This window comes from Phasianus colchicus, chromosome 15 (genome assembly GCF_987193195.1).
Source record: "Phasianus colchicus chromosome 15, bPhaCol1.hap1.1, whole genome shotgun sequence".
Lineage (NCBI taxonomy): Eukaryota > Metazoa > Chordata > Aves > Galliformes > Phasianidae > Phasianus > Phasianus colchicus.
In genome coordinates this window covers 16,324,526-16,385,473 of record NC_143450.1, presented here as the reverse complement: position 1 = coordinate 16,385,473, position 60,948 = coordinate 16,324,526, and the positions used below count along the sequence as shown (strand labels likewise).

Here is a 60,948-nt window from a genome sequence, read left to right as displayed (position 1 = left end):
GTCTGGGCAAGACACCTGCAACAACCTTGAGAGAATGGCAATGCAAAATTTGTACAGACCAGAAATAAATAAAATAAATCCTAAATTACCACAAACTCTCAGCATACACGTAAAGCAAGAAGCAATTAAAAAGTGTTTGGCTGATATACAAGAAAGGGATGAGTGGAACCACACCTTCAGTTAACTGAACGTAGTGTCGCTTCATCTGAAATTCAGAGTGGTCATTTGATAACACTTGCCTCTTCTTACAGACCAGACCATTTTTCCAGAACAAACAGGTGCATTTCTCCTTCAGCCCTGTCCTGTTCGACATCACAGCTTCTCCTACAGCAGGAGCTTGTGGTGTTATTAGTAAGGAAATGAAGGAGTAAAAAGGGAGGAGCACAGGGATGTATTTATTGAACTATGAAGATGCAAAAAATAAACTGAGCACTTCTGTACCTTCTTTTTGTGCTGTCCATGAGAAAAATGTACAGCTGGCCTTTAGAATTCAGACTGAATTTTCAAATTGCTAAAGGAAAGACTTTGTCCCAGGCCCTCACCATACAATCTTTATCAATGTGACTTTCAGCAACTGTGGAAAAAAAAAATCCAGGCCGACCTTTGATACTAATCAGACTGGTGTACAGTCAGATGAAATGTCAGAGCTTTCATCAGCAATATGTACGCTCACCACCTCTTTTCCAAGGCAGAATCCAGGTAGATAAAACAAGACACGTAGTTCTGTCCATCTTCACTTGCCTGCGCATCAAGAAACCTTAACAGGTATTGTCAGATCTAAAACAGCAGAGCAGTGATATTGAGCTTGTATGCAAATGTGAGCAGCTGGAAACTATCCGGCTTCAGCCTGAGCCTACAAACACAAGTGTCCATTTACCCTGGAGAAAACAGGCACCTACACACAGGAGCCCATGTCAGCTGAGGCAGCAGGGCTGTGGGATGCACTGCAGGGCAGCTGAGCCCTGGGGGCTGCCAAGGGACAGGCAGCCTGTAGGGGCTGGCAAAGAAAGACTGAGAACAAAGGAAAGAAAACCTGCAAAACTGTATGTTCCAAATGCTTTCATCTTCTCCTTTCAGAATGGAAGTTACCAAAGGCCTTCTTGTGTATGTGTATATGTATTAATACTTCAATTCTGACTTAATGATTCCTTAGTTGAAAGAACAGACCTCTACAAGTGAGAGGCATTTACTTCAATCTGATATACAAATTCAGGTAAAAAGCATGACTGAATGATGAAGATACAGGACTTTGAGCTACTCCTACATCACCTTTCCAAGGAATCTACCAGTCTCTGCAGTGCAGAAGGAAAGGTCAATACTGATCTTTGAAACAAACCAAAATCCTACTTACGTGCCAGTAGCATCACAGTTTGAAGTGAAGCTTATGTGAACTTCTAGTCAGCCAGCTGCTGAAAAATTGGATGGTCATTATTTCTATTTGAAGTTTCCTCTTGAATCTCACGTCCTAGCTGGCTGGCAAACAGCAATACTAATCCCCATCAGAGCAAAAATTTCTTGTTCACAATGTGATATTCTTAAAAACAAAAGTCCACAAATGGCCAGTCACAGCATAATTATGGAGAAAAGTGCAAAACCTGGAGTGACTGTCCACATACTCTGTTGACTTTACTAACAACTGCCTGTACGTGCATACAGAAACAGAACAAATGAACTGCTTCCCACTGCAGCAGGGGATGTCCCGTGCCAAAGGCATGGAAGGTGTCAGTGAAGGTAAAAGTTCTATCTGCAAAAGCACAAATACAGAGAATGGCAAGCAAGAGGAATGGGAACTTAATGAACTCTCTCTAAAGCAAAGGAACTTGTTTTTTTGTTAGTGATCAAAGCAAAAGCTCCCAACATACTAGTAAGAAAACAATAACAGAAGGAACACCTCCATGTGAGCATTATTTTTAGAATGCACTTCTCCCTGTAAGAAGTCATAATTCAGAAGGACTGGGCTTTCCAGCAATAGTTTGGAGCTCTACCTAAAGGCAGAATTTTTGCTAAAGAAAAAAGTAACCCCTCAAGCCTTTCAGAAAAGGCACTGAATTAATGAATTTGAAAGGAAGCATCTTGCAAGTTTGACAGTTAAGCAGCCCTTCATGAGAAAACCTCAGAAAAGCAAAAAAGCAAGGAAGTCCAAAAAAGCGTGTGGGCCTGCACACTTGCAACACTTCTATATTTTCTCTCACAAGGCAGCAGTATTAAAAAAACCCTCTCTATTTTGTCACACAGTCTATACACTGAGCTCAAAAACCAGAGTCTTTTAAACAGTATGAAAGCAAGGGCCCTCCAATAGAACAGCCAGGTAAGTTCTTTTAAGATACGTCCAATAAGAAGTTGCAAGTGTGAGCCTTAATGCAAATCATCTGAATGTGTTTTGAATAAAATCATCAGATTCAATTAGTAGAAAGGAAAGTTTTTAAACAGAAGTTAACACAAATCACACTTATTTTTGTAATGGAAGCTTGGGCAATACACATAGTACTGAATTTCAAGTTATTCCTTTAATATTTAGAAAACTGGTTTTATTCTTAGTTTTTCAGATTTCTTTCTGAAGTATTAGCACCTACAATGGAAATAACTCAAACTTAGATTTACACTTGAAAAAAAAGCCATGCTCGATCAGTTAATTTATCTTGTATTTTTCTACTTTCGAATATTTCACAGAGCACCAAGTGGGAAAAAAAGAGAGCAACATTTCAGTAATAAGTGAGCTCTGTTCTCAGCTACATGAGATCGCAGGACCAGACATCTCCCTGGGATAGAATTCAGAAGGTCACAGTTTTCCAGCACACTTCAATCACCTCATTTTTTTCCATTATTTATGGTAGAAACTTCTATCCAGGTTTATAAAACCTATCCAGCTGTGCATTAGTTTATTAAACCAGAGCTGACCTGAGATGCAATTAGAATTTGACATTTTTCCATACTTAGTTCACAAGTTTATTATGAAAAACACTGCAGCTCTGTCCTGCAGTAACATTGTTTTACAGAAAAAAACAGTTCTGTTCAAAGTAATTCACTATGCTCGGACATTACAAGGGACAATATGGTTGGGCAAAGAGTGGAAAAGGGAACTGAGTGCAGACAAAAAAAAAATCAATACAATTAAATTAAACAGTATTCCCTGAAAATAAAAACAAACAAACAGTTTCAGAACAAATATGAAGCCTTGGTACTTATTTTAAAAATGTTCTTTAAGCTTCAATGATTGTTTGCTGCTATCCTTATCTACAGTCATGCTGAATAAAGCTATAGCTAAATGGAAAGTTAAATGTATTCACGAGGTGTTAATGTCTACATCTTATTATTTGCAGTCTCTCAGAGAAAGCAAAAGTAACTACAAATAGCGCTATGCCAGAAACTGGTTTCTTGACCAACAATGTTGCTTCAGCATGCAATGAACTGGTTCATTCTAAAGTGGTCACAGTTGTTGACGACAAGAGGCTTTGTATTTGAGTATGGCACGTCTTTTGGTCCATGTGAAAACAAGTTTGAATGTTAAATATTTTCTGACACTTTGGAGTTACTGTTGCTCTTCCCATTTTCTTTAGGTCAACATATGGTTCATGGCAATACTGTACAGGTCTATACTCTCTTTACAGGAAGTAGTCTGGGGTGCGACGAGTAACATGCGGTTCACCTCTGCGCGGCGCTGGATCGAACTGCAAACTGAAAAGCATTTGGATTAGTGACAGCATTCCAGTTACATGCAGGTATTTTTTCTGAATTAATTTAAATTCATCTTAGGATTACTTCTGTGGACTTGAAGGAAAAAAATCTTGGCTTTAAGACTCAAACTGGTCAGATGTCAGTATACATCTAGACATTAAAAGTCTCCAGTAATTATCAAAGAGGTAATTTACACAATGCTGTGTACAATTCCTCATTTATTAGTAAAACTGCTATAACAGCTTTGTAAAGTCAGTGTCCTAACCACATTCAAAGTCACTTCCCCTAGACTTACAGGTGGGCATAACTACCTCACATCTGACAGTATTCTGACTTTCAAATTACTTACCTCTGTCGTATTTCATTAAACTCTCACTTTATTGTATGTAATGAGCTTAATGACATCTGCCTAGATGTCAACAACTATTTCCAACGTAAAACTGTAGTGCTTTTAGATATCACTAACACAACAATTCTACCCTCACCTCCTGAATGTGCACAGGACAAAAACCATACCTTAAAACCATGAACAGTTACCGTAGCATAATACCACTTATCAAATCTTAAAATCACGGGCAACACAGATCTCATTTTTAAGCATACTTACAAGGAGTATTTTAAAGTATCATCAAGTTCCATAATTGCAGCCTGGTTGCCACAACGGTAGCAATAGTTTGGAGCACTGAAAATTGTTACTACGTTCCGATCATGGCACCAGTTGTACCCCTGCAGAGGAAAATAAACTATTTAGGAAAACCATATTCATTTGCTGCACCCCATAACTGACTACTAAACTGAATTTCAACTTGCAAAACCCTACATAGGCTTTGAAGTTTTAAATAACATTAAGGCTGTATGTTTATTTCTCTTCTCAACTGAAAAGGGAAAAAAGGAATTGCACCATAGCATATAACATCTTCCCAGTAAGCATCAGATAAGCACATTAAAAAACAGCAAGAATTCTCCACTACGTTGTTAAAAATTAAAATACCAATTCTGAATTACACAATCTTTTTAAAACTAGGTTTGGGTTCTGGTTTTGATGATTAGAGGTTAACTTCTAGGGACAACCAGAGACTAAGAAGAAACCACACACACCTTTACCTTGTAAAGAGGCCAAGTGTGCATCTCAGGCACCACAACAACTACACTGTCAACAGCTTAAACACACAGCCTTTGCTGCTTACCTCCATTACCAACTGATGAGCTCTTGAAACCAATGTAAGGCCATTAGCATGGTTAAAGGTTTCTGAAATATCCTGTCCAAACGTATAACCTGCACCTCGAGGAGAAATTCCCCAGCCACCACGATCATCTGGATCTGACCATAGCAAGTCACACATTGGACCCTGTAAGAGATTTGGAAAGTATTCCATGAATTGAAGCAAAAAAAAAAAAAAAAGCAAGAACAAAAAACACAACCTCCACACTCATGCCCCTGCAAACCTTACTGCAGCATCTCTTCAAGGCTTGGAAAGAAAATGTAAGAAAAAACCTCACTTATCAGCTATAATAGTTAGTGTAGTTAAAACTTAAAATAGTAACAAGGAAGTTAATTTTAATGAAAAAATTTCACAGAAGCAGTTTTCACCTCTGAGATATTAAAATATGCTTTGTAACTTAAGGCAAGAACGTGTCCCTTAATTTTCCTGCAGAAGACTAGTAAGGCAAGACAGACAATTTTCAAATTGTACATCATTTTGAACCTGATTTTCTGCCTTTGCATATATTAAAATGCCCAACATATGCTGAATCATGAATTGCACTGTGAATTAAGATAATTAATTTTCAGTATACCTCGTGGGGAACTTCCTGCAAGCGATCAAGTGCTCTGATGTGATCCAGCGTATCTATTGATGGAGAGAGGCCACCATGTAGACAGAAAATCTGAAAGAGACACATCATGAAATTTCAGTTGTTTACATTTATTAATACAAAAATTTATAACTGCTTAGTATGAACAATTAAGAAAAATTTTCAAAAGATTATTTTCAAGCTGAGAGCTCAGTGAATACTGTGCTAATAGCTCCCTTCACAACCAGCAACATTTAACTTTGTCCAAGTTCAACCTACCTGGCCATCCACCAAGGCAGTTAAAGGAAGGTAATCAAAAAGGTCTGTAAAGTACTTCCAAACATTTGCGTTCCCATATTTTCTTAAACATTCGTCATAGAAACCATATACTTGTGTGATCTGCCTGCTTTCATGGTTCCCTCGAAGAATTGTGATACGTTCACGATAACGGACCTAAACATAACAGTGGAAGATATTTTAGGGACACGATAACATGCACTTTCCAAAACCACAATTTGCTTTTCTTCCCCTCCCCATAATATGCCAATTAAGCAATAAGAAAAAATTAAATTACAACCTTAAAGGAAAAAAAAAAAAACACCTAAATGATGCAGGTTTTCAGTTGCCTTGAGATGAAGTACAGGTTTTATCCACTGTTACCAGTGGACTTCACTATCCCTGTGCACTAAGCTGTTCTCTCACATTTTTAAAGACTCGTACTTCCACATTTATAGATAAAAATAAATGCACAGCTCCCTTTAGAAAAAGTTATACAGGCTTTTCAGAAATACTAAATCTATATAGGTTTGTAAAAAATATTTTTGATAACACAGCCAACATTGCAGTTTTTCTACTTATAAACCTTTGCAGTAAATTCATAACTGATATCAAATGCAGTCAGGACAGTAATTACACATTTTATACTGGATGCTACAGAAGAAAAATTACCTTAAGAGCTACAAGCAACGTGACTGTTTCAACTGAGTAATAGCCTCTGTCAACATAGTCCCCCATAAACAAATAATTTGTGTCTGGTGATTTGCCTCCAATTCTGAAGAGTTCCATGAGGTCGTGAAATTGTCCATGCACATCTCCACAGACTGTGACAGGACATCGCACTTCTTGTACATTGGATTCTTTTGTCAAAATTTCTTTAGCCTAAAAACAAAAACAAAGAAGTTGTAAGACTGTCTGTGAACAGTTTTTACTCACAATATGCTCTACTGTTTGCAGCGTTACAACATTATCTGCCCTTTTCTATGAACTCTTGTCCTTGTCTGAAACATATGGAGCTTATAGGAGCTTACCTACTTGAAATCTACTGCTTTTTGTGAAGATTTTTAAAAGTTTGTTTGTTTGTTTTAAAGAATTGGGTTTTCCCCCCCTCACACAGCATCAAATGGGTATTTCAGAATTAGTATCCAGCTTAGAAAAAACTGGTATGTTCTATAAAGCAGCTCCAAGAAAGGCAGCACAACTGCCTTCAGATCAATGACCATCATCTCTGGAACTGTAAAGTTTGTAGTAAGCCTACAATCATGCAAGTAGCTTATTCCCAGCCCTTCCAAAGCTGGAACTCAGACACAGCCGAATCCGGGAGGTGAGCATGGATGTGTTAACCAGCCAGAGTTCCAGCAGGGTTCCACACTTCAGATGTCTTGCTTCAGAAGCTGGATGACAGTTTGCTACTCATGTGCATCTCTTTGAATACAGCAGATGATCCTACCTGAAGCAGAAGCAAGAACTCAACCAACATTCACAGTTATTACCAACCACACAGTAACTTTGTGTGTGTTGTAAGTATGCACAAATGTGCCCTTTATAAGCTGAAGTAAGAAGCACATTTTTGTTCTCTTCATTTTCTTCCCCAAAGTTTTGCACACAGAAGTTGCTGACAAGGATAATTCATACAAATAGCACAAGCTAATTATAGCATCAAAAAGGTAATTTGAAAATACTGCCAGAATTCCTCAATCTTATCATCATGATGCCAGTTGCTGGTGACTGCTCTGACAACAATCTATAAATACACGCCACAACAATTTTCTAAATCAAGGGAGTATTGGAGGCATTAGAAATATAAATAGCAGCAAGTTTACAAGTTACCATCTATTAAGATTTACACCTTTCAAGCACCAATGTTCCGTTTCAAAAAGGATATATTTAACCTCATTACATTACCAAGAAGACAATATGAAAACTGCATTCTGCTCCATGAAGTGGGATGCCCACAAAACTCACAGTAGCAGCACTAAATACCACCTACACATGGCCACACTGAATCCCAAATACCCTGACGCATGCAGCAGCATAAGAGATGGGCAGAAGAGCAACACCACATTCATTTTAGGGTCATTTCTCTCACTGCTTTCTCAAACCTAACCCGACAACTCAAACCTAAGTATGCAACTTTAGATGTCCGCTTATTTTGGAGGCTTTCTGCTAAGCAGAGAAGTATTTTGAGACATTGTAGAAAAAAAAAAAATCATTACCATTTGAAAAGCAGGAGATTTGAAAAGTTAGGAACAAAATATCTGAAATTAAAAGCTAAACAAGCGACTAAATACCTGGTCCCAACAAGAACCAGGCTCATTAAGGAACATGCTGCTCTGTCCAAATTCCCACTCTAGCTGTGAAGCCATCAGCTGGGCAGTGATGGACACCCCCAGATGTGGTCTCACTGCTCCTGAGCATTATCCAAGCTGTCCATAGCCCAGCAACCATTTCAAACACCAACAGCCAGCAACACACACTTTAATGATAGAGATGCAAAGATTCCATTCAACACTAGGAAGAAATGCAAAATGCAGTCATGGTTAAGTACCCTGCACAACACTGCTTGAGATATAAAAAATCATGAGTAACAAAATTAAATTACTCTGCAGACCTATTTACAACAAAAGTCAAGCTCACACAAGTTTCCACTCACATTGTGCCTAGTGCCAAAGACGAGTCACTGGTGGCTTATGGTAAATGCTAAAAATATCAATTTATTTTAAGATAGACTGACTTAAGTTCATTTTAATGCAATGACACTCACCGGATGTTCGGGAGCTGTTCTAACAGCCCAAGCCTCCTCTAATACACCATTACAGTCAGAAGCATTACCCATCCTAGTTCTCCTTTTGACAGAGAAAGTTACAGAGACTTATAGCACTTCAATACAAAAAGCATTCTTTAATTAGAATGCTTTCTACTGCCATATTTTTGTAAGCATCACACAAGGAATGCTACATTCATTTTTCATCAAAGGTATGCAACTTTTATGCTGACTGAGATTAAAATGGCATCGTTCTCTGTGGAGTTGTCACTTCCTCAGTTTTTGAAATATTAACTCGCTCAGATATGCAGATGACCGAGCACATAGGTAAGTCAGACAGCCACTCTGATAGAAAAAGACGGTTCCAGGTCAACATGCAAAACAGCAATCTCCATTTAAATCCTGCAGCAAAAGGATGCTGGTGTAGTCATCTAAATATTTTCATGCTCTTGAAGCAAGTTTAATGGAATACCAACTTACGACCTGCTTAGCCCATTTACAGTCTTATGTCCCACAGCATTAGCAGTGGCATGCACTGAACTGCTTAAGCAGTACACTAGTCTCTAAAAAAGAGCTTCAAGAGAGTTGGAAGTGGAAAATAACACTGAAAAACCATCAGCTGTACCCCGTTTCTGCATTTTCAGTCACAACTGTTGGAACACACTGTGACATTACAGAAACACAGGCTGTCAAGACAAGAGTAGATGTAATACAATTTCACAACAAGGTTCACAAAGTCAAGCTGTTACTAGTACCACTGAAGCATGGGTGACTCCAGCTTTGTACAGGACACACACCAGCCTGTGCAATCTTATTTGGTTTCATTCCCCACTGACTGATCCCTTCCCTAAGACCCAGGATGATGCTATTAGCTCAGTCACAGTCTTTAGCAAAATGGAAGTGCCACCAGCAGCCACCATGCTTATTCCCAGCAGGGAAGCACAGCAGCAGCCTCCAGCACAGCTGAGCACTGCTCAGTCAGGCCGCCTGATGAGGGAGGAGCAGGGCAGTGACAGGCACACCTGGTTCCCACTTCAAGAACCCTGTGACCTATTGCCAAGGATGGCAGTGCAATACTTCACAATATTTTGACACTAGCATTTTGAAACATTCAGGTTTCACTGCCTATCTCTACATAAACAGGCAATTCCAAAATTCAAGATTTTTCTCGAGCACTTATCAGTGCTTTTGTTTCTTAGACATTTTTCATTTCTTAACAGCTCTTAACATTAAGAGAGCTCTGAGCTTCTGCAGGACTTCAGTTCTCATGAAGCTCCACAGGAAGTTTAAGTTGTATTCTACATTCTGAAGAGTCAATAAACTGAAGCAAATGCCCGGTATCAGCAGCATGCAACACTGCAATGACAAGTCCCTACATGCAGCTATAAGACACGAGGAAAAAAGTACCAGAACTGAGTAAAATCTGTCTTACAACAGCTGTCGATGTGGAAAGTCATGTGCTACCCTTAGAGCAATCTCAAAGTTCCAACAATAAGCACGTATCAAACACACGTCAGTTCAGTCACGCTGCCTGGAGTTCACTTCTCAGTACTGCAGTATCTGCTTACTCAACTGTTTTTCTGGGGAAAAAGCAACTCGTGCAAACTCAAGAGAGCCAGAAGACAGGACTAAAACTAAGGCCAGTTTAAAGGCACAAGAAAACAATTTTCACTTTATAGTAACAGAAGTACCGGATGAAAATAAATCCTACAACTTAAGGATCCAAACCTTCCAGGATTGCTGCACATCTTTGAAAATGAAGAATGAATAGTAGAGCACTGTATTTTTCTTGTTTACAAAGCACCTCCTTATATGCCAAAAACAAACAGCAGCAAAAACTCATTCTTAAAATACAAAGATTAGTTCCATTGTTTTAAAACAAAGATTCAAGCAAGCACCACATTTTATAACAGGCTGGGGTGCAAAAAATTCAAAAAAGATGTCTATTAAAGCTATTGGGATTTGATTTTTAGATCTCAGGATTTTATTTAATGAAAGGCAGGAGTTGCCTGCACTCTGGCTCTCATTTCCCTTGTTCTCTGCCTGAATTTCTGCCCAACAAGACAGACTACAGCTCAGAGCTGAGCGCCTCGAGGGCTGCAACTCAGCCACTCTCACACTGCTGAGGGCAAGTCTGCTTCATAAGCAGAATACATCATCTACCTGAGCTCATAAAACAGATCTGAACTGGTCCATTTCTGAAAAATCTCTTCAATTCACCAGTATACAATTTCCCTTTTGTTTCTAGAACATGCAATGTATTTCTTTTTCATGCCGACCCCTGTTCAGATCATCACCTTCTAGCAGAAGCTCTGATAGCTCAAACCAAGAATCTACTCTGTGAGGCACATCATACAGAAAAAATAAAAGCAGGAAACATTACTGTGGCTTCACTGAGCCATGCAAACAGTGTTTGAAACTGCTGTGCAATGCTGAATCAGTGCAATAAAGCACTTATCAAAAGATTAATACTAACTCAGTAAAGGAAATAAACGCCACTTTAATGAGACAACAGCTCTGCAGTCACTGTGGAAATTTGTAATGCATTCTTGGAAGACCAAAACTCACACCTGTAAGCCACCACGCTGTCTAATAAGGCTTGTATGGAAAGGCATCCACTGTAACCAAGACAAGGTCATGCATCTGTAGTTACCATAAAGATATTTTGTTGAGATCGAAGACCTCAGCCACACCCATAGTTTCCTGTCGTCAAGATGCACAGGATGTGACTAAAGCCACAATGATCAGCTAATTGGGATGAAGGCTGGTTTTAGCCAGCCAGCTTCACCACCTGGAAGAGGTCCCAGTTCCATGCAAAGTCAGCAGCTCTTCTACAAAATAAATGCATTTCTGTTTCCTTCAAGTGTTGCCAGTCCCTACCTGCAGGGTAAAGATGTTCAAATCAAACATGGAGCACAAGGGGTTTTCTTTTACAGTCTGACTTTTTAAACAAAAGTAGAGACATCAGGCCTCTGATATCATTCACCTGTGAAGATGTTAAGACAGCAGTCAGATTACACAGCACAAAAGGGAACCTGCTTAATTCTGAACTTCAGAATCCACTAAGGAGTTCAGTGTGATTGCATATGCAAAAATAAAATTAAAATTCAAAGCTCTCGATTTACATTTAACTATTTAGTATTCCACAGCAAGTAAAAACAGAATTTCCATCCAATACAAAAGTACTGACAGCAGCAAAATACTCTTCCATGACTGAAACAGAGAGCATCCTATCTACTCTGGCTTGGTGAGCATCACCTATAACACTAGTGCTAATGTCATTCACTGCAGGCCATTCTGGAGGTTCAGAACCAGGTGAAGGAAGCAGCGTGCCTGCTCAATCACAGTGCAGCTCCTGGCAATGTTTGTCACAAGCAACTCACTGCAAATTTGTGGCCCTTCATTTTCTCAGGTCTGGGCAAACAGAACTAACAAATGAACTCGGAAGTTGCATTTAAGCTTACTAAGTTGTATTTAAGTGTACAAAAGAATAGCGGCCGCTATATCAATGACTACGTAGCAAACCACACCTAACTCAAAAAGCTTTGTACAAACCAGCTTAATATTTCACCACAAAGCTAAGTACCTTTCTTTGCCACTCCACAGCAGAGCAACTGCTGCCTCATTCTTTTAGCAATTCCTATTTGCTTAGAAGAGTAACTGAATAAACACACGCTGCTGGCCAACCAAGATATTAATCCTAATGCCAGCACTGCATGCAAGATTAAATGAGACAATCACTTCATTTCTCCTATGAATTCTAGAAGGTCTATAAGAATGAGTACAGGCAGTAAACTTTTGCCAAGTAATTCTGTATTCCTTCGTACTGTAAAACAATGACTGACACTTTCTACAGTCTTGATATTCCCTTCAACCTCAATTTGCAAAAATCATTAGCAGCCTTACATATCTAATAGTAACTGAAAAGAATGCTATTTCCCTTGGAGAGAGATTTAGGAGAAGAGGAAGTGCTATTTAAGTAACAATAGTGGACCAGGGAGAAAATGAGGACAGGAAGGGGCATCCCCAAAAGAATTCAATGTCATAATTATTTCACAATATTCAAGATATCTTTGTGCTCTTAACTTTGAATTAAACAATCTTGGAAAAAAATAAAAAATAAATCAAGCAGCCAAATCAATTAGGGGAACCAGATAGGTTCCTCTCTATATTGGAGATCCAAGTAAAAGAGTAACAGTAACAATGCATGAAGCTGATCACTTGATAGAGACTACCTTCAGCCCTGCCCCTAGTAGCAAGCTGAATTCATTTTTTACTACAATAAGCAATTAAAAAAAGAAATAGGTTGAAGCCATTCCCAAACTAGTGTGTCTGATAAATGAAGCTAAACTGGCTGGTGGTAGATTCGTGGGATTTTCAAACTTCTTGTTCAAATAACTCCAACCACAGCTAGGCACACTGATGTTAAATGCAGTCAGGTATCAGCTGGAAGGCTGGGCAGGCACACGTGCGTGCTTCAAAACCAGTAAGCGAGGATTCAACACCTATATTGGAAGGTATTTCCTACATACCCTGCAGAAATATCAGAGAGTTGCTCAACTGATTAGTTGAGCCCTGGTATTTATTCTTTAGCCAGGAATAAACTACCTGCTTTTTCCAGCTTAACACATTGCCTAAAGAAAGAAGTCTACAGCAACAACAGTGTTATTGAATGCTGGTGTAGTCTTTAAGGGTTCCTAAGTGAGAAGGGAAATTTTACCATTGCTCCTTGGAGCCTCTCAGCAGAGCTATTTGCACAAGCCCTCCATAACTCATGCCAAAGCCAGACAGGTAAGGTTATTATACTGTTTAAGGCAACCGTGATGACTAACCGAGCGTGGCCTGAGAGCAATCACAGAGCAGCACTGTCATCAGATCTTGGGAGGCGACAGCTTTACCAGAGGTAGATCTGGAAAGGGACATCAATCTACAGCCTTGTCCATGTCGTTATCCTTACACTGTAGAAACTCAAGTACAAACTTGCTCTGACTTACAAACACTCACTTCTGTTATTTTAAGCAATGCCCAAAATGACAACACTGGAATATCTTTCACTCCATCTGATTACAATGAATGTGGTGAGTAAAAACTAATTAAAAGAAAGAAGTACTAACAGCAGCACAACTCGATTTCACAGAATAAAAGAGAAAGCTGTTAGTGCTACAAGAAGCAATGTGCCTAAGACATCTTATACACATAACCGAAGTGTTGTAATCAGAACTAGGTGAGAAGACTGGCAAGGCTGACACTTCAAATGTCTTCTGTGCAAGGGAACACTTTCCATTTTATATTAACGCTATCGTAAGAACACTGGAGTGAAAGTGTCTTTCTTTGTGAAAGCATTCCACAGTAACCTAAAGCAGTTATTAAAATGTCACAAAAACCTTCTCACCCTGTAATTCTCCAGAGATCGAAGCATTAACAGCTCAATCCCCAAGTAAATTCAATAGGCAGTAACAAAGGAGTCTCCAGTCTTCTCCTGTCCTCCCGCAGGCCATTGAAACAACTGAAGAGGGCCCTCTTGCCACCAGCAGTTTCTTTTTTACTGACTCCGTAAGCCAATGTGGTAGCAAATAGGACACGAAACACTGTGCCTTCCACACCCCTTCTTCTGTCAGAAGTGGTGTGGGGCACACAACATGTCCTACACAAATGCAGAGCAGACAAAGGAGCAGTGCCTCTGAAGAAGTGGGGCAGAAATGTCAGGGCAGTAACAGCTTGAAACAACGTGCTTTACAAAACTTGCTCGTCTTGTGCTACGCAAGAAGTGAACTTCGACCACAGGTTTTTCTTTTGACCCAAAAATGAGCTACATCAGTAACACACTGCCCTCCTAGAACCGTGGTGCTTAAAGAAAGCTGAAAGAGTGCAAGCAGTTCGTACAGCTGCAGTTAGTACGCATCTGTTTGGCTTGTTCTCATTGGCAATTAGCTTCAGAAAATCTAATGTGGAAGATCTGGTGTTAAAGGTGACGGATAACAGAAGGAAAAAAAAGCCACCACTGACAAGCCAGCGTACCAGAAATCAGCACAGCCCAGAAACATACTAGGAAAGTTAGCAATGGTGACAGACCAAATAGCAAGTGTGATCACAAACTTTGTTACAGATCAAAAGCTACAGAGACAAGGTGTCAATCAAGGCTTCTAGAAAAGGGCTTATTGATATCAGAACTTCATTCAATTAAGAAATTTTTAGATAGCAGCACCATCCATGCAGTTACCAGTAAAGCGTATCTGAAGTACACAGTGAGAGCCCTGACAATTCTACACAGCATACAACCAGCTTGTCTGCTTCAAGAAACTGGGAGCTGTATTCAAACCCACTCACAGCCCAGCTCTTCCCAGTGAGAGGCTCCCAGACATCTCATCCACCCAGAGGAAGATAGATTCTGAAATAACCAGTGGGGATTGCATCCACAAATTCAGCTCGCTCCTGCGTTCCATTCTGGACTACCATCCCACCTTTCCTGAGCTACGCATCAGAACAGTGCCACTAAAACCATTTCCCACAAAGGATGGAAAAGAACAGCAGCCTTGTTCTAAGTGGGCAGTGGGAAAAAAACCTCACCTGGCCACAGAAGACCTCCTTTCTCCTCTGTACACAGACAGCAGCTAGTATACAATTCCGCCTCAGCAGAACAAATGTGGCCAATGCCATAAATGCCATACTTGAGTAAGGCACATATTTATAACACTCCTTCAAAGCTAAGGAACACTTAAAGCACATAAAAATCTGTCATTGCTGTAGCAAAATTAATAGGAAATATTAACATTAGAATAATTTAATTGTCACTCAGACTTTTTTCAGGTCTATGAAAGCAGATATTATTTGTGGCTACAAATTATTCCTAGCTCTAGAAGACATTTCTACCAGTTACCATCACCAAGGTAATGAGGCACAACACAGGATGCACCAAGAGAGTAACTGCGATGCATGAATGGCCACATTTAGATACTGTGCTGTATTACATGGTGTTTGCAAATAGCTGTTATGTTCTTTCGGTATCAATACTGAAACACAACAGAGCCCTCAGGCATCATCTTACTCTACAGGCACCGGTCTTCACACACAAAGCCTCAGAAGATCCAGAAATACCAGTCAGTAAGATCACCTAATAAACAGTGTGTTATGGGGAAAAGCCCTTACAAGAATGATTACTTTTCCCTATCCTAGCTACAGCTCAGTGCAGTGAGGAATGACAGCTTCTGTCTGATAGGGTCTTCACCCATCATTCGGAACAGTAACTAGACTTGACACCATCCTTAACATGTAAGTTCTTTATGGAAAAACATAACCTTTGTGTGTGATTGCATACATGCAACTACTGACAATAGTGAAAACATGATGTATAATTCAGTATTGCTGAGAGCTGGTGCTGGAAGCCTGGAAACAGGGTAAATGAGGACCCTGAGCAGACAGGCACAGAATTCAACTAATGCCCTGCTTCTGGGAACACAGCAACCCACCAGAGGGGACAGAAGGACAACGGAAAGCTTGGGCCTCTGAGCACAGCTTCCAATTGCTTGCACTGGCAATCACACAGCACCTTACCTACCACTAGCAGGAAGTCCTGGTAAATCCACCAGTAGTTATCATTCTTCCTTAACACAAACAGCCTGGATGTACCTCACAAAGTACTGAGCACAGCCCAGGAAGAGAGAGCAAGCTTTATCTCAAGCACAGTGTCATGCTACCCAAAGAAATACCACCTTTGGTCTGGAGCTGGCTCCAACACACCCAACTTGTGGCAAAGTGTGGATGCAGCTCAGTGGTATTTTCACATCACTCTCTCCTATTTCTGCAGTCTTTCATCTCAGAACACAGCAGTTGGACAGACAGCTTTTTGTAACCTAATTCCAACGCCTTAATCAAAACAAACAATTCATGCACTCATCACTTATCATTCCTTCAGCCTCACCAGAAGAGTTCGCTGCTCCTACAGAGCCCGCCTGCCTCGTGATTCCTTGTCTTGAAAACCTATCAGAAACATTTCAGGTTAAGACAATTTTTTCTTTCCTAGCACCAAGAATCTATTTTGGTGATGAACATTACACACTCATCCAGAAATAAAGTCTATTTCAATTCTTCATCAGAAAAAAATGAAAACACCTCCATCCTCGCACAAATTATGAACATGACTATGGTGCCTTTCATACAGTTTCTATTGGTATGTCTACTCCTCACCTATCCAGAACATCCAGTAAACGGAAAGCATTTCATTTATTCCTTGGGTTCTTACAGATTACCGTACAGCCTTACTAGAAATGCCCACTGAGGATTCAGTCCTTGAATCAGCATATCAATGGTGGAAACGGGACACAAGGAAGAAGCCGGACTGCTGTCACTAGAGGCACACATGGAAAGCAATCCCTAAACTGCTACTTGCTTGCAATGCAATTTTAAATACACAAACCAAACCTAATGGTTATGATTTCAAGTTGCTGGAATATCAGTCAACTGAAATTTGGACACAACAAGAACGCATCTGGCCAAAAGCAATTGCAAGTTAATTCTAACTCCTCTGGAAACAATTTGCTTCTAAACCAACATGCCGTAGTATTTGAAGGCATGGTGCCAAACTTAAAATACCCTCATTTCTTCCTGCAGTAGGCATGCAGCCTTCTTTAGAACCAAGCACGTCGATAACTTCCATACGCATTGATTGCCAGGTCCCCCCAAAAATGCAATTCCTTCAGTCTAAGGACAGATGAAAATAAAACCTCCAGTAATTGAAGGAAAAACTAATAAACCTTGATAGGTGAGGATTTCATTCAATTCAGAATTAGACTGCGACTGGACAATACAACCAGGTACCATTACAGCTATTATTCCCTTTAATTTCCAGAGCACGGTCCATCTGGGGCTGATTTTAAGACCTTGCTGTACAACAAACACAGCACAGCACTCCGGTCTGCGGATCCCAGCGTCCCCCATCAGTCACCGCAGAAATCAACAGCGACACGAGCTTTATTTCACAAAGCGCCATTTTATTCTGAAAAAAACCGACTCCCAAAGTCAACCTAACCTTCCATCTCAAGCACAAATAAGCGTGCTCCTGTATTTAAAAGGAGAAGAAAAAAAGAAATAAATAGCTGCCGGGCTCAGGGCGGCTCGGAGCCCCGCACGGATCTCACGCCGCGCTCCGCCGTGCCGCACGGCCCGCCCTCGGCCACCCCCGCAGGGCAGCGCCGGGCCCGGTGGCGCGGGGGTCTCGGGCCGCGGATCTCCCGGCAGCGGCGCCATTTTAGGAGGCGATGAAAAGGCGGGAGGCGGGGCCAGGCCGCGGCGCTGCCCGCCGAGGGGCCGCGGCTCAGGCAGCACCGGGCCGCGCGGGCGGCGCCGAGCGGAGCCCGGCGGAGCCGAGCGAAGCCGCCCCGCAGCCCGGCGCCGCTCCGCCGTTCTCCTCACAGCCTCCTCCGCGCCCACCCGGCCGGGAGGAGCCACCCCCGCCCCGCCGTCCCCGCGGCCGCACGCCGCCCCCCCCGGCCCGCCGCTCACCTTCTCGCACAGGCTCTTCACCTGCCCCTCGGACAGCTGCTTGCACTCGTTGAGCTGCTCCACCCACTGGTCGAGCTCCTTGGTGAACACCTTCTCCTCCATCCCGCACACGCCCGCTCACTCGCCCCCTCCTCCTCCTCCTCCTCCTCACCAGCTGCCGCCGCTCCTCCCGGAGGCCCCGACAACGCGCTGCCGGCGGACGCAGCACAGCAGAAGTTACGGGAGCGGCGGGCGAAGCGGCGCCCTACGCACGGCAGCTCTGCCGCTCTCTCGCTCGCGCTGCCCGTGTAATGGCCGCCGCCGCTGACGTCACAGCCCCAACTACACTACGGGGAGGGGAGGGAGCCGCCATGGGAGGTGACGACGCGTGCGCAGTAGCCAGGAGGGACCGCGCCTGCGCGCCATGGGCAGGACCGGCCCGACCGGCAAGACGGCACTCGAGGCTGCGCATGCGCAACTCCGCGCGGCGCATAATAGCTGGAGGGTTCGGGGCTTGCGCACTGTGAGTGGGGTTATTGCGCATGCGCGGGCGGAGTAGTGGGTCAGGAGGTTTTCCCGCCCGCAAGGGTGAGGCTGTAGGCAGGTCTGTGCGGCAGCGTCTCGGCTCCGCCCGCAGCCCCGAGGAGGTGGGAGAGCTGTGAGGGAGCGGAATGCAGGGCTGCCTTCCTCGGGGAGCGCAGGTCAGGCACGGTGCCTGGCCTCCTGAGGTCTTGTAGGGGGAGAGGAGTGCTTGTAGTTGTGTGTGGCCTGCTGCTGTCCGTGCGCTCGTAGTGCAGAGCGTGGTTATTGCAGACCTGTGGGGATGAGGAGCTGGGAGCAGTGGGAGCTGGTGGGCCTCGGTGCAGGCAGGCACCTGCTTCATAAAGGAAAAGGTACCAGTAAGAAATAACGTGTGGTGAAAAGGAGCAAAAGAAATGTGAATGTGTGATCTGTAGTAGAATATGTATTTTAGTGGTCTTCATCTTAAATAACAGAGGTGCTGGCTAGTGTGGGGTTTCCCTACAATAACTTGCAAAGTGTGTGAAATGATCAGTTTAAAACAAACAAACAGAAAAAAAACAGTAAAGTGAGTCAGAATTTGGACACAGTGTGCCCTTTTGGAGTTACTCACTCGCCAAAGGCTTTCTGGTTAGTAGGGATTGGTTGTCTCCTGATAGGGAATGGGAAGGGTTAAATTCTTTGCCTGCTATTGAAGCAAAGAAACAAAATAGTGAGCAAAGGGGAAAGAATGTTTGTTCTCACTGATCAGTCTCGGTTCCTTCACGTCATGCTCTCCCTATAAGATGTGCATTTTTTTTGGCATGCCTTTCTTCAGGTGTTCAGTTTTTTTCCTTGGTGTCCTTTCTATGGCTTTGCATCCTCAAATGCCTGTGGTTTTGTACCTTAAAACTAGAAGGAAAAGTGTTGTTCATTGAAAAAATTGCAAGAATTTGCTTTGTGGCACTGCTTCTTCAGTACCTCCCAAATGATCTTGAACAAATAAATGGAAAGAACATAAGGCAATAACATTGTATCTTATTTAACTAGCTAAGTTAAAGTTTATTTTCTCTAGTAATCGTTGTTCTGGCACAGTAAGATGTTTAAAGACCATATTTAGCTTTTGTTTTCATAGAGATAGTGGAATTCCTAGTGAAACCCAGATTCTGAATTCTTTCTGATGTCAATGTTAGTTATGTCCCTGACTACAAAAAAAAAAAAAAAATATTAATTACTGCTGCTCTTTTAATTTACTTTCCACAATATTCAGAAAAAAAATCCAAACCAACAACTTTAGTACTCTGTGCCATAGTCTCAAGAGAAATAAGTGCTTCAGCACCTTGCAGAGGTGATTCAGAGCAAGGAATTCCCAGCTGGTGGGCAGCCACTTGGGGCTGTTGCTGGTCACAGTTCTGCTTCTTCAGCGTGCCGCTTCTGTTGCCAGCAACAGTGAGTGATCAGAAAAGCTAAATAGGAGAAATAAAGCCTTCTCAGCAGTAGGAAAATCTTACTTGCTTATGAAACTGCAACCAAAGTCCTGTGACGTTTTATCTGATATGTGCAGAGAAAACACACGTAATGTGTGCTAGGCAGTGCTCCTTACAGATAACAACAGTGATTGCTGCTGTCTTTAAAGCAAATGTGGTGGCTCCCAAACCTGCCATAGATTCACAAGAGTCTGGTGTTAGAGTGCTCTGCTATGAAAAGGTTTTTTTTGAGAAGGCAGTCATAGCTCTTAGCTCAATGAAGCACTGCTTCATTGGGTGTAGGGAATTCATTGTTCTTTGCTTGCAGCTGGAGCTGTGCCATTGACTAGAAGAGAATTCAGGACTTGGCACAGCAATATTTAGGATCCAGTTATCTGGGTGCTCACGTAGAAGGGGAAAAAAATTGGAGTTCCATCTAAAACAACTAGCTCTATTCTTTGTCCTTGTGTTGTCTCAGCCTATAAACTGCGTTCGGATCAGAAGTCAGATCTATTCCGCCTGCTTGAGAGTCATAATCAATAGCTCAGTGAATTGTGGTTGCTTTTCTCTTCTCTCCCAGATAGTTATCAGAACCTTCAAAGGAAAGGGAAATAATGAAAGAATGCCTGCTGCATTGCATAAGTTGGGGGTTTGGCAGTCCTTCAGATACGCGGCAAGATTAAACTGTAAACTGGTAGGAATAACACTTGTATTTAGTATTTGTGCCAGGTTGCTGTGTGTGTGTGGTTTGTAGCTAAGGAGATCTACTGGGTGTGGCTGCTGTGATGATTCAAGGATTGTCTTTACTGCCATGTGCAGTCCTGGCTCTTGAGTCACTGATGAGTGTGTCATCTTATGGCATTTCTTAGGAAGGTTTACTACTGAAGCTGGCTGCACCTGTGCTTACACACATCAGATTGATATTCAACTTTTTTTTTTAACAAAACCGTATATGTTAGTGCAAACTAATACTGTAACAGCCTAAAATGAATCTCAAATTCATTCACATGTATGTTAGCAATTGCAATTGTTTTGTCAATTACTGCAGTGACACCAGCATTTCCTTCACAGTATAAGACATCAGTCAGTGTTTAAACTATGCAGAATTATATTGCAAGGCATCACACAGCTAAATGAACATCATTTCGATTGGCCATTACAGAGTAAGCAACGTGTAAATTAGATCTCTTCATATTTATCTGTATGTGAATACTTTACCAGATCTAAATTATCTGCCAGTGCATATCTGAAGTGTCTGTTGCTATGGTGTTTCAGTGCTAAATGCAGAGTTAGAATATTATGCTACATTATCTAAAGGTGGTATCTCTGGATTATAATCTAGAGTTAATTTCCTAAGTTAATGTGTGTGGGTTCCTTGTTTCTTGTGTTTGTTTGTTTGTTTTTATCAGCAAAGAGTGTAGAAGTTGATGCTTCACTGTAGAAGTCATCTGCCTCTGGGGGCAAATGGACTTTCCTGATCAAATTAGGCCAGAAATACACATCTTGTGTTCAGACATCAGCCTCTTCCCAAGACAAAATACAATGTGTTCTTTGTCCCATTGGTCCCCTTTAGTTAGATAATCTTTGTGATTCTTAACAGAATGATTGCAAAAGATGAGAACTAGACAAAAAGCTATTTGTCAGATTTTTGTTACGTCAGCATGAGAAAATATGACTTCTTTATGTTTGACTCACTTCAGAGTCCAGATAGTGCATGACAAATCACTGACAAATCAATAGCACCCTTACATTTAAGACTTCCATTAAATGGTTTCTGTGAAGGGCAATAATCAGTGAATACAAATACTTCATAGTCCAAAGACCGAGGGAAAGGTTGCTCATTCACAAATATTACATTTTTAATATTTTGCAAAGCTGAAGTAATTCTGGAGAGTTAGGCACTTTGCAGTGTATTTCCACTACTAAAGCTGCATCCACTGCTGATGAGTACAACTCGTGGTGCCCTTGGGCACTCAGCCGGGCTCTTCCTCAGTTCTGAAAATGCTGCACATCATCATAAGGTGTTAAAATCTTTAGGGCACTTTGCAAATACTACCGCTGCCAGGACAGACACGTTGCCATTGTTGCCAGGTAGACAAAGACATTATTTCAGCCCCATTGAGGGGACAGTAGTTAAGTAACCTGCCAGACATGATGAAAGCATTTAGAGTCAAGTTCAGCGGATACCTGGGGACATGCTTAAATTCCTTCCTTTTAAACCAATACTGTAAACATCTGTGAAGTGCCGTGCTAAGTTTCTGCCAGAGGACTTGAGGCTTTCTGGTGCTCTGTCAGTGCTCAGATCAGCACAACTCGCATCATAAGTACTCTCTTTGGGAAAGCTCTCCTTGTCTTGAGTCTTTTATTTCTATAAACTATGTTTAAGCACTCAGGAGCACAACACATTATTAATACACACAATCAGTAGTCATGGAGATGTGAATCAAGCTTTTTATTGTTATATCTTTGCTTCTTGTGCCGGGATACTATGGAGTAACCACTGTCTCTGGCTTCTAAATGATTGGCTTTAGGAATCCAAAAAATGTAGGACTTGTAAGAGGTGCTTGTGTTGTTTTTTTTTCCCAAGTTTCAACATCATAGCAGAGGATTGCTCTGCTTGTTTCTGTGAGATCTCTCACACAATGTGACAACTGAATTAGGACTAAAGCCAATGCATTCCTAAGAGAATGTGTTTTCTCTCATCTTGGAGCACAGACTTAAGGAAAATTGTGGAAACTCATCCAAAAGAAGGCATTTAGCTAACGTAGATCAGGAGCCTTCAGGTCTGTAATGAAGATTGTTTTATTTATATGTGAGGCTACAATTCTATTAAATGCCTATAAATCCAGGAGAACTGAGTACCCTTCCTGCAGATCTAAGAATGTTAAGCTTGAACTATCTGAGATATTTTACTTGTGCCTGACTGTGCCCTTGTGAAATGCTGTGATAATGGGGAAGAAGTACACAATGCAGTTCAGCCAGCAGAAAGGACTCTTACCTTTATCCTGTGATTCTTTTTCTTGTCCTGGAGTTCCAGTTACACTTAAGACAGGCAACACCTACCCAGTGTAGTCATTCTGTAGCCTATTTATTTGAGTGAATGAGGGAGATTTTCTGCATTGTAGCCAATGCTTTTTTTCCTTTTTTCCTCTCTCAGATTTTTACTGCTACCTTACAGTGACTATCCTATTGACCTTCATCTGGTTCAAGCAACTGGAGAATTAAATTATAACAACTGCAGAAAGGATTGGAGCAAGAAAATGTGAGCTATTCCTCCCCCACTTTCCTGCCAGGTAAATATGTTTTCTTCGTAGCGCTGCCAGAGTGTTTTAGTGTAGGAAGCCTGAACCCAGTTGGGGAGAATTTTACCCATGACTTCTAGAAGCATGTTAATACTATACCAATGTTGTTTTTTGAAGATACCACAGATGTCTTGCATGACAAAACAGGTGCACACAATCTGCTAAAGGTGCCTTGCTAAACTACTGCCTTGCCACTCAGCTCAGTGTCAGTTCTCAGCAGTGCAGTGTCCTGGCTGCTGCTTTAAATACTTGCTTTGAATAGAGAGACAGAGGAGGGAAAATTTCTTTTGAAATCTATTTGTGTATGTGCTAAAGGACAAGGGAGAACTGTGTTATATTCACTGCATAGGAACATTTATTCTTAGACCCTGATATTGTTTCACTGGGGTTAACAAGTGTATTATTAGTGATCGCTAGTTACAAATAATAACCTGACCTTATTTTTAACCTAATACTGAATCAGATTTCACTGTGGTAGATTCACTGCTGTGCTTCACTCTTTGAATATTATCATTAAGAATTTCAGTGCCTTCCATTTTAGATGTTAAAAATAGGTAACAAGTTGGATAATAATTATCATTTCAAATCTTATTGCAGCCTTACATAACTGCGTTCTCACCAAAAGCCTTATTTTAAGGGTTGGGTTGAAGAACATACTACAGTAACCTGAAATTATTTGCACTACTGTAGCTGGGTTATGCAAAGCCTGGATAGAATATATCTTCTTTTTTGAAGAAAGTTTGAGAACCAGTTTAATATTCATGAAAACAAAGGTGCACAGACTGACTCAGGTCTGGCACTGTAAAATCATGTGTTGTCAGCACCTCTGAGTCCTTAGCATAAGCATTCTTCATAATCCTATGTTGCCCAAACAGAAACTCCTAGTCATGCCATCTCACTGCCAGTCAAAATATTTGCGAGTGCAATAATGGTAAATATATAAACATGCAAAATAAAATAACAATGGTAAATTACCTGGGGAGAGAATATCCCCAGGGGGACGGAGCTACACTTGATAAACCTGAGTTTCTTCATTACTAACTCTGTGTTCTTACATGAAGTATTGTTTCCAGCTTTCCTAGCTAAAACTATTTACCCTTGCAGCCTTGAGCCGGGCCACCTTCCTCAACCTTTCCTCATAATTTCTGTCAAATTCCCATGACTTGGGAAAGGTAAAAAAACAAAACAAAACAATCAAACAATCAACAACAATAAAAAAAACCTGGAAAGGGCAGTGGTCAATCCTGAGAACAAAAGATATCTCCTTCATATGCACCTGACTTCCCAGTTCTCCCAGTGATAACTGTAACAGCAAACCCTGATCTCTCCTCTTTGAGTAATACATTTTACTTATTTAATCTATGGGATTTAGTGTTCCTGCTGCACCTCATAAGGTTTGGAAACACTATTCTAACTTGAGAAGCTTTTTTCTCGAAGGAGGTGTATAATGACAGTACAAATTTGGTTAATAAAATTTTCTCATCTAACTGAAGAACAAGAATTTGTGAATTGACTTGTTAATCTCTGGTAAAACTGGTAGATGGTAATGACAAAGCTCTCCCCATTTCACCTGGAATTGGAATCTTCGTAACCAAACATCTAATTTTCTTTTCTATAAATATACTATTGGTGGTAACTGAGTACATTCAGTAACAAAATAGCACCCTCCTGTTGTTAACCTTGGAGTACACATGTCCAGTACATTTTATTTCATGTGTGTTGTACAGGTGCTGCAAACATGCACTTAGTAAAGCCCAGGCCAACAAATCCTGAAAGCTTACAGGTCCAGGCTGCCCAAGTTCATGCTGCTCTTGAGCTGTGTTTGATGAATAAGTAGCTGAATTTTCTTCAGGCAGTAGGCAGTAAGTGCATCCAAAAGCTGTCAATTTCAAGTTCAAAAGCAGAAGCTAGTAAAAACCTTACTTGCTACTGTGATACACGGAGATCCAGATTATCAAAATTGTAAGATAAATTATTCTCAGCTGCACAACTGAGTGTAATCTACCATCCTGTGTTGCAGCTGTTTCTAGATGTAGCCCCGCAGTGTACCTTTTCATGAAGGGCTCTCTCTTTCCTGAGTATAGTTACACTTCCCTTAAAAAATAGTATCTGTTACAAAGGAAGATCATTCATATTTGTACTTCTAGTATTCCAAGCAACTTAATTGGTTCAGCTACTACTGTTCAGATTTTTTACAGTGTCCAATTGGAGGCAGCAGACAAACTTGCCAAAATGGAACAGGAATTATTCATGTGTAGGTAGTATACCAAGTGAAAGAATTTCCACAATAAAGTTGTGTATGTTGCAGTAGCCTTGAGATAGGGCTGACTTCTTTCGCAACAAGTTCTTCTGGTTTCGTATGACAATTTAATATGCTTCTGTTTTCCAGAAAGTAACTCTTGCTCTTTCTCTGTACTATGTAGCCAGTATAGCAGCTACATGGAGATGGAAGATGTCTCTTGTATCAGTTCTCACTTCCCCTTCTGTGAGGTGTTACAGGAACTATTATAGATGTTGCTGGTTGAATAGTTTCATTTATTGTTTGATTTTTGTTTTCCTTAAACTGAAATGCACTTTCTTCAAAGTGTGAGTTATCCTTAAGAGGAAATTTGTGACTTCTAGGTGAACAAACTTATTATTTTCTTATGATACAAATGGACAAGCTTTTGGGCAGCACCACTGAATGCAAATGCTTGCCTTTTGTTCATGTGTTTTAAATGTAAATGCTTTCTACGTGAGAAGAAGTACATGTAGATATTCCTTTTACAGAGGAGAGCCTATGATGTTAAAAACAAAACAAAAACAACAAACCATACATCTGCTGGAAGAGAGTAGCTGTAACACGGCTTTTTGTTTACTGCTTTTCTGTACCATCTTTTGCCCCAGAAGACTGTAAGTGTTCAATGGCTTGCAAGCACAAAGATAAATTCACTTATCCTGAAAAGCAGTTATCTCTAAAATGAAAGCCACAGTGCTGGACAATAAGATTTTTGGGTAAAGGAATGAAAAACCATTTATCCATTTGAAAACTACCAGTGCCTGTATTTAAAACCAGGATGATACCAGCAATGCATGGCTTTACTACCAAGTGAAACCATGTATGCAACAGCAATCAGGGTATGATACTTACCTGTGTATCCAAATCACTTCTTTCTGTGATGAGATTGTGAATGTTCTTTTTTCTTTTTGTAATTAAAGAGTGGAACAGATGGCAAAGACTTAGAGGTCTCTTCATTAAATTAAAACAGAGAATGTTTCCACATTATAATTTAATATAATAGGACTTTGCTTCAGTGAAATAAAACTATAGAGTCTAGTGCTTGGGAATGTTTACTATATGAGAAGCTTCACTGTTAAAAGATTTCACTGAGTCATGCTGTGAGTCTCTGCCAAATACCAATCATATGACCAACTCAGTTAAAGAGGGTGTTTCTTTATGCCGATATGTTTCCATTGCCACCCTACAGTGAACCTTTTTTTGACAGTACACCTGTGGGTTTTATGTAACACCAAAGGCTGTGGCCTGATTGCATATGTTTAAAAAAAAGTAGATACTAACAAGCAAAAGCTAGCTGGCCTGGTATTAAGAACTGTGCAACAAATGGAGTTGGGTTTGATGTGATTTGAAAGGTAGAGTTATGGCAGATAATGTAAATCAAACATTGATGTTCTTAGAAATCAGTGAATGTTTTGCCAGTTCAAGGAGTCAAGATGCTACTCTCTGGATGGCAACCAGTTTCGCAAGTTCAGTCAAAGTTTTTCATTTTGTTTTCTTTAATTACTGTGGTTAAGATAGATGAAGTCTAAGCAGCAGTGGGCAATGCTAGGCTTTCCTAAATCTAAAAAAAATGTACACTCAGTTATAAATATTTGAGTGAAACTTATCTAAGCTCCATTTTTGGGATCTTATTATATTTATATAATATTATATTATTGAAATTATATTTTTATTATTGAAATGTTTTTTTAATCCATGGGAAGTTACAGCAATTGTTTTGTACTAGCCATTCTTTGTTCTAGCAAGCTCCATCTTTAGTTACAAAGTATATCCTACACCACTGCCACAGTTAGCAACCAATACATTGTCTTCTGCGTGCAATAACTTTTCCTCTTGTAATTAGGCACTATGGCAGAGATAAAACAATCAGGATGGAAAATAGCATCCCAAAGAACTCACAGACAGACACAACACACAGACTCACAGTGGGCAAACGTATTTCTGCTTCAACTCTTACTGCCACTAAAATACGCTGCAAATTAATCTATCTCAGTGATTACCGAATAAGAAAGTTAAAGGGACAAGCACATGTGCCATAGGAAGTTTGAGTTACACTTCTCTTCACTATAAGCTGTGAAATTGCTGTTGTGCTGTGTGTGAATAATTGAGAGGTCACGGAGGATTATGTGGACATTTATGTTTCATTCCGGCTTATGTGTGTTCAGTGATATCAACAACATTGTTTCCATCTTCAGTAATGCTGCATTTGTTTCTAAGACTTACTGAAATAATAGTACATTTGTTAAATGCCCACACTGATCTTTTACTGAGATCACAGTTTTTCAAATTTTCAGCATTAAAATACTGAAACATTATCTTGAACGTGATGAAGCTTTTGGTACAATGTATGGAAATGAAGAATAGGGTGGATCATAGTTTGAGCATTTAAGGCATTCTATCCCTCTCAGAACAAAAGCAGAACAATACTTTAATATCGGTGGATTCTGTCACGGAGCCTGATACTTGGTGCACCTCCTGCTGTGTGAAACAAGGAGAATTGCTCTCTTTCCTCCCAACCAGTTTCATTTTGTCAGCAAAGGTGAACTTCATGTATATTTTATCTATAAACTCTTAATGGAGGAATACCCCTTACAATGACTGTTTCTCACTTCTGCACTGAAATTGTCAGCTTAAGGTTTCCCCCCTTACAAAAGCAGGGGCTTCTGTTTTTGAGAAGCATTCACACAGTTAAAGACTAGATGGTGTTACTGAATGTTTTCTCCTTTGTCATCATATGTTCTTCAAACCACAGTGAAATGTGGTCTATGGGATAATTAGCAGCTGTATTAAAGTATCTCAAGGGAAGATTTGAGTTCTGAATTTTGAGAGGATGTTTGTATATCACACGTAATTCTGTCTTGTCACAGTCTATATATAAGCTTTCTGTGATAAGAACAGAAAAAAAATTAACCAATGGGTCCAAAATACTTATGCTAGGATAATAACTGTTTTGTTTCAACATCTGTTACATCTTCTCCATTAAATTTAGGGACTGCTGTTGAGCAGAGCTTTACAAAGTACAGCTTTTACTGTCAGAACTGTACTGCTCCACAAACAGTATGGGAGGAAATCTGCAACACTTCAGAATAATGCTTGATCTAAGGTACCTCCCTCCATTTCTTCTTGTAAGGTTCCTGCTTGCATTATGATTCCCTATTTCAATGATGTTAACTAACTGGGCAGAGCAGTGGAGGTGTACAGCATGCAAACAAATCATAGTTTCCCAGTATCAAAGCTCTTAACACAGAACTCATCTGATTATCATCTCTTCTGTGTCTACTCTTTTAAAACTTTTTCAGTGCTAAAAGAATTCAGATGTCATTCTTTCGTGGGGGAAAACATCACATTTTAATATCAATCCTAGCTAGCATTTCCCATCAGTAGCTCTCAGAAGGCCTTTCAGAAGTCAATACCACTTCACAGATGAAGAATCTGACATGTTCAGTTAGTAAGATTACTTCATTCACCCCAAATCACTTCAGCCAGCAGCACAGCAAGGAAGGAACATGAGCCAGATGTCTTCTAGGCTACTGTCAGATGCAGTTTGCCACTTCATAAAAAATCTATTTTATTTTTTGTTCTTGGAGAATTTGCTATCTCTGCCTCACATCTTATCTTGGAGCCTCAGAAGCACTGCTTTTCTTTCTGAGATCTTCCAAGAATTCTCTCCCACCTTCCGACTGAGATGCAGTGAATGAAATCTGCTTTTCTCAGCTCCAGCTCAAACCTGTAGCTCATCTAGGCTTTTTCTGGATTTGGTTACATTAAGCCCCCATTTCCCTACTTACTCTGAGCCCTCAAAATAAATTTTTAGATAGGATTATATAGGAATACGCATTAGTAGAGTAAGAGATTTTAAAAATAACCTAGCTTCTAAATCTCAATTTAATCTCTTATAATTGTCCCAGTATTTGAGCTCAAGGCATGGCGACGTATCAGCTTAGTGCTGATAAAGAACAGCTATGTGTAGCATGTACACTTCATAAATACAAAGCATTCTAAACTGTTTATTGCACATGGAAGTTCTCATTAAAAGAGGGCCTGTATGCTTTTTCTAACCCGTGTGCTGCATACAGTGAATCTTAGATAACTTACAGAAAGAGTTGCTACTGTTTGTTTCTGTCAGTCAACACTTCATTAATCCTGCCACAGTGCTGGCATCACTCCTGCACAGACGGGCTGGCAGCAAGTTACAGGCCAGAGAGCAAAACCAAAAGGGCCACACAGTTCTTGTATTTATGTGTGACACAAAATGCAAGATTAAATAAGGAGAAATTAAGATGTGCCCTAATTTTCATGGTGTGATTTTTTTTTGTTCCATTTCAATGTTATGTAAAATTTTGCTCATATTTCAAGATTTTGTATTGCAATTACTGTATTTAAATAGCTGTTATGCTATAAGGCCATAAAATAAAAGAAACATTTATTTAAAACTCAAATACAAAAATCAGATGTTTTTACTATTGGTTATTTTTCTAACATTCCAAGTGATTCCTAGCCTTCTAATTCTTGTAGCTGTCCAGCTCAGAGTGTTTGTTCTTCTTTCTAGCAATGTCAGAGACCACCTGGAAAATGCAACAGAAGGAAACTGGTAAAAAATCTAAAATATGTACAATAAAGAAGAAATAATTGTAATTGAATTTTAATTCAATAGCATATAATGTAATGATTCAGCAGAGCATCCTAAAAAAATTATTATAAACAAGACAGCCTAATAACATTTTCCATATAATTCATACTCTCAGTTTCAGTTAAGCATGTGGAACAGGAGCTCAGCTTGCCTCTTCCAGGTACTTCTGCAGAAGTTTCAACTTCTTGTACCACCTCTGTAGGTAACACATCCTCAGTGTTCACAGCCAGTGACAACCAGCAATCACAGACACTGGCTGACCTCTTGACTTACACTGTAGTTACGCTGGCTGTTAACAAGTAACTGTTCATCCCTCTGCAGACCTGTAGTCAATCAAGGCTGGTGATAGAAAAACACAAGATAACTATAAAATACCTATTCATTTTCTGTTAGTATCTTGTTTTATAAGTTTTCCATAAGGAGGGGTTTCCTCCTACAAGTGCCACTTGTATGTTTTATCTGATCTTTCACTACTATGTGGATTCCTCATTTGTTATGTATGTATAGTGATTTCTGTAGTATGTCATTAGTTCACAGTGCATTCAATTAATTTAGACATAAATATTGGAGAAACTTAATTAGAACATGAGTGCAGTATTATTACTAGGAAATTATTTTTTTTTTCCCACTAGATATTGAACAAGTCAAAGTCACTGTTTGGTGTTTCAGTGTGTAAAGCTACAACTGCAGTTTTACGAGTACGCTGTACTGGGTTCAGCAGCCCATCTTTTCCCTGTGCCCCTTTTCCCATTGCAGGCTACTGCTGGACCCATACCAAGCCTTTTGAGGCAGTTGTGCAGGAAAGGGATCCAAGTTCAAAATACCCATCTTTGGTCAGGTTATTTTAGTCAAGATCAAGTCCTTGACTGGGTTCACTGCACAACCCCAAGACTATTTTACCAGCACAGCTTAGGGAAGGATGTGGGACTGGAAACAAACAATGTGTCTTTGAGCTGCATGCATCAGCACTGCAAAAAAAAGAAAAAGAAAAAGAAAAAAATAATAACGAAGCCCCCAAAACCAAGACATTAATTAAGCTGTAAGGAACATTTGTTTTGAAGCAGTTTTGAAATAAAGTTGCAGAACACTTATAGATGAAACGTGTTTAGTTGTTAGGATAAAAGGCTACAGCCAAAGCTAAAAGTGGCTTCTAATTATACAGAATAAACATATACAGAATTAGACGATGTGAATTCTAAATAGGTAATACACAGTGAATATTTAAATACTAGATATTTAATATTAAATAATACTGACTAAATATTTTTAAGTCTTTCATGTCTGTCATCCTGCTCACCAGGGTACAGCTTACAATTATTTTTTATCAGAAAAGGGGTTTCATGGGCAATGGTGGATTACTAACTAGTATTTTCTCACAGCACTGTAAAAGTATGCTGAATATAGCTTTTAGCTAAGATATTTCTCCTAACCTTTTTTGTACATTAGCTTTACTTGTGCTAATGATGCTGTGGCTGGAAAACCAAAAAAGCAGAAATAGCTGTGGAGGCATTATCTGTAAAAATAGGTTTGAAGTTTTGCACAAAAGAAAATTACTTTTGTTCAAGCTGTATGTCAGATTTTTCGCCTGGCAACTGGTTTCCCTTAAAATGATAAGGCATTAAAACCTGAACTAAAAATAATCGTTTTGGCTCTTCCAGTTCAGGAAATTTCTCTGAGACTAGTTTTTTTAACTGGGTGTTTTTACAAGCATGAAGGAGTCCCACATATGCAGCAGTCGTGTTTACAACTATGACTTCAGAACGTGCCCTAGGGTTTCTGATGCTGAAAGTAAGCTTGTAGTATTATTATATCCTTCTTAGAAATGCTCACAGTGATTTCATCCTCATCTGTTCACTGACAGCCAAAAGACATCCGGTTGTTTTAGAGGCAGGACCAGGCTCTATAGCCACACCTGCTGGCTGGCTAGCTGAGCACAGGGCAGGGAGGTTCCTCCTAAGTCAGTAAGTGTCAGGAAGGTATACAGACAGTTTGCCATAATGTGAGCAGTGCTGTGTGTTACCACATACAGAAGCAAACTCACGTTGATTTGCAGACTATAGGAGTAACTCGTTTACAAATGTGTGCATAGTTATGAATTTATATCTGTTCATTTCAAAAGTGCACATTGCTGGGTTATAAAGAATTTTCATCTAGTGCTGTTCAGTTTCTGTTCTGTGCTTGAATTCCTCTCCTCTCCTCTCCTCTCCTCTCCTCTCCTCTCCTCTCCTCTCCTCTCCTCTCCTCTCCTCTCCTCTCCTCTCCTCTCCTCTCCTCTCCTCTCCTCTCCTCTCCTCTCCTCTCCTCTCCTCTCCTCTCTTCTTTTTCTCTTTCTTCTTCTTCTTCTTCTTTTTCTCTTCTTTTCTCTTCTTTTCTCTTCTTGCCATTCCATCTACTTCAATATCATCTAGGATGTCTGGATCTTATTCTATTGCTATGTAACCTAGTTCACTCTTTTTTGGCTCATCTTACCGAATTGGTACAGGGTCTTGATGGAAGGTGAGTTATTATTTTAGCTCCCAGTTCTAGGGTAGGTAAGGGCCCTAGAGCTTTAACTAATTATGCTGGAGAAAATATTCCCTTTAGGAGCAGTCTGCTGGCTGCAGACTGTCCCAAAATACTTCTCTACTTTGTTAGATGGGGTAATGAATGGACTCTCAGAGTAGCTGTGGCAACGATACACTGACTCGGGATTTTTTTGGCTGCCCCTTTCTTTCTAGAGCCAATATCTTTATTTCCAGATTGCATTTGTGTATGCTATGCTTCTTTTTAAGCTTTACATGCATAAGAATGTATGTAGTTCCTATAGTTCTGCTTATTAAATGAAAATGTGCAGGTGAGAAGGGTAGGAACCCTACACCAACAGAAGCATTCATCCTTTAGTAATTCAGAACGCCCAATTTAAGTGTTCAGTTCTTGCTTAAGTAGAATTACCTGAAGCATTTCATGCAAGTCTCTGCTCCTCTCCCTTCACCATTCAGATGAATAACACTCTTCTAACCTAACCAAATAAATTAGATGGCTGAAATAGATGGGTTAATACCCCTGTTAATATCAAAAAAATCTTGTCATAATTCTGAAGGACTATCCATGGACTCCGTCCATCAATTTCCATTTTTGTTTTCAGCTGCCACAGCTTTATAATGGTTGCCAGTTCTGAAGTGAGTCACTTTGTAATGTCCCTTCATGCTGTCTGTGTGTGATTTCTCCTAAAAGAAACCCAAATAAACAACTAAGACAGAATAAAATCAATCCTGCAGGAAGTTCTCTAAATGTTTGTGACAGGATTTTGAAGGGTTAAAAAGACTTCTGAGGAATCCAAATAGCATAATGGATTGGCTGTTTTCCTCTCTCTCATACAGCTCATTCTTCTCTCTCAATTCAAAGCTACATTTCAAGTAAAAAACATAATTGTTCCAACTTGATACCATCTAAAAATGTGATTCTGTCAACACATCATCAACAAGAGAAATGACTTCACAGGCTTAGACAGATTTCTCACTAGGATATCAGAGATTTTAAAGGGCAAAAGAGAACCAGACAGAATCAGACTGTAGTGCCCTCCCCTCCGAGCAGCACAGCAGCCTTTCTGCAAATGCTGTCATTCGGTCACTGAAGGAGATCTTGGCTGCCAGTCTTTAATTTCCCCTGTTCCCCATGAATGAATGAGGTCCTTCATTTCTCTGAAGCAACTGCCCTTGCTATGGCCAGTGAAAGTGCATCAGAAAAGCCTGTTAGTGAAGGCTTCACTGCTCTGTGCTAAACAAGCACTTTGTATTTTTTGTTCAAGTTTTTGTAGCATTAATAGTGATGTATGGTACAACCATTAGCATTGTGGATTTGTAGATGAGATCTTTATCATTTATTTTAAGATCTAATGAATAAGCTTTCTATGTGGAATAGTACATTTTAGGTATGCTCTTAAACATGAAACAGAACAAGCTAGTAAAAAAAGAAAGTGCATCACAATTGCATTAATCTTCCTCCATCTGCTCTCTCTCAAATCTTTTTATGACAGGAAATTGACTATTGGATTTTTTATTTCTCTTAATGGATATGGCAAAACCAAAATCCATTTCCGTTCCCACTGACATCAGGGGAAACAAGATTCAGTGTCTGAATAGAATGATTTTTTTAGAACCATTAGCATCTCTAACAGCATTTCAGTGAATATGGTAATTATAACATCAGTGAATTTCAATTAACTGACTGGAATGCTTATGGCACAGTGGACTGGCACTTCTGCTCCTGAATCTCTTTGGCACTTCTGAAAATCCCAACTTCTCTAATTAGCAATCTCTGATGTGCCATATGTGTGGACATTCCCAATTAAGCTGGCTGAATTACTCATATGAGCTAAGGCTATGGGCTGTAACAGAATGGGATTTCTTGTAGGAAATGCCATTTAGTAGATTAATTAGAATACTTTACAAAACAGCATTCACACATTCAGCTGTACTAATAAGAAAAAATAATGTGTTTTGAAAAATTAAAGTATTGTCTTCTGGTCACATTTGACTATTTCAGAAAATACAAGCAATGAAATCTCAATCAGGTGCTCCTGAGTGCATGCACCTCTTGTATCTCAAATCTCCCTGCCCATTTAAACGTAACAGAATGAAATTCATCCTTTAGAGCAGAGACACCTCCTGCACATCTTCAGGTAATTCCTCCTGGAGCAATGCTCAGGGGGAGATGCTGTGTCAAGTTATTGCAAAGTGGGGACATAGGCTGAATAGACAGCATAAAGCTATGAATCTGAATGGATAAGCCTGCAATCTGATGACATGTCATGGTTCTAGGTCTCATACTTTGCAGACGTTCAATTAAATCAGAGATGGTTTCTCTGCCTGGGAGATATTCCAACGTGATACATTTCCAGACCAAAATTCTTGAAGAAAAATCATGGAAATATGTCAAGTGCAAATGTTCACAGAATCACAGAATGGCTTGGGCTGGAAGGGACCTCAGGGATCATGAACCTCCAACCTCCTGCCACATGCAGGGCCACCAACCTCCTCATTTAATGCTATACCAGGCTGCCCAGGCCCCATCCAACCTGGCCTTGAACCTCCAGGGACGGGGCATCCACAGCCTCTCTGGGCAGCTGTTCCAGCACCTCACCACTCTGATAGTAAAGAACTTCCCCCTGACATCCAACCTCAATCTTCCCTCCCTCAACTTAAAACCATTTCCCCTTGTCCTGCTGTTATCTACCCGTTCAAAGAGTTGATAATGTTCCCACTGAACTTTGAAGTGAGATCTCACTGCACCATCACAAGTGGAAGAACCTCTTTACTTTGAGGCAGTGCCCTGGCATAAAAGCTGCCCAGAGTGGTGGTGGAATCTCCTTCTCTGGAGAGATCCCAAACCTATCTGAGTGTTTTCCTGTGCAACCTCCTGCAGCACTGCTGCTCTAAGGGGTTGGACTGGTGGATCTCCAGAGATCCCTTCCAGCCCCCACCGTTCTGTGATTCGCTATGATTCAGTGATTTGTAATGCAGAAATATCTCAATGCAAGCAAGTATTTGTAGATAATCCCTCATCTGTTTAGGGATGGCACAGCACTGGTATAATAAATACACCACCCCTTTTGTAGCCAGTGTGCACTGAGAATCCTGGGAAGAGAGCCAAAGCGAAGTGATGTCACCCGCAGCTGACAAGAGGGCCACCTGGGGCAGGGAGGGCAGCAGGCAGCCCAGGCAGCAGGGCTGACCTTTGGAATAAAGGAGAACAAGAGGTGGCCTTTCAGCCAGCCCTGCTTTCCTGCTGCTGCCTGGCAAAGCCAGGGAACGCACACACAGGGAAGGGTCACACAGGGAAGTGCTGCTGGGCTGCACTGCGCACCACGGCAGCTCCCTGCAGTCAGGGCCATTGGTAACCAGCAAAAATTCATGTGTTCTTCCACTATTTGCTTTAAGCACAGTCAATATCCAAACTTTCTCCTCAGATTGGAAATTTGCTTTAGATTCCCATTTTCATTTGACAGCTAAGTATTTTAGAAACAAACTGTTCAGGCTCTTTTGTGCACAAAGCAGCTCATGAGTCACCAGATACTTTGCTTGTGATGCAGCTCTGATTTCCAAGCCATTTCCTTTTTATTTAACAAAAAGGAGAAGAAAAAAAAAGAAGAAAAAAAAAAAAAAAACAAACAACCAAAGACACATACACAAAAATCAAAGCTGTTGAAATGTCATTTCTCTAATTGTGGCTGATAACAGACTTGTCTGATTTCCCACATCCACTTCTGTCCTTGTGTTTGCACTCCACTTCCACGCCTGGTCCGTAACTTCCCACTCCTATTTCTACTTCTTTGTAGGAAGACAAAAGTTTTTATTAACTTGAGGCACAAACGATTCTTTAAACATGTAATTAGTAATATAGATAGATAGATAGATGTATTGATTCAAGAGGAATAACGCCTGAGGGCTGCACCCGCTGCACTGCCCCGAAGGTTTCTGCAGCGCGAGGCTGTCAGCTCGGCTCTGAGCACAGCCGATGACAACCAGGAGTCAGCACTCACGAACGTCTCCAAACTCCACCTTTAAACACGTGTCGAAAGGAGGAAGGCCGTGAGCGGCACGCAGCCCCCGGAGGCGTCGCTGCCATGGCAACGGACGGCGCGCCCCTGTGACGTCATGGGCGCGTCGGGCGCGTCCGCGCTCCCTCGGAGCGGCGCCCCCTGGCGGTCGGGCTGTCCCAGCGCGCGGTTGGAATGGCGGGGGGGAAAATCGTGAAATGAGCGGGCGCGTTGAGCTCGGGGAGAAGGGGAGTCAGTAAGAGCAAGTATGAGATGGTGGTGTTCGCCCTCTGTGCAGAGAGGTTGGTGTGGAGCTGTTGGTTTTGCGTTCCCTTCTCTGGGAGTGGTGCGCCCTCAAGTAAATAAGCACGCAGTTTGCTGGAATACACTTAAAGGATAATTGACTTCAGTTGGTAACTGGAGTGAGCAGTTTGCCGTCAGAATAGCAGACTGGGTTGAGGAGCTCTGTTCGTGCTGTTTCTTTGCAGGGACGGAGCCTGAGGTGTGCTCAGAGCAGCCCCGTGCTCACAAAAAGAAAGGAGATGGCTGCGGGCTGCCGGCAGCTGCTGCTGCACGGGGAACGCGAGCAGTGTCTGATGGGTGACCTGGCTTAACTGTCCTCTTGGAGTCTTGTTTAGCCTATGGGAACCTGGGCAGGTCCTGCTGGGAGATGGTGCAGCATGAAGGAGAGTGACCTGGAAGTGCAATGGAAGTTACTGAGCTTGTGGAGTGCTCTCATCATCAGCAAAGCAGGCAGCTTGCTTCGTTCCTACCTCTCAAGCTCTTGGTCTGATAAAAGGACAAGGTACTTGAGGAATGTTTCAGTTCTACCAAAATTCTGCACAAATGTAATGTTTACCAAAGATTAAAATACAATGACTGTGCTGCCGAGTGCTGCCTTCTTATTTAATGTAATCCTTTATCAAATATTATTTTCCTGTTAAAAGATGAATCGGTAACAACTAGAAAGAAGCTTCTGATGAGTGTTTTTTTCACCTATTTTGTATTACTTACATAGTTTGCAGAATGGAAGTGTTACTCATGTTCTAGACTGAATGCTGCAAGGATTTTTTTTTCTAGTTTGCTGAAGAGCTGTTTTAGTGGATAATTCCAATGGCTGCATAGAAAAATCCCTCCAGGCACTGCATGGGAAAGTCACTTCTGAAGTTGTTTCCATCTGGCTCTGACATTTGTTGAGTTGCAAGTATAGTATTGATTTCACTAAGGGTGTTTTAGTTTAAACATTTTCAGTTTAACAGTAATGGTAGTAATGCATTTAAATTCATTAACTGTGGACATACAGGAAATCATTAACGTCAGATATACATCTAAAGTGATTATTTACTACAGGTTTTGTTTTGAGATGCACTCATCCACCAAAGGCAGGACCTCCTTTTTGCAGCTGAGCCAGGTTTCTGAAACTGGACTGGGTTAAAGTTAACTGGATCTTGAAGCCATGTGCCACACAATGAGCAGAACTGAAATCAGCTGGCTCTTTGGGGGGAGTGGGAGGGGAATTAAAGCTTTCAATTTCCTGATGAAGTAACCAACCACACCTGCTTCTCTATCAGATGAAACTGAAAAGAAAACTTTGAGTCAGATAATGCCAAAGCATGTGAGGCTGTTCTGTTGGGCATGACTGTGTCCATGTCTGCTGTGCTGCCCAGGAGGGGGCTGAAGATCAGCATCCTCTGCTGTGAGCACTGGATGCCTGTGCACAGCAGTGGCCGAGCATCCCAGCAGGCTGCTTCCAAAGAAATGGAAAAAGAAAAGGGGGGAGGGTTTGGTAATGTGCCCACATTCAGTAAAGCGGTCGAAGAGAAAAGCTTTAAGGAAGTTGTGACCTTTTTGTTTCTTTTGCTCTCCTCAGTGTTATCAGAGGGGAAATGTTGAGATTTTGTTGGAATGATTTGTGAGCCATGCGGAAGCTACGTGGGATTTCAGAATGGACTGATAGAGGATTTCCAGGCAGCGGTGACCAGCAGGAGGGCGTGGGGATGATTTGAGCTGACCTCCAGCAGGGCGCTCTCACTGCTGGGCCTGGGCACCTGCAGCAAGGTGCACGTTAATAGTAAAATTGTGAATGTTGTTAAACTGATGTTAATTATTTAAACAGGGCCCTGCTTGCACTTCTGTTGTTGTTTTTAACGCTCTTTCTCCCCTGTGAGGTAACTAAACATAAAGTGCATTAAAGCTGGAGGACTGGCAGTGGGATGTAAAGTGACAGCACGTGTGTTGGGAGGAGGGATCTGCAGAGAGGAGCCGTTTCCCACGAGTGTGGGAGCAGTGCTTATTCCTCGGCCCCTTCAGAAGGCTTGTCCCCTCACAGCATCAGCTGCGTTCCGATCCTTGCCAAGCAAAGAACTGAAATAGCCGTGTGAGGTCCCCATTCAGCTCAGCACTGCAGGCCCAGCCCAAAATTAACTCAGGATCGATTCTTCTCAAACGCTTGGATAGCTGGGGGTGAAACAAACGGACAGAAGGGTGAGTGAGTGCGGCGTTTATTTCTCTCACTTCAGGGTGAGCCTCGTGCTGGTTACGACCTTCTCACAAACACCTGGAGGAAGGGCACGGAGGCACACGGAATCGCTGACCCGAGTTTTGGGGCCAGCTGCCAAGGCTCCGCGTGAGAACCGGGTCAGGGATCGAGGAGGAGCGGCTTCAGCTCGTTCCGCTCCCATCCTGCGGGACGGGATGCAAAAGGAGCCGCGTTTGCTCTTTGTCCCCCGCTAAAATCTGCTCGGCGTGAGCCCCGGACCGTCACCCCAACTAAACCAACCGCCCAGCTCAGCAGCAGCTCGTGGCGCAGTGCGAACTCCTCGCTGCGGGGCGAGGCGGTTCCCATGCCGCACTCAGAGCCGCCGATCCCGCGTTCCGCCCCGCAGCCGTTCCGTCCCAGGCGGCGCAGCGGGCCGCCCCGCACAGCGCAGGGGCGTGCCGTGCCGTGCCGTGCCGAGCCGAGCCGTGCCGAGCCGAGCGCTCCCTCCCCGCCCGCCCCCGCGACGTCGGCCGGCCCCGCCCGGCGCGGAGGGAGACGCCATTGCGGGTTGTTTGTGCGGGAGGCGGTGCTGCGGCCGGGCGCTCCGCCGCGATCATGTCCACCCCGGCGCGGCGCAGGCTGATGCGCGACTTCAAGAGGTGAGCGGCGGCGCGGGGCCGGGGCCGTGCTGAGGGCGGGCCGGGGCGGCCTCGCCGTTCTTCTGAACCGCCGGGGCTTCCGCGCGCCCCTCCCCCGGCGCCTCCGGACGAGCCTCCCGGGGTCCCGGCGGCTCCGAGGCGCTCCGGGCGGCGGGGCAGAGCAGAGCCCTTCCGCCTTTAACGGGCGGCGCGGGCCGGCGGAGCTCCCCGGGCCGGTTCTGCTCGGAACCGGTTCCTCCCATCCCCCCGGGGCCGCCTGAGGTGAGAGTTGGTGCCGCGTCCGGAACGAACTCTCGCGGGGGGCTTCTAAATATGGAGCGCTGCAATTAGCGGCCGCTTCGTTCTCCGTATGTAAGCAAAACCCAAGTGTCCTTTAATGTTTGTGTGCGCATGCGGTTCTGCCCGAGCTTCTCCGTCCCGAGCAGCCTTGGATAACGCACGCCGAGTGTCGAGAGCTGCCGTTCGCCGCGTGTTTCTGAGCGTTGCCGACCGATAGGGTCACGGCTGGGAGCGGAGGAAAAGCGGCGTTGGGGTTTGTTTGTTGTGTTTTGTAAACGTCACAGTTCGGTATGTTTCCTCCTCGGCCTGAGATGAGTCAGCTCGGGTAGGGGCTCTTAGCACAGCTGTGGTGCCCGCACCGAAAACGCAGCGGGGAGCAGCTGTGCGCACCCAGCACGGAGCGGTGCTGCGATGGGAGCCGGGCGCCGGGAGCCTGCGCCGTCCGAGCTGCGGGCATCCTTCATCTCAGGGGCCGGGTGATCCGCTCGGGGCCGGGCGGTGCTTTGGGGTAGCGATCGGACCTTCCTGTGTGATTTTGTGATCTTGGAATGGAAGGTTGAGAATACTTTGAAGAGCGAGCACAGCTCCCGTTTCTTTATCAGATATTTGACCACTTAACACCCCAAAACGCACATAGCTACCTCATGTCTATTTTTTCCCCTTCCTCCTTCCCCCCCGGTTATATTTTTGTTTAGCCTTGCATTACTCTTACCTCATACTGAAACAGCGGGCTGTGCTGTGAGCTCTGATTCACTTGGTTAAATATAAACTCCTTTTGCATCTTAGAATTGCCAGGATAGTGGAGAGGGAGCAGCGTCTTGGATCACCTAATTAAACCAACAGAGAAATGTTATTTTTGCTATATATATGTATTGTTATGTATAAATATTGTATAGAGGAGGCTCAGGGGAGACCTTACTGCTCTCTATAACTACCTGAAGGGAGGTTGTAGTGAGCTGGGGTCGGCCTCTTCTCTCCTGTAACAGTGATAGGACTAGAGGGAATGGCTTCAAGCTGCACCAGGGGAGATTCAGGCTGGATGTTAGGAAATACTGCTTTTGTGAGAGAGTGGTCAGGCACTGGAATGGGCTGCGCAGGGAGGTGGTGGAGTCACCGACCCTGGAGGCGTTCAAGGAATGCTTGGATTTTGTGTTGAGGGACATGGTATAGTGAGAGCTATTGGTGATCAGTGGATGGTTGGGCTGGGTGGTCCTGTGGGTCTTTTCCAACCTTGGTGATTCTGTGATTGTCTGTGTGTAAGTACTGCTAGAAAAGGACTTACCAATATTACATTTTCCCTAATTCTTACTGACTTCCAGGCCCTGTTGAGACCAGCCTGGCATGCAGCCCTTACCACAACCTGTATTTAGTTAGACCTTTTGACAGCAGGGTGTACAAGAGCTTTTAAAATTGCTCTTAAACCCAAAGCCGTCCTCCTGATACATTTATCAGGCAGAATGCTCAGGCATTATTACCAGCCTGCAGCATGGAAGAAAACACATTCCTGCTCTCCCTGACCAAAATAGTAGGTGGTTTATGCTGTTCAAATTAAGCTGTCTGGACTGCATGTGCTCACAGAGCAAGGATGTAAACACGGTCCGCAGGGGAGCTGGATTGCAAGCAGCAGAGCCCAGCTGCCAGCCTGGCTGTGCGGGCAGCGTCATTGCTGGTGTCTGTGTACACGAGCAGCTGTAGTCACTGTGTCAGGGATGGACGTCCAGGCACGGGGGGACTTCCAGGCATCGCTGCTGGCGCTGTGCCTGGCTCAGCCCTAAGTCAGTCTGCACAAATGGGCTGGAACTGAGTTAGAGTTTGTCCCTCGGTCTGTAAGGCTTTCAGTGAGGGTTTGCTCTTAACATCATTCTGCTGTGCAGTCACATCTCATGTTAACACTGAACAATTGCTTCAAAGCGAGGGCAGTTACTTCATTTTCTTTATTCTTGCATGACTCAAGTGTTGCAGTGGATGGGAGCTGTCACAGAAGGATCTGCCTGGGCAGTCCCCAGTGGTGTGGGAGGTTACTGCTTTATGTTGTTCCAGGGTCTTACGTGATCCTTTAGCAGAAACACACAGAGTATTCAGAAGGAGGGAATCTAGGTCCTATTATTTAGTTAGAGGATATATTTGTCTGGCGTGAGTTTATGCAGCTTTCAGTAAGCAACGTGCTTTTCCTTAGTCCAAGGATTAAGGAACTAAAAAGAATTTCAAATGCTTTAGAGACAAATATTTACATTTGTGGAACTGCTATCAGGGAGCAGTACAAAGGTTTCTCCTTGCTCCCTCTTCCCTTTTGAAGCAGTCAGCTCACCAGCCAAAAGAGCCATATACCAAATTTAGCTGCATCGTGCACAGACTTAGGGATGCAGAAAAAGCTCAGCTGACAGTTCTTTGCCCTCAGTTCCAGTAAGTATGCCCTGTAAGTATCACTGTGCTGAGCTCCTGTTTCTGGCCGTGGCTTATTCTCTGTTTCACTGTGGCAGCCAGCAGCAGTCACTTGCTCTGCTCCTCCATAACCATCTGGCTGGTGCTGTAAATCCATCCCAGCTACGTGTGCTGCTTTAAAGCATTGTTACTTGTGGTGCTTTGCACACCTGCCTCAACCTGCTGGGCTGTCACAGCGTGTTGATGTAATACAGGAGCAGATCTTGGTTTGTCTTTTGGAATACTGCTAATCTGCATGTAACACTTTGTCTCTTCAGTAACTTAGAATGAGAAAGGATTTATAAAAAAAAGTGGATGTTACTATTGAGTCAGACTTGCAGGTGGAGGCATTTCACTTACGTTAGGCTTGCTGTTCTATATTTGTAATTTCTAGATTGCAAGAAGACCCTCCTGTGGGTGTCAGTGGTGCACCATCTGAGAATAATATAATGCAGTGGAATGCAGTTATATTTGGGTAAGAGTTTTTGCTCACTATGAAGTCCCTTTTTTTGGGAGAGGGAGGTGGGGGAATTTTTTTATAACATCCCTTTTTTTTTTTTTCCTTTGTGAATGTTAAGTCAGGAAATTTACAGAAATGACCAAGTGTGCAGTCACAGTGAAAATCTGTTTTCAGGGGTAATAAAGAATGCCTAGGGGAAAAAAATATATATTCATTGTCTTTTTTTTAATGATGTTTGCATGTGGCTTAATAAATAGAACGGGTTTTATAGGAGCTGGGTTATGAAAAAGCAGGCTGGCTCTTTAAAGGTACATAAGAGCACCACATGTTCTTGGCCATCAAATCCAGATGCGTTGGCAGTGTTTGGATTGATTCCTGGTGGAATGAGGTTCTATTTAGGAAGTTACATTACGTATACTCCAGAAGAGGAACTCTGGTAGTATCCTTTCATAAACCTGAAGTCAGCTTACTAACAATCTCCTCGTTAATTCAGCTCTAGTCTGAAACATGGCACACCACTGCTTGGGGTGATAATGAAGTAGGTATCTTCACTAACAGCTTGACATGGCAAAGTCTGCTGAATGTGACAAAGCTCCCAGAAGTTGCCTTTGGAGGCTTCCCTAAATATTTGTATGATTGTCTTTATGTCTGTCTTGAGGAGAGTAAGGAATAATATGTTTATTGTGAGCATTTAGAAGTAGTGGTCATTTTTAACTGGAATTTATTTTTTACACCTTTCAGGCCAGAAGGGACGCCTTTTGAAGATGGTAAGCAGCTAACTTCTGTATTCTCTGTCATTCTTGTGAATATTGTCAGTATTAACATTATTCTGCCTGATATTATGTAGGTTTGAACAGTCTGAACAAGCAAAGAGTGGTGGAGCAAGGTCGAGTTAGCTATGAAAATACTGTATTTCTGTGCAAGCAGTGTCTTACCTTAGTGGTTGATGGTTAGTTACAAAGCTATGAAGCAGTTCTTATAACCTTGGTTTGTTTAGGCACAGAACGTTTGAGCTTTTGGTGGAGGAAGTCTAATGCTGCCAGATGTCTTTGCATCTCTGCAGCTAAGCTCAGCAAGATGCTTTTCTGGTTTCATCTTTGTAGCATGTTTGATTCATCTCTGTTCTTCTAACTAAGAGCAGGTGAATAATCTTGAATTGTTCTGAAAATAGAACTCAGTGAGAGGGGGGAATACCAAATCTGTACATAAACATGAAAGTTGATGTGTAATGAATCTCCCCTAGGCATATGAGGAATAATGAGTTTAATAATTATAGCGTTATTGCAGTAATCAGCAGCAGATGGGTTTTTCTCTGTGTTGGGTTGGAGGAGTACAGTAAATTATTCACTGATCCGTAATAAAGGTTTTCAGTGAATCATGAGCTCTGAAGACTGAGATTGCTGATGATGAAATTCCAGTTTTTGCTTGCTGGCACCACAGGGCCTTCTTAATGAAACACCTTAAAGTCACTGAAGTCCATAGAACAGGCTTCTTTGGTCACAGAAGAAGGGAGGAAGGCAGTGGGATGATTGATGTTGGATGTAGCTGCTTTCCTCATGTATACAGTGAGTCTCAATGCTTGGACCTAACTGCTGCTGCCGTTTTTATTGCAATTAGTAATTATTAGTTCCATAGTTCCATTATCACTTGAAATATGTGAAAAGAAAGCAGACTCAGTGTGGCTTGTTTGCATAATAGTGGGGAGAAATATTGATTATGGAGCATATGAATTAACTTACCTTTGTTTTTTCCTGGGGCATTTTTTGTTGGTGGTCATCTGATTGTATTTATGTTTGTTTGGACAGGTACTTTTAAACTAGTAATAGAATTTTCAGAAGAATATCCAAACAAACCTCCAACTGTTAGGTTTTTATCAAAAATGTTCCATCCAAATGGTGAGTAAATCGTTTTTATTTAGCCATAATACTAACTATTATGGTGTGGTCATTTATTCTGCAGAGCTTCAGAATGCTTAACGGTTTGCTCTCTGCTACCTGCTGGGTAGTTGTCTCAGGCAGTAACTACTTGATGGAAGAACTGAGAGTTGTGGTGCTGCTAAGTAGCAACTATCTGTCTCTTTCCAATCAATATGGCAGCAAAATCTGTAAGTGTTTTCAGCTACAGCTGCACTTAAGTTAGCCTAAAGGGGCAATCCTGCTTCAGATTCCTGCCCCCTTCCATTTAACAGCACTTCTGTCTGTGTGGACACATCATGAATCCAGGCAGGGAACTGATGGTGCCAAATGTTACTTATTTCTGTCAGGTGAGAGCTCAGCCAAGCCAACCTGCATGGGGTTCCCTGTGCTAAGCCATGCTGGCAGCGGGAGGCAGGCAAGAAAGTGCACTCCTAGGGGAGAGCAGAGGGGAGGGAGCTGCCCCCACCTTGGTGGGAGGGCAGCCATGGAGTGCTGTGCTTCTCACTCCATCTCTCCGTAGCTTTTATTTGGTTGTTGGATGCAGAAAACATAAACCATGTCTCTCTGTTTCCCAATCCCCTCTGTTACAAAGGGTTATAGATTCAATTCGAGAGTTGAAGCGTGAACCTGTTTCAGCAGTTCCTGTAGCTTGAGCCCTCCTTGAGCAAAGGCTGGTTTTAACTACAGTTCTGTGGCTTAGGCAGTATTCTTAGGCAATACTCTCTAACCATTTATCTGTCACATAACAAGAAAGCCAGTATGCTTCTGACCATTTTGTTTTATTATATTTCGTTACTGGGATGAACAAGCTAGAAAAACAGCATGTAGAAGCTTGCATGACAAATCTCAGTATCCTACACGCTCTTATATTCAGACAGAAGTCGTATTTCAGGCAGACAGTATTGTCTGCCTTAGAGCCTTTCCTAGCATGTGAAAACTGTGCAGTTCCCCATGCAGTCCATGATGACTGAGGTCCTCGGCTGGTGCAGTGCATTCCATGCCTGCAGCAAATGTCTCTCTGCTTGCTGAGAGGCATTACGTCGACTTGAATCTGGGCCAAGCACACAGGAGGAGCAAGAAACCGAGTCTAGGTCTACCAGTTCCTGTGCTATTGCCATATTTTTTGAACATTCTTTCATTTCCTCTTAGGTGTTTTGTTACTTCCAGTAATGTATCTCCTTCAAAATACCAGGTATCAAATTATATAAGATAGTCAGCCATAGCTGCTGTAATCCTAAAGCATTTCTTGAACACAGGCCAAATTGATACAGTAGTTCTTGCTTGAACTGTATTTAATGAACAAAACGTAAGGTAAGTCTGATAAGTGATAACTGATCTGTGTGTTGTGTTCACAGTTTACGCGGATGGCAGCATATGTTTAGATATTCTTCAGAATCGGTGGAGCCCGACATACGACGTTTCATCTATTTTAACTTCAATTCAGGTAACTTTAAATCTATTCTAGCAGTTAAGTATGTTGTTACAAGTCTGTTTTGGAGAGTGCACAGCTCAGTGACAGAACTGGAGATGCTTCTGTCAAGGAACTTCAAATACTTGTAGCCTAAGCAATTGCTTTTTAGATCAAATAAACACAGAGTGCTGACCTATGTAATTACTGATTTTGAGCTGCAAAATTGCTGTTGGATAATTTTCACAAGAAAACAGTTAGTGATTTGGCTTCCTTTTTATCTCTTTTTAGTCAAGACGGGCAGTCAGGTGTAAAATTTGTGTAACGTAACATTTGAAACCATTTCACAAAGCCTCGGCCTGTCACTTCAAGTGCTGCTGAAATTTGTTTAATTGGAGTAAATAGAAATGATGTGGCAGACTGAAAATATTTTTTTCTCTTTAGTCCCGCATGACATCAGTGGTGTAATTACCAAATAATCAGTTGGTGTCATACTGCAAATTGGCACAAATGGCTCTGTGTCTGTTTGTAAGGACATGAGGAGCCTAAAAATGTATACAGTGCTAATGCACATAAAATGTATAACTGGAAGTTCAGCAGCTCTATTAGGGGTGCCTAATATTAGCTTTAACATGTCTTATTGTGTTTTGTTTTTTAAGTGGGCTCTTTTTTGTCATGTTTGCTTTCTGAAGCATTTGATAGGAAAGATGTTGTTTTTCACTGTTCTGTAAAATGTTGGTTTGTCTCACTTTTTGTTTTTCCCTTTTTTACAGTCTCTGCTTGATGAACCTAATCCAAACAGCCCAGCAAACAGTCAGGCAGCACAGCTTTATCAGGAGAACAAACGTGAATATGAGAAAAGAGTTTCAGCTATTGTCGAACAAAGTTGGAATGATTCGTAACAGCTGCTTTGTTACTCTCCATCCTCGTAATCATTATGTACAATTTAACTCTCAATAGAAAGGCTACCAAGAATTTCAAGTGCCACAGCTCTAAGAATTTGCATAAAAACTCATTTGCAAACAGAATTAAGCCCTCCAGTTTAGGAAACTTAAAAGCTTGTGTATCTTGATTAACGTACTTCTTATTGCATGGTATGAACTAAGTTATTGCTACATAAATTTGTAATATATCCTGTTTGTATTTTTTTTCCAAGTGTATAATGTTGGTGTGGAGTTTTCATGACAGAATATACACATTTTGTAAATCTGTACTTTTTCAAATACTGAATGCCTTATTTTTGAATTCTTTAGATTTTTAAATTGGAGAAAAGCACTTAACAAAGTTTTTATATATAAATATTTCATGTAAAACTGTTAAATACATAACCTCAGTGCAAGACACTTCTCTCATTCTGTATCTCTTTCAAAAGGCTCATTTTGAGTCCATTTTCCCCTTTGCTACATGCCGAGTATACCATGCACTTTTTAAAACCAGAAAAGTTAATCCATTATAAAACTGTCTTCTCTGTGGATATCTCTGCAGCTGCAGCAGGCTTCAATTCGATTCTGTGTTCCTCAGTTGTATGAGGAAGAGAAGTGTTAGTGGCTGCCACTTTGTAAATGGGGAAGCATAACTATTTAGCTAAAAGTTCCACTACAAACCAGCAGCAGAGTTGCAGACAGGAGCTGGACAGCCAGGCTTTGGTAATAATATATTTTTCAGGGAGATTGTATTTTACCAAACTGTAAAATATTGTCAACTAAATCTGTCTTCTATTCATATATTGATACTGTAATATAGTCCTGAATATCTTCTAATAGTTACACAGGTATTCCATTAGTTTCTCTTTGGCTAGGGAAGTAATTAATCACAAACAGAAGAGAATGTGATTGCAGATTTAATGGAGTTCTATGGAACCTGGCCTCGTGTCTTTTCATGGAAGTTTTAAATATTCTTAAGCTGTCAGTTTTAAAGAAGCTTGATTTTGTCTTAGTAAATGTGGACATTCTGCTTTTTTTCCTGTATTTTTAAAATCACAGTGGATATCTGTAGTAAAGAATTAGGACTTTTTTCTTTCTTCTAGCAGCTGCCTCTGTCACAGTTCCATCCAGCATGACGTATGCATTAAAACCCTCAAATCCCATATAAAACATGCAGCTCAGCGTTGCCTGAAAAGCAGTGGAAGTTTATCTCATTTGGAAAATACTTCTTGTTTGCCACAGTCATCAGTAAAAGCTGAACTTTGTTAAGTAGTGAAATGTGAATATCAGTGCTTGTACAGAAGCCCCAAAAGACCCGATTTCCCTTTTCACGATGGGTCGAGTAAGGCAGCATCACTGCAGAAGCATTTGTTTATACACAGAATACTGACAAGGTTCCTGTTTCTAAGAATCAATCTAAATTTGGACTATTTTCCTCCTTCAGTCTCAAGTTTCAGTCTTCCTGTTGCTTTGCCGTTCGTTAATTTGATTATTTCCGATCAGCTTAGCTTAGCTGCAGGCTGATTAAGCTCAGAAGACGGTTCTGGATGTGCCTGGACGGAGGCGGCGTGCCTTTGAGGCGAGACCTCGGACATCGCTGTGCGGAACGGGCCGGTACCGCTGCTGTGCGGGTGTGACGTCACTGGGACGCGACGGGCCCCGCAGGAGGAGGCGGACCGCAGGGCGGCTGCTGGGGCAGCTGCAGATCTCTGCTCCCCCCGGTGCCTGAGGCCGCTCCGAGCGGCTCGCGAGGCGAGATGTCTGATGTGCAATTAAAAGTCACAGCGCCGTTTCTCGGCGGCAGATCGCGCTGCCTGCTGGCGACAGGGCAGAGGGCGCTCCGCGGTGTCGGGAGGCCGCCAGGGCTGAGTCCCGTCGCCGGAAGCGGGCCTCGCCGAGACCGGAAGGCCTTCTCCTGCATACGGCCTCTTGGGTCCGCTCTGCCCCACGCCTCGTCTGCCCTGGAGGAGCGGGGCGGCTACCGCGCAGGCGCACTGCGCACTGCCGCGCCTGGGTGGAGTGGTCTGCGGGTGTCGCGGCCCTGAGCGAGGGCGGGCAGTCGGTCATGGCTGTTCCCGGGCCTGAGGGAGCGGGAGGGCACCCAGCGTGGGGTGCGGGCTGCTTCGGTAACCCCGAGGGAGCTGGAAGGCAATAAGCTGCAGTATAGCCACTCACGAGAGCTCACAGCACACCTCGCGGAGCGGGACAAGGGGGAGCGGCTTTAAACTAAAAGAGGGGAGATGCAGCGTGGATGTGAGGAGGAGGAGGACGTGATTTCGATGTTTCTGACAGCGCAGCCCCGCGGTGCTGCAGCCCTGGCTGGGCTCTGCTCAGCAGCACCTATAGGGGCGGCTGGAGGCGGTCAGGTCCCAGCCACGCTGTGATTCTGAGGTGTCCAAACCCAGCGCCAAGCCCAAGTCACGAGAGCTCACCGATAGCATCACCTCACTGGTGCAGGCAGTCCAGGCCAGTGGGATTCTGCTCTGTGCTGCAGGCTGAGCTGTGCGACTGCAGCAGCTTGAGGTGCTCCGAATGCAGCTTCGTCTGGGGGGGGATTTGTGTTAACAGTTAATTCAGTGTGTCAAACCAACACTCCTCCAAGTGCTTCGAGATTAGGAGCTCCCTGATACAGAAATTGCAGAAGAAGGGAAGATTCCCTGGCGGTTACGCTGGCATTTAGTTAATCAAAGAGATCGGATGTAGGCAAACAGAAGAATATTTCTGTGTTTTGCCTGTGGAGATTCTGTGGGAATATTGTTGATGTGTTGATGTCTATCCAAACGGAGAGGAGAGGAGGAGCCTTATCATCTGCTCAGAGTTCCCTGCCTAGCATTTTATTTGAGCATTTTTCTGTTTGTGTAAGCTCTCCCAGGCAAACCCCATGCTGTATTTGTTTGGAGTTGGTTTTCTCTTTTTGGAAGAGGAAGGATAGAATCAACAGATGATCAGCTGTGACGTGCGAGTTGGCGAGGAGGCATTCTCCACCTCTGCTTTTGATGGAGCTCCAGAGCACAGGAAAGAATGAAAGACACATCCCTGCCCATGAGAAGGCAGTGACCTCCAGGCTACAGATCCATGGCTCAGGCGTTTGTGTGCACAGAGCCTCAGCTCAGGTCTCTGCTCCACAACTCTGGAGACTTTGGCTTTTCTTTAAGCCACTGGATAAATCCATCGTCCGTGTGCCGGGGTGTAAGCCTGAGCATTGCACCACTCACTGCTATAAAGCCCAGCTTGGATCCAGCCCTTGGGCCATGAGAAAGTCATGTCAGCAGTGCTGGGTGGTGTAGGGTTTTTTATTTCATAAAAGCTTTTGGGATAAAAATAGGGGAGCAACATAGAATTGTGTGTCATTGTATGTCTGTGGACAGTTCTGTTCAACATAAGCCTTCTTTACTATTAATCTCTAGATACTCTTTTTTTTTTTTCCTATCTTCTCTTGCCGAAACAAGGAAACAAATACAAAAATCCATTGCCTTGATATTGAAAGATAAATGTTGTAAAGGGCAACAGAAAAAGGAGTTAAATCAAAAAAAAAAAAAAAAAAAAAAAAAGAACCAAAGAAGAAGAAAACCCATTACAAAACCATAGGCTTTTCTGCTTCTGAGATTGCTGTGAATTCAAAGGACTGAAGTTGTCATTTTAGAAAATAATATACCCTGGATTATGTGTGTGTACGTACGTAGGAGAGGAGAAAGCTTTTTGAGCTGATTATGTTAGAATCTTAAAAAAAAAAAAAAAAAGCATGAGGTAGTAATACAGAAATTAGGTGGGACTCAGGATTTTCTTTTTTTTTTTTTTGTGCAGCACTGAATGTTGTTATTGCACCTTGAGTTTGTCTCATTGCACAGCTGCCGTGAGCAGAGAACAAAAAATACGCAGAACTTTTAGACTCTGATAATGACTGTAATTAGCATCACAAGGCTGTGGAAATTGCAGTATTCCCTAAAGGTTTCTTGTCGTTCTCTCATGTTTCTGCGCTGGATATGAAGGTTTTCAACCAGGATACGTGCTCTGTTTGGTACTGTCCCACTAGTGGTAGTATTGCAGCCTCCATGGCAGTGTTAATCCATTCTTAATGCCTATATCAGTGTCGTGTTTCTGAGCTGGTCTGTGTGAAAGCTGGATCCTGCCAGAAAGTAAACTGACTGCTCTTAAACACTGCGCATTGTTCAGCATCCAGGGTGAAGCTTTTTTCTTTATGATGTGGTCAAAGCACGTAGCGTGGGATTTTCTGAGCTAGTGAAAATGTTAGTCAATGAAAGTGTATTTTAAAATCCCAGTATGAAAATGTTTTAATCAGGAATTCGGTGATGTCATAAATTATTTTTGCCCTTAAACGTGTGCCAGGGCTGGGTCAAACCCCAGCATAAAGGCAGCATTATGGAACAGTGGTGCTGACTGATTTATTAGAGCCGCGCGGCGGAGGCCGTCAGCATTGGAGGTAGATGGGCTCAGCCTCCCTGAGCCTCCACCTGTAGCGTGGAGCACTCAGTCCTCAACCCTCACAACTGAAAGGACTGTGTGTTTTTTGCCTTGTTTTTTAACTTTGGCTTATTAACTGCCGTATCTGATGAATTTCCAAGCTGAATAATTTTGACAGCTGCCAATTTGGTACACATGCCACAGGCTGGAAGGGGTGCTGCAGCCCCAGCAAGGAGCACATCTGCACACCTCACCAGGCACAGGGAGGACCTCAGTACACATGGAGCAGGGATCTCTCTGTCAGCGAGGTCAGCCCGGACTCTGAGCCCTACGTTGGGTCTTACCCCAGATAAGGCACTGCTTACAGATCTCTGAACAAAGCCTGAGCTGAACTTTGAACTGCTCGGTCTCAGCATCAGATTATTAATAGCTTTTCATTGCTATTGTCACCATTTATTCCTTTACTTACGTTGCTGTTTATTCAGTCCTCACACCCAAGGGGAGAAGGTTGGGTTCAGGATGGAGTTCAGAGCTCTGCCCCACTGACGTAGTGCCCAGTAAACATCGGTGTTTCTATTGTTAATCTGTGGGGTCACTGCTGTTGTGATGAGAGCGGAAGGAAGGAGTTTCGTTCTGATATACAGCACTTCACCCAGACTGAGCAGGATTGTCTTCAGTGACTGACCAGAGCCAGCAAGGAGACAGAACTGCCATCTCTTTTGAATTAATTATGAACCACACAGCTCTTGCTGTTATCTGCTTACACATTGTCTGCCTTGTGATGGGCTACTGAGAGATTTCCATTCACTGTCTGGTCCAAATGTACTGTAAGTCCAATTTCATTAATCAGCCCGCTGGCTTTACTTGTTAAAAGGGTCATTGTGTTTGCTATTACAGTGTTTTCTTTGTGCTCGCTTTCCCCAAATTCCAGTAACTATTTTGTGGAAAAGTTTGGAAGTGAACTTTTGATGCCTGTGAAAACTGCTTTGTTGACTTTATTGACTCCAGAGCCTCACGTTCTTTATCCACAGAGATCTTTAAAAGGACACAAAAAAGTTGCAGCCAAAGCTTATAGAATTTGGTACTTATGGTTACGTATTATAGACCCAATGTCGTTCCCATGGAGACCTAAAGGAATTTTTCCATTGAATTAAGTGGTAGCAAAGCATACCCTTTATTAAATGGGATAAGAAGTAGACCGGAGAGCTCAATTTGTTTTTGCTGATTTTGTTTGCCTGCTTGCCCTTCTGTAGCACGAAGTAAACCAGAAGAAATGACAGATATTTGCACTGTGATTCATCTGCTTCGTACTTGCTGCGTTTGGAGATAAGGCTGTGTTTGTGGTCATGGAGCAATAACCCAGCAGGCGAGGCCAGCTCTGTTTCACTCCTTGCTGGTGCCTTTCTCTGCAATCTGGAGGTGAGGGAAGTGTTTCAGACACTGCTTCTGTTAGGGAGAGGTCAGCAGGACCACAGCTGGGCACTGCGAGGTGCTGTGCTCCCTGCAGGTCGTGCACCACGTCTTCCTAAGGGCACCTCGAACATCAGCTTGTTCAACCACTCCAACTTGTTAGCAGTGAGATTCCAAGTATTTACAAAGAAATCCCAACTATATTCACATTTAGAAGGAGTTCTTCCATTCTGGAAGGTTGGGCTGTAGCTCAGCAGCTGCCAGAAGTCCCCAGTGAGTGGTGGCTGAAGTGTGGCCATGTGCTGCTGCTGACACACAGCTCCTGCAGCTCTTGTGGGTGCAGACCCTGAGCATTCCCGCACAGGAGATTATAGAAGACTGAAATTGTGCATTTTGGTGCTGAAATTTATTGTATTTTTATTTGTTTGTTTGTTGTTGGGACTGTAATGAGATCCAGAACTACTGAAGCCAACAGATCTGTAATTGATTTAAATGGATTGAGGATTTCCTCCATAATGAAGTCCTTTCACTTTGGATCACTGAGATTTCTCTTGTTCTTTCGTAGTGCCGTATGACACATTCATTCCATCTTTGCCTCAAACAAAGAGAATTTATGCTATCATAGCTTCCCTTTAAATATTTTCTATTTGACAGCCTACTGAAAAGGCTCCAGAGGCAGATTCTTGGTTTAGAAGTTGCTATTTATGTCTATACACATCTGAACGTCGTTATGCTTTGCATGTTCTGGATTGCTTGCCATTTTCTTTGTAAAGATGTATGAGTCTAGAGAGAGAGCACATTATTTTAAATGAATTTGAAGCATGCTTTAACCGTCTCAGGGTTCTACTTGTTGCTCCTGGCTCCCTTGATAAAAATACATATCCATATAAGCAACACCGCAGGGAAAATTTGTGTGTTGGTGTTATAAAGCAAGGGGAAGACTTTCTCAGTGCATGATGTTGGATTCTTTTAGCATATGGCACTGGAGTAATGGTGGGCTCTGTGCAGACAGGGCTGCTGTTCCCGAGGGCTTTCAGTGGGGGTGTAGGGCAGGAGGTGGTGAAACTCCATAGGAAACAGAAGCACAAGAGAATAACAAAATGATAAGGATGACAAGAAGGATAATGGCCTCCCTGGTCCTAATCAGCTATCCCAATTTTTAACATTTGTGGGTTTTGTGTGTGTTTTTTTTTTTTTTTTTAAATGCTTAGCAATTGTAGCAGAAATGCAAGTCATGGCTTGAAGCAGTGATGGAGCACCTGCTGGGAAGGCAGAGCCAGCCCAGGGGAGCTCAGGTGCATGCAATGCAGCTGAGTGACCTGAAGGGCTGGAGCCAGGATCCACCCCTTCCCAGACCTCATTTAAGGGTTGGCAGTGGAGGTGAAGGGATCTTGTTGGAGTTTCCTGCCTACCAGAGGCTTTCTAAGGGTAAGCAGCTTTTTTCCTTTGTTTCTGTGTCCGTGGCTGCTGCATTTGGCCTTGTCCTCATTTGCTGCAGCTAGGGACTTTGCCACCCTACTATTATCTCTGTACTTTCCATCACATAATAGCATTTCAGCATTTTGTATACTTAATAAAAGAGCCCTACGGAGTTTACTCACACCTGAAATAACCTGCTCTGCCCTCACGGAATGCATTTCTGCTCCAGGAACAATCTACACAGTGTGGTTTTCCAAGACCATGGGATCTCCCCTCCACCTCTATTTTTGTACAGTTCTGTAGTTCTAAAAGGATTCTCTGAAGCATTCTAGAGTGCTGGCAATTAAACTGCTGCGTGGTTTTGTTCTTTCTTAGAAGCTGTATTTTCATACCACAAAGGTATAAGTTCTGGAGGATGAGTATGAAAGCAGCCTGGCTCTCTCTCTGCATGTAGAGGAGCTTGCACATCCACTTAGAGAAGGATGGACTTAGAATCTTGTAATTATGTCTGCCTCGATGTTTTGTGTGCATGGTAACTGTATGGGAACTGCTGAGTCCCAGCCTGAACCACTGATGGAGCACCTGGGGAAGGTCAGCTCTGGGAGCACAGGTGAAGGCAATTCAGCTTCACAATGACTGGAAGGGCTGCAGCCTGGCTGCACCTCAATTAGACCCCATTTAAGGGCTGACAGCCGCTGGGGAAGGATCTCTTCCAGGAGATCCCTTCTTGGTGAAGCTCTCCACTGCAAAGCTGGGATCTTCTGATACAGTGAGCAATTTTCTTCCCTTCCTTTATAGCACCTTTCTATCGTGATGGTCCTTCCACCATCACACCTTTGTTGTAACACCTTTCCCATCATATTGATCTGTCACGTAACCCTGTGCATTAAATTAACAACCAGAGGATGTTCTGGTCTGTTCTGAGGGATGGGCCCTCCATGCTGGTTGCACGACTTGGCACCAAAACTCTGGGAAGCTCGGATAACAATAGCAGGAACATTGAGCTCGGGTATGTGTAGGAGAAGAGGGGAATTCCTTCATTTTGCATCACTGTAAAGCATGCAATACGTCATTATAAAAGTCTGTGTATCAGTTTATCCGACGTTAATTGTCTTCCTGCTGACTGCGTTCTGTTACATTCCTTTTTAAAGGATGAGGAAAATATTTCAAGCGAATGATCAAAGGAATATTTTACTCCCTTCACGTTCAGAGGATGGAGTCTCTGAAGGATTTATTCAGGAAATGAGTTATTAGGGCCTGACAGCTCTCTGCAGCAGCACTGAGTGAGCAGGTTATCTACAGATTGCGGGTACAAACATCCCGTGCTTTGATGAGTACATGAGTAATGCCTTTAGAGGAGTTGGAAAGCAAGATTAGGTTGGTGCTGGAGCTCCAAGTCACTTCAGCAATTACCACAAAGCCTGAAACTTAGCAATCTAAAACAGGTGCTGGCAGAGAAATGGACATCTAACTGACATCCTTCTTCATTGTTGAGTTTCTTAACCAAGGAACGACGGAGCGTTTTGCATTGTGGGGAAGATGATATTGTTTTGGTTGTGTTTGCCATCAGTTCTGTGAGTGAAACTCACTCAGCATTGCCATCCAAATGATAGAGACCCTCTCTGTGAACCTTGGTGGTTGGAATCTCTGAGACCTTTGACTGTAATTACGCTGCTTGATGCATCAAGATCCTCAGAAGCATATCGCTTCTGGCGATATCAACCTAAGCAGCTTAGGTGATATAAACCTAAGTAGCTTAATAGCTTCTCAATGCCATATAATGTATTGGGAATCTCCCTGTACAGAGAATCTGATAGGGGACATCTGAATCGTGGTGGCAGCTTTAACAACCAGGAAGGCAGGGGAGTGCGGTGTGATGAGCTGGGTTAGGTGAGCTTGGGGCTGCCTGCAGCTGGGTGAGAGGCTGCAAGCAGAGCTCCAGGCAGGGATGTGGTTGGTGCTGGGGAAAATGGTTCCTCTTTGGAGCTGCAGGAGGAACAGCTGGGAGCTGGCATGGCCTCTCGGTGCTGTGATTGTGCAAACACGTGGATGTGGCACAAAAGCAGCTTTTGGTGACAGACTGAAGTACGGCACATCTCAGCAATACAGGCTGCTGAATTCTCTCTGCTGTGCATCTTTTCTCCCATGTTCTGAGCCTTCACACCAGCAGCAGTTTCCTCTCAATATTAGAATGTATAATTCCAGAATTCATCTGTCACTGTTTATTTTCTGATGCTGAAACTGGAGTTACAGGACTTCCTTACAGCAGTGTCCTCCTGGAGTGGGATATCACTGCTCATAGCACCAGCTGTGCCCAACCAACTACTTCTAAGCTCTGCTTCTGCATGGAGCTGCATGGTATGGGCAGCCCAGGGCCACTGCTGTGCTGATTGCAGGGATGTTGCAATGGGATGCAGGGATCCCCAGCGCCCAGCTCTGCAGGTATGCCTGTTCCTAACCCCATGAGCTCAGATTGGAGGTGGTGGGGCTGCACTGAAGTCCATGTCACATGCTTCAAAGGAGCAGCTACTTACTTACAAAAGCCCATCAGAGCTGAATTGCGCCCTGATTGAGGCTATGCTGAGAGCCAGACATGTGACTGTGTTGGTGTTTGCATTATTTCCTGAAAAGGTAAAATTCAGGCGTTTATTTCTCATGTTTTTGCACAACACAAAGCCAGCAGGCTGATTTGTATTCAACTGCTGCATATTGAGGCTGGTCATCAGTCTTGTAAATGGTAGATAGGAGGAACAGCTACAGCAGAGAAATATTTCCTCTGGTTCAGGGTGGCTCCTAAGCGGGGTCCTCTCGCTCCCTGTAACCAAGGCAGAGTTATCTGTCTGGCATTCCCTGTCCCACACTTGCGGTTATTTATTCTGTGTTGTGCAGGAAGGAAGGAGACGTGTGCAATCTCCATTCTTGTTAACAAGAATTGTGCACCTAATTCTCTGTGCATTGTGCCGAAAATGAACTAGTAAGACGTGTTCTGCATCAGCAAAAAGGCTGCCTTGTTCAGCTGGAATGAGAGCATGCACGCTATAACTTGGAAGTGAAGAAAATCACTGTAAAGATTTCTTTAACAGAGCCTGTTGGGTTTTTCCCTAAATTTCTGCTGAGAATGAAGATTCTGCAGTGTTTTTTCCCTCCTTTCTCCTACCCAATTGCGAAGCTTAAAGCTTTCACTGCATGCGTTTCTGCTGCTTGTAGCACTTTTCATTCGGATGGCAATTTTTCATCTCCTCGCTGGCTTATGGCTAAAACAGTCCTTCTAACAGGAGTTGGTGTTATTTACTCCCCAGAATCAGTATTTCCATTTGTTCCCAGTCTCTCATCCTCAGGGGAAGGGTTTCCTTCTGTCTCACCTTGATGGATCCATCTTCCCAGCTCCCCTCCTTCCTGCAGATGCTGTCTCTGCAGCTGTAAGCGTCATCTGAGAGCACCTTTGTGAGACATTTCCAAGGTGTTACGAGCTAATGCGTTGCCTAAATCAGGGCTGAAATGCTCCAGACTGGCTGCTCAATTAATAAAAATGCACTGATGTACCCATGCATGGTGATGTAACTGACTGACTGTCTGAAAACTTTGCAGAATGCTTCACAGAAGTGCTGTGAAGTGCTGATAGTCACATTGCAGAGACTGCAAACAAGTGTGAGGGATGGACAGAGCCCTCGGGGAGCCACCAGAGTCCAAGGAATAGGAAGTGAAGGTTTCAGGCATCTGGTTGCATCGAATGTATGAATTCTGCCTGAATTCGTGGAGCTGCTGTATTATTTAGTGCCTTGCTGTGTAACGACTTGGATCTGTGCTCTGTAATGGATGGAAAATCTGCAGCAGGAAGGAGCAGAGACAAATTTAAGTGCTGTCAAGAGGGGATGTGGCTGCTGGGTGCAAACACACTGAAGGCAATGGAACTGGAGGACTTGTGAGCAGGGAGCCCAGCAGGAATTCGGCATGATGAAAGCTGAGTGATGGCATGTGAATCTGAAGGGCCTGGAAGTGCCCGGAAACGTTTAATGCTCTGCTTGAATCTGTGTGTATGCTTGGGTTATCTCTGAGTAAATGCCTTGTGATTCTTCTGGATTCCCCTGGGGAGCCCTGCTCGCAGTGTGCTTGTTCACTCATTGTGCCTGAAGGGTTAAACTATAAACTGAAGTACCCTTAAGTGCAGAGCTCAAGTGAGGGTGGTTTCCGAGCACCCGCGCTCTGATGGCAGCAGGAATGCAGCATCGTTCCCCAGCAGTGAGAGCAACGGGGCTGCAGGAGCCGCTCACAGCAGCCCTGTTCTGTGAGCATTAGTCCTGGTATGGACTGGGGTTGGTCTGAGGATGGGCGCCATGTGAAGTGAAAAGTGGTGTTTGAGGGCTAGATAAAAAAGCCACGTGGATGTCACCACAGCTCGGATTTTCCCTTTGCTGGGAACAGTGCCTCAGTGTTCGTGGGTTGTAGAGCTGCTCCAGGATGGGCAGTTATACAGTGGCTGGTTGCTTTCTGTACTGCTTTGATGATCTTATGTTTCTTCCTGTGGATGAGCACATGCAAGTGAAACACAGACCTCCATTCTTAGCTTCAGGTTCTACCAAAGCCACTCACCTGCTGCGTCCTGTTGGCTGGGCATTCCTGGCGGTGGGCACAGGGCCCCAGACCTTCCCAGGCAGGTTGGAGTTATGGCTCTGTGAAGGCAGGAGGAGCTCCCAGCAGCAGAAGCCTCCTTAGGCCATTTCCTGCTGATGGACACAGTGCAAGACCTAGCAAGGGTGCTTTGTGCCAGACACAGAAGAGTCTGGGCAGGCTGCTGGGCTGCCTCCCTGCTGGCTGTTTGGGGTGGGTGGTTGTGCTTCTGCTGGTCTCAGTGGTTCCCTATGGGAAGGACAAGCTGCCTTCTTGCTGCTGGGGTTCAGCCCTAGACAGGGCTTGTTGTGTGTATGGGGAAGACACGTTAGCAGCAGCCTGGAAAAAGCAGAATGACTTCGAGAGAAACCACGGATGGGAGATGAAGGCAGCTCTTCCCTCCAGCTCCAAGCTCCTGCAGGCCATAATTAAACGAGGACTGAAGCTCTGCTTCCTGGCACAGGAGGCTGGGAAGCCAAGTGCAGCTGTGGTTATGCCTGAAGTTAGGTCTGTCAGACATCAGCATCATCTCAAGACAGATGTATCTGTAAAAGCTGACTCTCAGATGGTATCTGCTGAAAGGATGCTTTACCTTTTTCTTCTGAGCTTTTCAGTGCAGTTACCCTCCTAGCTTGAAGAGTTACTGAGACTGTGCTCACCACACACCCATGCAGATGAACCAGTTTTATTTATTTTTGTCTGCCTTGCTTGTTTTTGTCTTCAGTCTGGCAAGTGCACTATAAAGGAAGACAATTTGTGAGGTACCTCTGTAGTCACAGTGCTTTCATCGTGCTTGCTTTCCCTTGTGCAGGATGCTTGTTACTGATGGGCCGATTCTACAGTCACTAATTATTAAACAGCCAATACAAAGACTTTCTTCTTTGCCGCCCTGGGGAGGATTTTAGAATATCAGATTTGTTTGTTTGTTTTCAAATCAGCGTAGAGCTAAACTTTCTGTGTTGCCCCTGCAGACTCGGTCAGCCAAGCATGCAACATGTGGTGAAATCAGCCCCAGTGAGCAGCTCTGCCATGTGGCTTTCACTGACCAGAGTTCTCTTCTGCTCACAGTGGTTGCCTGAACTCAGCACACCAGGCTTCATAATGATTAATTGCTCTAAACCAGGTGTTGAAAAAAGTGGTATGGATGGACTCCATGTATGCATATCATTTGAAAGCATTATGTTGTGGTGCAAACTGTCAGTAATCAAATTTCCATTACCCAGCAATGGGTGTGAACGGGTGAAAAATACTGAGTCAACAGAATGCCGATTCGAGATCTGCAAGTATCCTGCTTTAAATATGGCAGCAGGGTTAGGAGATGCTTTCCCAGGTGGCTGTCTAATGAGTAAGCACTAATCAGTCCTTTGTATTCTTTTCCTTTCTCCTGAGAAACACCTACTTCAGAGCATGCCATTGGATAAGTGAGATCAAGGTCTTGTCAGAGCCTATAGCAAGGATTTGACGTGGGTAGAAGTAGTGAGCATAGCTGTTCTCTGAAGATGGGAGGGAAGGTGATTTACTTTGTAAATTGGTCTTGTTGATCTTGCTCTAGAATTGCTCTAGAAATCAAGGATAATCTTAGAGAATCTTGGGAGAATGACCAGTGATTGTTAAGGTCCCTTCCAACCAAAGCCAATCAACTATGGAATCATAGAATGGCTCGTAGTGCTGGGCTCGTGCTGTGTTTCTGTTCCCTCTGTGCCTTTGGTTTTGGATGCAGTGCAGTTGCAGGTGGTTACTGGTGCTGGTGAAACCTTACCCGCTCATTGTGAAAACATGAGCAGCAGCTGTCCCAGCAGCTTCGTGTTCACCTGATCCTGAGCTCTGGGGCGTCAGGAGGGTGGATTGCTTCTGGGTTCATCACAGT

The 60,948-nt window shown here is 43.0% G+C and overlaps 2 protein-coding genes and 3 long non-coding RNA genes across 9 annotated transcripts; 3 read left to right on the top strand and 2 right to left on the bottom strand.

Moving 5' to 3' along the window:
• Positions 1–2,932: 2,932 nt before the first annotated feature.
• Positions 2,933–18,421, bottom strand: PPP2CA (protein phosphatase 2 catalytic subunit alpha). Its single transcript, XM_031598418.2, has 7 exons — positions 18,008–18,421; positions 6,418–6,627; positions 5,749–5,922; positions 5,473–5,562; positions 4,863–5,024; positions 4,283–4,401; positions 2,933–3,675 (listed from the first exon to the last, which is right to left on the bottom strand). The coding sequence occupies exons 1-7, from the start codon at positions 18,107–18,109 to the stop codon at positions 3,603–3,605; spliced, it is 930 nt and encodes a 309-aa protein (XP_031454278.1). The 5' UTR covers positions 18,110–18,421; the 3' UTR covers positions 2,933–3,602.
• LOC149915933 (uncharacterized) lies at positions 3,599–11,372 on the top strand. The gene is made up of 2 exons (XR_016471326.1): positions 3,599–3,719; positions 9,730–11,372. It is a non-coding gene; the product is annotated as an uncharacterized LOC149915933 (long non-coding RNA).
• Positions 18,422–18,515: 94 nt separating the features above from the next.
• Positions 18,516–37,584, top strand: LOC149915931 (uncharacterized). Its single transcript, XR_016471321.1, has 3 exons — positions 18,516–18,879; positions 23,108–23,243; positions 37,166–37,584. It is a non-coding gene; the product is annotated as an uncharacterized LOC149915931 (long non-coding RNA).
• Positions 29,703–36,848, bottom strand: LOC149915932 (uncharacterized). Of its 4 annotated transcripts, none has more exons than XR_016471324.1 (6): positions 36,700–36,848; positions 36,327–36,468; positions 33,092–33,366; positions 30,936–31,128; positions 30,312–30,499; positions 29,703–30,095 (listed from the first exon to the last, which is right to left on the bottom strand). It is a non-coding gene; the product is annotated as an uncharacterized LOC149915932 (long non-coding RNA). The 4 variants fall into 4 exon arrangements; XR_016471325.1 differs by having other exon boundaries at positions 31,061–31,128; XR_016471323.1 differs by lacking the exon at positions 30,936–31,128 and having other exon boundaries at positions 30,270–30,499.
• Positions 37,585–39,661: 2,077 nt separating the features above from the next.
• On the top strand, positions 39,662–47,536 carry UBE2B (ubiquitin conjugating enzyme E2 B). 2 transcript variants are annotated; one of them, XM_031598419.2, is made up of 6 exons: positions 39,662–39,815; positions 42,910–42,990; positions 43,717–43,742; positions 44,781–44,870; positions 46,247–46,335; positions 47,073–47,536. In XM_031598419.2, the coding sequence occupies exons 1-6, from the start codon at positions 39,772–39,774 to the stop codon at positions 47,199–47,201; spliced, it is 459 nt and encodes a 152-aa protein (XP_031454279.1). In that variant the 5' UTR covers positions 39,662–39,771; the 3' UTR covers positions 47,202–47,536. The 2 variants fall into 2 exon arrangements, with proteins under 2 accessions (XP_031454279.1, XP_031454282.2); XM_031598422.2 differs by lacking the exon at positions 39,662–39,815 and adding an exon at positions 40,180–40,419.
• Positions 47,537–60,948: the final 13,412 nt, after the last annotated feature.

Coding starts and splice junctions, on each gene's coding strand:
- UBE2B (XM_031598419.2), top strand. CDS start 39,772: ATGTCCACCCCGGCGCGGCGCAGGCTGATGCGCGACTTCAAGAG. Junction 39,816..42,909: donor CTGATGCGCGACTTCAAGAG/GTGAGCGGCGGC, acceptor TGTAATTTCTAG/ATTGCAAGAAGACCCTCCTG. Junction 44,871..46,246: donor AAAAATGTTCCATCCAAATG/GTGAGTAAATCG, acceptor TTGTGTTCACAG/TTTACGCGGATGGCAGCATA.
- PPP2CA (XM_031598418.2), bottom strand. CDS start 18,109: ATGGAGGAGAAGGTGTTCACCAAGGAGCTCGACCAGTGGGTGGAGCAG. Junction 5,563..5,748: donor CTGCCTTGGTGGATGGCCAG/GTAGGTTGAACT, acceptor TGTCTCTTTCAG/ATTTTCTGTCTACATGGTGG. Junction 4,402..4,862: donor CTCATCAGTTGGTAATGGAG/GTAAGCAGCAAA, acceptor TTTCCTCTGCAG/GGGTACAACTGGTGCCATGA.